Source organism: Polypterus senegalus, chromosome 7, assembly GCF_016835505.1.
Source record: "Polypterus senegalus isolate Bchr_013 chromosome 7, ASM1683550v1, whole genome shotgun sequence".
In the NCBI taxonomy this organism is placed as follows: domain Eukaryota; kingdom Metazoa; phylum Chordata; class Cladistia; order Polypteriformes; family Polypteridae; genus Polypterus; species Polypterus senegalus.
The window spans coordinates 51,948,260-52,009,207 of record NC_053160.1 but is presented as its reverse complement, the minus strand read 5'-3'; the positions used below and the strand labels follow the sequence as shown (position 1 = coordinate 52,009,207).

Genomic DNA, 60,948 nt, shown 5'->3' with positions numbered 1-60,948 from the left:
CAGAATTTGTCCTTGAAAATCATGGAGCAGTGAGTAAAGAAAAGAGTGCAAGATTTCATCAGGATATCAAGACATGGAAAGAAGGTAGCAGGGATGTTGGGATGTCAGTATAATGACGGAGCCAGAAAAATTTTACAAGTGATGAGCCACCAAATTAAGTTTTAGATGAAAATACTAAAACGACAAACACTAAAGAAATTAAATGTAAATCCGTGAACATATATTGTTTTCTTGACATATGCTTTAAAATATTAGACTGACAAAATATTTTCATATTAAATTTATTTGAAACAATATTGTATGCATGAACAAATTCTGTAAATTAATACATTTTAATTTAATTATTTTTCGGTTTTATACTTAAATGTGACGTGATGGAAACATTCTAATTATTTTATTGTAGGCCTACTCATAAACGCAAATAAAAATAACGATTAAATTTTTTTTTTATGCGTTTAATTCTACAGACCTGTGTTGTGTGAATGGAAAACATCATTAATCTTCGTGCTTGCAGCTGAAGTAAATCTGGGCCCGGTACTTGTGGCAAAAAAAGCATTAGGGAAGAACATTGTTGCTGCTTAATTTATTAGAAGAATAACCAGCAACGCTACTCCTTTTGACGCATTGGTTCGCTTCTACCGCCTTTGGAAGTTCACCTTTTGGGTCCCAATTGGAGAGGGGTCTGTGTAGTGTCTGCAGCCAGGTACTCTTGCCCAATTGACTGAACAATCACGATAGCCAGGTGGATTGGTGCGCTTCATGTGACGTCACCGAGGACGAGCCTATGGCCTGCGGCTCACGCGCGGTTAAGGGAGTTTTTTCGTTGTTGTCGAGCAGCAGTTACAGATCGATACTGTTTTAAGAGTGAATCGCATTTATTTTTAAATAAGGCCGAATGAGATATGTGCATTATTCAAACAAGACGGTGGCACGACAGTTAGTTTACTGGAAGAAAACTACAAACACTCCCACAATGCTCCACGCTGCCGTGTTTTGCTGTCAAGGAAGCGGACACGTGGAGCTCGTTGCGCTGCAACAGTTACCTACGTCGATAATATTTTCACTTGCGGAAGTTAAGCCGGTCTTAAGCTACCACTAACTGATACAGATTGCTAGTCATATACGATTCATTCGTGGCAGTAAAGTATACGTGCTTTTGCTCACTTTTCTTGCAATAGTTATTTTTAACGCAAGTTTGCTAAAATATTAAACTTATGGCAGTAAATGAACGGGGTGGATGGGAGTCCGTCGTCATAGAGAGCCTAAGGAGTTTCAGAGACAGATACTTACAAAGTGTTAGAAATGTCAGTCGGAGTGATCATCTGAGGAGAAGGTCCCATGATGAAGCGCCCGCAAATGAAAGGCATTTGGAACGATTACCTGTAAGTACTGTAAGCACCTATTTGAAATTAATATTTTGGTCTGCTCGAGAGTGAGTTGGCCATCACTACAAAATATCAGTCTCATTCTTTGGTAAGATTTACATTTCTTACAAATACGTGATACATGAACTCTCAGTTTTGGCTAACGTAAGTTTGAAATATGTGAAAATAGCCACAGTTTCGGTCAACATTATTTGTCACCCTTTTATGTTTATCATGTTGACTATCTCCTGAAAAAAGCAGGCATTGAAACAGTTTTGGTCAATATACACTCATTTGTTTGATCTAGAACAGTAACATAAAAGAGTATGTATGGAAATAGTACTGTAAAAACTGCCGTGGCACAATTATTGGCAGCGTTTTGAGTGTTTCAGATTTGTCTGGTTAGGAGAACTTTCCTTGCAGTGAACTTGGCCAGATTACTAGTACTTCCCATGTTGTGATTCAACCAGTGAATAACGGCTTTAATGCTTGAAAAAAACTCTTGTATGCCCAATGTCTTGTTGAATATGCTGAAGTTGACAACTGTCTGAGACCAATGATAAAATGCAAAAGGTTACAATGCCAGCATCTTTACAGATATACAGTATGTTATTTTTTTCTTGGGAGAAGAAACATGTAAGTTGAACAAATATCTTTTTTTGTTGTATAACTTTAGATACTCAATTAAAATATTCTGATTATCAAAAGTTTTTTCCACCCACAGCCCAGACATGCAGGTTAGGTGCATTGGCGATCCTAAATTGCCCCTAGTGTGTGCTTGGTGTGTGGGTGTGTGTATCCTGCGGTGGGCTGGCGCCCTGCCTGGGATTTGTTCCTGCCTTGTGCCCTGTGTTGTCCGGGATTGGCTCCAGCAGACCCCTGTGACCCTGTGTTAGGATATAGCGCGTTGGATAATGGATTAATGGATGGTACATTTCCAATTTATCCTGAAGATATTGTACATTATATGCCTAAAGTGCATGGTTCCAAAAAAGCCAACCACAACTTTGCTGAATGTAACTTTACCAAAATAACATTTTGCTATATTGGTATCTTAAAGGTTAAGTACAAACACATCACAAACCTCCTGTTGATAATTTTGTAAAGCAGATTCTTAAAAAATAACAATTGAAACGCTGTAGTTCCCTAGGCCATTACTGCCAACCCTATACAGTTTCATGTAAATATTTGGACACCGTTATCCAAATTGCATATTTTGTTTTAATTCTTCTTGCAAAGGCATACAGACACATTTTTGTTGCACTTTACTTATACTGATTATTTTGACCTGTCATACAAGTTATGGAGTTTATGAGTCATTTCATTTGTCGAGACCTTCCATATTACCTAGCTGCTGCTGGAATATATAGGGGCTTTGAGCTGGTTTTCAATCCCCCTCACAGTGCATACCACAGGTCATGGTCTGGAAAAACAGACACACCTCTGTATACTGTAAATATAGGCTTTGTCAGGGCATATCATATCGTAGAACTTTTCTTCTGGCTTAAGAAGTCTTCAACCGGTATGGTCTTCAGCATGTCCGTTACACTCTTTTGGATGTTTTCTAAAGTCCCGAAATGACGTCCTTGAGGACATTTTTCAGTTTAGGAAAAAGTCACACGGACTGAGGTCAGGTGAATAAAGGGGCTGGGGAACCACAAGAATGCCTTTTGAGGTCAAAAATTCTGTTATGGAGAGGGCAGTTTTTCGGCACCATTTTGGCACAGACCTTTCAAATGTTCAGTCAAAATTGGATGAATGGTAAATCTGTTCAAATTTAATTGTTCACTCAACATTCTTAATGTTGAACGACGGTCTGATCTCACAAGAGTGTTCACACGTTCGATGTTTTCATTGGTTTTCGAAGTTGAAGTCCTCCCTGAACAATGTTCATCTTCAACATGTTTTCTGCCTTCCAAAAATGATTTGTGCCAGCAAAAAACGTGAGCTCGTGATAAAGAATGTTCCCCATAGGCCTGTTTTAACTTTTCAAACGTCACACTTGCCGTTTAATGGCACAACGTTGCTCCAAATTCCGTTGTTCCATTTTGGGTGACGCACAACCAAAAACACAACTTCGCTAATAGCAGTCACAAAAATCACGTAGTTAACGGAAGGAGTTGAAACTCGCACTGAGCTATGGGAGGGTACTGATACACATGCTCTATCAAGGACAACAGCGCAGCGTCAGATCGCTTGCAGTGTTGCCAGTCTCATTACTTTTCTGCCACACCTCGTGTATGTGAATCTCAGACTTCAGGCAGTCCTTACATTCAAGGGATATACAACAAAGTACTAAACATCTTTTTCTTCCTCTTCTTTTTCTTCTTTCGGCTGCTCCCGTTAGGGGTTGCCACAGCGGGTCATCTTTCCATATCTTCCTGTCTTTTACATCTTGCTCTGTCACACCTATCACCTGCATGTCCTCTCTCACCACATCCTTAAACCTCTTAAGCCTTCCTCTTGCCTGTCAGCTGTATCTTTAACATCCTTCTCCCAATATACCCAACATCTCTCCTCTGCACATGTCCAAACCAACACAATCTCACCTCTCTGACTTTGTCTCCCAACCGTCACACCTAAGCCAACCCTCTAATGTCCTCATTTCTAATCCTGTCCATCCTCGTCACATTCAATGCAAATCTTAGTATCTTTAACTCTGCCATGTCCATCTCTGTCTCCCGCTTTCTGGTCAGTGCTACCGTCTCACACCCATATAACAAAGCTGGCTTCACTACAGTCCTGTAGACCTTCCCTTTCACTCTTGCTGATAACTGTCTGTCACAAATTACTCCTGACATTCTTCTCCACTCATTCCACCCGGCCTGCACTCTGTTTTTCTACTCTCTTCCATACAAAGTACTAAACATGACTACTTTAATATATATCCCATTGTTATTTATGTCCTAAACATAATGGTGTTTTGAAATGGGAGAACTATGTGTAAACAGGACTGTCATTTCTAAACGGTGAAACAATCTATCCTTCCATCCAATGTCCAAAAAACCAATATGTACATATAACAGTTACCCTTTAATGAAATCTGAGAATGTACACTTTAATCACATTTCAATTGTTTATATACAGGTTTAAACTATGGACCTTAAGGTCAAGTTAAGGAAAAATGTCTCTGTCCCAAACATGGAGGACACTGTAATGTTGAAAGAAATATTTTCCTTTGAAAAATACCATGCATTCATCAACAGTCACAAGGGAATGGGCTGCAGAACAGGTGCAATTACTGAATCCATCTATCCAAAGTCTCCCTTATGTCTGCCAGCTTGTTACGCTCCCACATACATACTCTTTGGCCTCCAATTTCAAAGTGTATAACACAGGAGAGAATGCAGAATGCCCCAAGAGACATTATGGCAGAGAATATTTTCCTACCAGTGTAGGTACTGCAAAGGCTATTGTGTCTCACCTTTAGAACTTCACATTTCAGTAACAATCAGCGGCAGATTGTATGCTTTTAGGAGGATCATATCTACATCTTTGTACTTAACAGCATACACCCCGCTTTCCTAAGATTGCATCTCAAGAATCATACTTTCTATAGAAGTTGAGCTCATACAGAGCTCAAAGGCTGATTTTATGTCCGTGGCATATATGTTGGAGCTTGAAGCCATTTTGATTGTGTTCATAGTACTAAGTAGGCTCAGTCTTTCAGATGTGGGGCCAAGACCATAGCAGATTTTCATTTTTGAAAGCTATAGTGTCTGCTATAGTTAGATAAATGACAGGTTATCTATAGGACTTGGAAACATCAGAAGGGCCATCCTCAAGGGAATTACTTTCATCAGATTAGGATCCTTCATAGTCAAGGTCCTGTACAATGTCATCAGTCTCGGACACTTCCACTTCAGTTTCAGGTTTGTACATCTTGACACTGCAATTTTTCCACACTGTTCTTTGCAAACTGTTTTAAGCTGTTGTCAGGTTTCATGCGATTTGTGAATGAGTAACCTTTTTTAAGTGCATCTACAAATTTTCTATTGGATTGATATCTGGACTGTGACTCAGCCACTCCAGGATATTAACATTGTTGTTTATAAGCTATCCCTGTGTAACGTGGGCTTTATACATACAGTTGTTGTCTTGATCTGGAAAACAGATCTTCTCAGGTCTATGTTTCATTCAGACAATATCAGGTTTTCTTCCAGGAGCTCTCTGTATTTGGCTGCATTCATTTTAACTTTTGCCCTCCAAAGCATTCCAGTGTGTGCTGTACCATCATGATTTTTGATGGGGGTGGTGCGTTTTGATGATTTTCACAGAGTTGCTTGGAGTATTCTTTTGTTTTCATTCAGGTTTAAGTTAGGCCATGATGCTAACTCCTCACAAGCTGCACTGCCCAGATAAGGTGCATTTAGACTACAGTCATATGAAACCCCTTAATAATATTATGTAATTTCTAAAACCAGTTGGCTGCACCAATTATGATTTACATGAGTCATATTAAAGGTATTGTACTCATCCATCCGTCCATCCATCCATCCTCTTCCGCTTATCCAGGATCGGTTCGCGAGGGCAGCAGCTTAAGCAGAGAGGCCCAGACTTCCCTCTCCCCGGCCAATTCTTCCAGCTGTTCCGGGAGAATCCCAAGGCGTTCCCAGGCCAGATGGGAGACATAGTCCCTCCAGCGTGTCCTGGGTCTTCCCCGGGGCCTCCTCCCGGTTGGATGTTCCCGGAACACCTCACCAGGGAGGCATCCAGGAGGCATCCTGATCAGATGCCCGAGCCACCTCATCTGACTCCTCTCGATGCGGAGGAGCAGCGGCTCTACTCTGAGCCCCTCCCGGATGACTGAGCTTCTCACCCTATCTTTAAGGGAAAGCCCAGACACTCTGCGGAGGAAACTCATTTCAGCCGATTGTATTCGCGATCTCGTTCTTTCGGTCACTACCCATAGCTCATGACCATAGGTGAGGGTAGGAACGTAAATTGACTGGTAAATTGAGAGCTTTGACTTACGGCTCAGCTCTTTTTTTCACCATGACAGACCGATGCAGAGACCGCATCACTGCTGATGCCGCACCGATCCGCCAGTCGATCTCATGGTCCATTCTTCCCTCACTCGTGAACAAGACCCCGAGATACTTGAACTCCTCCACTTGTGGCAGGATCTCTCCCCCAACCCTGAGAGGGCACGCCACCCTTTTCCAGCTGAGGACCATGGTCTCGAATTTGGAGGTGCTGATTCTCATCCCAGCCGCTTTCCACTCAGCTGCGAACCGTTCCAGAGAGAGCTGAAGATCACGGCCTGATGAAGCAAACAGGACAATATCATCTGCAAAAAGCAGTGACCCAATCATGAGTCCACCAAACCTGACCCCTTCAACACCCTGGCTGCGCCTAGAAATTTGTCCATAAAAGTTATGAACAGAATCGGTGATAAAGGGCAGCCCTGGCGGAGTCCAACTCTCACTGGAAATGGGCTCGACTTACTGCCGGCAATGCGGACCAAGCTCTGACACCGGTTGTACAGAGACCGAACAGCTCTTATCAGGGGGTCCGGTACCCCATACTCCCGGAGCACCCCTCACAGGATTCCCCGAGGGACATGGTCGAACGCCTTTTCCAAGTCCACAAAACACATGTAGACTGGTTGGGCAAACTCCCATTCACCCTCCAGGATTCTGCTAAGGGTGAAGAGCTGGTCCACTGTTCCGCGACCAGGACGAAAACCACACTGTTCCTTCAGAATCCAAGGTTCGACTATCCGACGGACCCTCCTCTCCAGAACCCCCGAATAGACTTTTCCAGGGAGGCTGAGGATTGTGATCCCTCTGTAGTTGGAATACACCCTCCGGTCCCCCTTTTTTAAGAGGGGGACCACCACCCCGGTCTGCCAATCCAGAGGTACTGTCCCGATGTCCATGCGATGTTGCAGAGACGTGTCAACCAAGACAGTCCTACAACATCCAGAGCCTTGAGAAACTCCAGGCGTATCTCATCCACCCCCGGGGTCCTGCCACCAAGGAGTTTTTTGACCACCTCGGTGACCTCAGTCCCAGAGATGGGAGAGCCCACCTTAGAGTCCACAGGCTCTGCTTCCTCATTGGAAGGCATTCTAGTGGGATTGAGGAGGTCTTCAAAGTACTCCCCCCACCGACCTACAACCTCCCGAGTCGAAGTCAGCAGCGCCCCATCCCCACCATATACGGTGTTGACACTGCACTGCTTCCCCCTCCTGAGATGCCAGATGGTGGACCAGAATCTCCTCGAAGCCATTCGAAAGTCATTCTCCATGACCTCTCCAAACCACTCCCATGCCCGAGTTTTTGCCTCAGCAACCACCGAAGCTGCATTCCGCTTGGCCTGCCGGTACCTATCAGCTACCTCCAGAGACCCACAGGACAAAAAGGTCCTATAGGACTCCTTCAGCTTGTACTCATATTTATTATATGTATTGTACTCATACAAACAATTATTTTGTGTTATATGTATGTTATTAATGTAGACCACTTTACAGAGATTTGTTTTCACTTTGAGTCTTTTTCTGTTGATCAGCGTCAAAAAAGCCAAACGAAATCAACTGTGATTCAGTGTTATATAATAATAAAATTTGAAATCTTCCAACCAGTGAATACTTTATATAAGCATTGTAATATATGAAGCATTAATGTATGTATCATTTATATACCAAGCAGTTATTAAAAATGCTTGAGGTATCTAGTTCATTGTTTTTATAAGGGAGGTGATGTGTATAGTTATCTTAAAAGAATTTTGCAGTATGCATCAATTTTTAACATGTTTAAAATTGATAACTTGTCCCACACAATTGTGTCTTTATATTTTCTTTTAATCCTGTACATACTACACTTAATCTTATTCCATCTGATCAGAATATTTTACATAATAGATGAGTAGCACTGGGCCACAATTATTTGTTACACCTTCTGTTGTTTTTGTAATATTAAAACTTGTTTTCCAGCAGAATGCTTAAAATACAGATGCCAACGGCATCACGTTGATCGATTTTTTAAATCTTTTACTCTTCTGTTATTTATTATTACTTTTAAATGAACTCATATAAATTATTAAATACCCATAAACAAATTAACTATTTTGTTAATCCTACAGAGCATATGACTAAACTCCAGATTTGTAAAAACATCTAAATTTTACAGTGTTTTAAATTTTCTTATTCACCTTCATAAAAGGATAAGTGTCTGTATGTCTGTCTTTGTGTCCATCTGGTTGTAATGTCTCTCATTAAAAAAGGTTGAGCATCACAAATGTTTGTATTAATTAAATACATTGCATTTGTAATTTAAACAGATGGCATATTACAAACATTAATACTGCTTTTACAAATCCTATACCAAATAGCATATAACAGAATCACTGTTGCACTGCAGATGTTAAAAGTGAGGTCAATATAGATTACTTAGATTTCAATCCGTCTTAGACGGGTAGCACAGCTAGTATATTCTACGATGAATGTGTTTGTCAGGGACATCAAATGAAATACCCAGCTTGATTACAAGCAGCATAATGGATATGAAACATGTATATTCTTTTTAATGGCAGCTGTTGTGACCAATACATCAAGATTTCATTTTTAGGAGAATGTAAAATGTTGCTGTATAAACAAACATTGTCTGAATTTTGTTTCAGATTGACTTGCACCTGTATATAATGTCTTTCCTTTCACCTCAAGATCTTTGTCATCTGAGCTGTACAAGTCATTACTGGAACAGTACTGTTCATGATCCTTTACTGTGGCGATATTTCCTTTTAAGAGACATTCCTTTATGGTCATCTGTTAATCATAATTCACTACCCGACTTGGAAGTATTAACTAAAACTTCATCTGAATTGTTGGAAAATGCAAACCATGACTACATGTCACAGTAAGTACGTGATAGAGAATTTCTTTCTTTTTAAGAGAATATGCTGGTAACAAATGTATACTACATAAACCATATAAACTAAATTATTTTGTAGGCATATACACAGAATTTATTAAATTTCCATTTTCAGATTGGTCAGTGCTTTCTTTACAGATCCAGTGTCTGGGTTTGAATATTGAACTTTCACTGTGTGGAGTTTACATATGCTCTCTGTGTATGTTTAGGGTTTTCTCCTGGTACTTCTGTTTTTGTTCTATAATCCTAAATTTCTGAGTTGACCCACTGTTGGCTGCAGGTCGGTTTGATTAGTTATTGCAATAGACTGGTACCATATCAAGAGCTGATTTCTGCCTTGGGCCCCATGATGCTAGCAAAGGCTCTGGTCCCCCTATGAACACTGAATCATAGGTTTTATATGATTCAATGTTAACCTAAAAAACACAAACTCAAAAAAGTAATTTGCTGAAATGTATATATTAATCAAGGGTGATACTGATTGCGAATTTTACATTAGTACCAACTTATATAAACTGTTTTGATTTAGAAGGTGGTTTTATACCAAGAAATACATTTCTTGAGAATAAAATAATGCCCATAGATGTTCACATATCATATACCATGTTTTCTGAAACAAACATTACTTAAAAATAAACATGTAAATTATAGTTTTTAAAAAATAGGGGGCTCGCCAACTCCCAGGTGGGCGCTATGTGCCAGCCACTTCACGTCTCTGCCACTTGTGTATGCGGATTTCACTTTCACCAAACAACAAATCTTTTCATTCTCGCAGATACGCCTCTTCATTAGGAAGAAACACTACTTTTCCTTGATGGCAACACGAATTAGACGATCTACGAGTCTCTGAACAATATCTGCATACTTCTGTTATATCACCTATGTCCATATATTCAATCTCTTTTCGCTGTTCCGTTATTTCACTGAGTAATAATTTCCGTTTGTTAGCGCTCATGTGATCTTTACTATGAGTTTTTTGAGACTTTCAAATTTCAGTACTTTCATAATCTCTAACCTGCTCTGCATGTGTATCGAGCCAGCGTTTTTGAACCTCTTTATGACGTTGTGGGCGTGATTGTAAATGTTTGAGAGGAGGGTTGGACTTGTCAAAATCTCTTGGCATAAAGTCTCATCTCGCGGGACCTGAAATTATCTTTCGTGGGAGTTGAAATTATCTCCAAGAAAGTCTTGTCTCAGGATTTCCTTTTATAATAGAGAGATATTAACTCCAGTAAAGTAGTGACTGTTTTATTTTCTAACGCACCTTTTCCAGTATAGTAGGGTGCTGAAGCATATCCTAGCAGCATTTGATACTAGGCCAGAACCAACCTCAGAAGGAGTACACTTACATACTCACAACTCACTCAATGTAATTTTCACATCTTGGCATGATGAAACAAACTGGAGTATCTGGGGACCAGTTGTTTGCATTTTACACTCTTGCACACATCCACACTCATTGGTCAAATCAGAATCAACTATCCTAATGCCTAACTCTATAAGAATTTTAGAGAAAAACTCCTGGCATACACAAGCAGATCATAAAAAATTCACACAGGCAGCAAGTGGTCTAAGATTCAAACCATGAACTCTGAAGCTGTGAGGTAGCAGTGCTAAGCACTGTACCACCATCACACCACACTTGAAGGTTTTGTTGTAATTATATGAAAGTATGAACTTATCATCTGACAATTTTGGCAGATACTCATGTGCAATGTTATAATAATAAAGAAGTTTAAGAAAAGCTGGAATTGCACTAATTGGAATAGTTTTAAAATCGCAGCCAGCTCACAGGAAACACAAACTCATCCAGGATATCTTTTTAAAAGGTAGGGAAAGTAAATGTGTGCCAGAGTGAGTTGCCAGAAAATGGTTAAAGAAATAGTAGGGTTGACGATGGTTAATTTATCCAAGAGTACTGCTAAAAAATGCAGACAGATCCTTGTACTGTAGTCATATGATATCTCTTCTCATTGTGCTCTAAATTCTTCCTAAAGCTAATATGTAATTACTTCAGCAAATGTACTTTTTACTTTTGCACTGAGTGTTGCCTCCCTTCCCCAGCCTGTCATCTTTGGAACTGGTTTTGCATCATGAGATGCTGCCTACTAAAACACATGAAAAAAAATCTTAAAACTAAAAGAATAGGCAATGAGATACTTTTATTCTCTATTGTTTCTAAGAAAATTTTTTTTCAACATTTGTTAGTCCTCCCACCATATTGCAAATTAAAAAAAAGTATTTAATATTCTTTGTGTGTTTTTGATTCTGATCCATTGTAGGTCAAACAGGGTGAAGAATAGTCACGATTGTATTAAAGGTTATTTTCAACATAATGTTGAACAGTACCATTCCAATGCTGAGTTACAAAAACTGAAGACACTGAAGTGACCATAAATAGGTCCAAAAAATTTCTGGTTGTGAACAAGTTCCATTTGAAGTGAACAGTAAAGTCAAGTCATCCTGAGCAGAGAAACGTGAAGTGTTAAGCAGTCATAGAGAGCAACATGATCAAAGGTGTCAAAGTATTTGTTGATGTGAAAGCCAAAGGACAGGACAGGACAGAGTGTTGTTTTCTTCTTAGGCAATCTTTGTTTTCATTATACAGTATTTCTGTTTTCACTGTCATTCTGCTGACCAGCAAGTAACGGTTATATATGTAAATAAAGCTGATATTTATTGACAACTGCCTAAAATAATACAGGAAACAAATAATGCTAAAAAATGAGAAAAGATTGTACAAAATCATAAAATTTGTACTTGTTGCTACATGCACTAACCTCTTTGCAGTTAGTTATTTTTAAACTTGCATATAATGCATTCCTTGTATAGTTACTTTACTTTTTTAAGAAAAATAATTAGTATGTTTGTGTGAAATTGGTGCTTCACACGCAAAAAGGCTAAAGGTTGTGCATGTCTTCAAGACTTTGTCAATAGGTCTTTTTGGATTGCACAGTGAAATTAGCAAGGCATACTTTGCTGCATGACAGGTTGTACTGTAGCATAACAATGTTTACCAGTATTGTGATACATTAGTAATTGTGGAGAGCAGTGTTTGCTTTTAAAATCTATTTTAATTATATTTTAATACCTAATTTGTAACATTGTAATGTTTGTGTATTTTTATAGATATTTAAAAAGTTGCCCAGAGTGCAGAAGGTATGGAAAACCTAACAGACCTGTATATGGTGCAGTTACATCTTTCTTTCATTCCCTGGTGGTAAACACAGAGCCCAGGTTTGCTATGTTTGGACCAGGTTTGGAGCAGTTGGATGTTTCTCTGCTGACAAAGATGATGTATTCTCCAGAAGTGCTTCCAGTTGCAGGCCTGCCCCAAAGACAAATAAATGGTAAACAGGACTTTACATATATTTTTGTGACCTAACAAATATGATATACAAATACAAAACAGGTTTTTTGTTTAAACAATTTTTTTTAAGCCGCATTTTAAATTTAGTGATACATACAAATATTAAAAATGCTATCAAAATGAAATGAACTTTCATTTAATAACAACTCGCTGCTCAGTGCTAAGGAACATTTACCTTTTTTAGCTTTTTAACCAGGGCATCAACAAGAGGAACGAACCTTCATTTTAAATCTTTTCCACACCTGTCACTGTATTCAGAGACTAATGACAAATGTAAAAGGAAAAATGATTGTTCAAATGTTGCTAAAAATGTGTACAGTATGTTTAATACCAGTTAGCAGTATTAATGTAAGAATCTGGAAGATAAAAAACAGTTGTTCCCACACAGTTGATGACTCAGCAGGGATCATATTTAGAAAACTAGCACCTGGTAGCATTTTGGAATTGCATCCTAGCATTTATAAAAACACTTGGTTGGTATTATACATCAAGGTGTTTTGGAATGGCTGATAGAATAAAGTCCTTATTGGCAAGAAGAATGAAGTGGTGTTTTCCAGAAACCATTGGAATGCACAGTAGATTGGAACTGGATGTTTTGGTCATATGCAAGCCTTTGAGCACTCACAAAATCCACATTTTTGTCATTAGAAGGCAGTTACATACAAAAATAATCATACCTACTATAGTATATAGAAGTGGATTTTGATCCTGAAACACAGTCTTGCTGACCTTGATGCACTTGTTAAAATTAGAGATATGGTGAAAACTACCAAGTGGAAAGATATTTTGTAACAAAACTTGGCTGCTTCTGTCAAAAAAAACAAAACAAAAACAAAGCTTGTTTGTGGATCAGATCTTCCACGTTATGTAGATAATAAATTCATCTTAAGGTCAACAAAGAAGTGGCTGACTAAAAGAATGTGGTAATCCTAGGCACAATAACAAACCTCTTATAAATTTAAAAGAGTACAGTAATCCCTCCTCGATCGCGGGGGTTGCGTTCCAGACCCCCCCGCGATAGGTGAAAATCCGCGAAGTAGAAACCATATGTTTCTATGGTTATTTTTATATATTTTAAGCCCTTATAAAGTCTCCCACACTGTTTATAAATATTCCCCGCAGAGTTATACAGCATAATCCCTTTGTATTCTCTTAGATATTAGGTAAGATTCATTGAAATTATGTATATAAGTAAAACCTAAATATTATTTTAAAGATATTGAGTGTCTCCGATATCACGTTACAGCCATTACGATAGACATGCCACCAGCAATAAATACGTACAATGCAACAAAAATAGTATACAGTAAATGTGTGTACAGTGACACTAAACGTACGTACATGTACTAAGTACTGTAAGTAGAAAATTAATTATGGTTACTCACCAACAATGACACGATGACTTGTCCGATAACAATGAGTTTTATTTTACTGCACAACAAAAGAGAGCGTTACAGCCCTTAAAGGAGCCACTTCAGGCGATTGTGTAGCACTGCCGTTGTTCTTCTTCCTGCAGTCTTCAATCCAAATCCCTAAAGCAGATTCCATCCAGACTACTGCCTTATTACATCCACTTACAACTTGTTTTGCACCCTGGTTAAAAGGACACTGCGGCCGTAGATCTTATATTCCTTTCCTACTTTTTAAATAAAAAGAATCATAGCCTTCAACAAATCCCAAAACGCTTACCTTTTCGCAATCGTAACATCTTCCGCTTCGCTTGGGCACGGCCCCTGAAGCAGTAGCAGATCGATTTGGAGCCATAATGAAGGGCTTGACTATGCACAAAGATAAACACAAAAGAGCACAACTCTTTACACAGCGAAACACGTTGATGCTGAATGAGCGAGACGAGACTTCCTGGTTAACACTGTATTCAGCAAGCAGGAACTTAACTGCGTGCTCTGATTGGTTAGCTTCTCAGTCAGGATAACTTAACTGCGTGCTCTGATTGGTTAGCTTCTCAGTCATCCGCCAATAGCGTCCCTTGTATGAAATCAACTGGGCAAACCAACTGAGGAAGCATGTACAGGAAGTAAAAAGACACATTGTCCGCAGAACCTGCGAAGCAGCGAAAAATCCGCGTTATATATTTAGTTATGCTTTCATATAAAATCCGCGATAGAGCGAAACCGCAAAAGTCAAAGCGCGATATAGCGAGGGATTACTGTAATCCATGTACTTAGTCTTTGTGGTACTAGGGATTAGGAATAGTCCCAGATCGCTCCTCTTTGTACCAATAATTCTGAAACCAAGTTATTGATACAAAGAAATATTATTCCTTTTAAATCATTCAGTTTTGAAAAAATGACATTCTAATCAGAGATTGTTTTTCTACTCCTGTGATAAATATTATGTTGTTCATTTCATATAGCTTTTATTTTTCGTGTTAAGCAAGGTTACCAATAATTGTTGGGCTCCAAAATTGACAAATACAGTTGTGACCAATTTCTTTAATTGATAATTGAATTTTTCTGTGTAGTACATGAAATTAAATTACACTTAGTAATGTGGAATTTTAGAATGAATGTTTTGAATATATTGTGATTTAGTTATATCTTCATTGTTGTAGGAATTGGTTCAGGAATCAGTTTCATGTTTAAGAACCAGCAAAAGCTTAATATAATCACTCTCTACTCTGCTGTTAGGTGAGTATTCATTAAAAGATTATCTTGATGGAAATATCATAAAATAATGTATTACTTAAAATGTGTTGCTAGCACTTATTTTTATTATTTATATTTAATTATGATAACCAAAGCTTCTGTATGTATTGTATACTTAATTTTAATCAGTCAGACTATATGTATTTTGTCTTTACAGTTTTGAATATTGCAAAACACTTCTTTAAAGAAATGTTTACAACTAAATAAAAGCAAACTGTATATCATTTATTACATTTACATAGCCAGAAATTCATTTAACAAGGCAGTTGTTCAGAAAGCAAGAATAATACAATGAACAGAAAGTGCGACAGTTTAAACAATGTTATATATTAGATTATAGTAGAGTAGAGAAGACTGGATCTTCATCAGAGATAAGAATGTAAAATAGAAAACTTTAGTTGATAGTCATTTTGGGACATTTGCAGGAATTAGCTGTTTGTCAAGAGCAGTGTATTAGGGAAAAAAGTTGGATTCTGAGGATCCAAGTTTTTCCAAAATTCAAGCACCATCCTTAAGAAGGTATTTCTGGTTTTACTGTAAACATGTTTATAAACTTGGTTTACCAAACAATTTCTTTCTGACGTGGGCTTCTCTTACTTCCTGTATTTTACTTTTCCCTTTATTAGGAAAGAAAGGGAGCGTGCTCGAACAGAACAGAGCAATATTCAGAATCCAGCTTTCCTTCAGGGTGATGAAAGAGCCACAGAGAACTGTACAAGGAGGTACACAGTTATCCCTCTTGTGGAAAATGTCTGCAGTGTGGTTGATGGTTTCATTTATGTTGCCAATGCTGAGTCAAACAGAAGTAAGAAACATCTTAAATTCATTTCACAATATTACCTGTGTTAGTGTTGACATGTTAATTCAATGTTCAAATAATGAGTTCATGGTTGTAATGGAAAATTGACTTGAAACAGATGGTCGGTAGCCTTATTCTTGTTCCTGTTGCTAGTGCTTGGGTAAGGTCACGTCATTTAAATACTCTGCTGCTCCCTGGTAGTTAAAATAGTACTAATATATTATATTTTCAAACCTGCTTAATCCAATTCAGAGTTGCAAGAAGCCAAAGTCTATTCTTGTAGTGTATATGTGTGTGTATATAATATATATAAAATATATATATATATATATATATACACGAATATTTAAAACATTGCTGCCTTGCAAATGAATAAATAAAAAATCTTGATAACTAACTTACAGGTCGTACTTCTCTAATTGAGCCAGCATGCATACAAATTATGCCTTTCATAAGCTATCCTGTAATGCATTATATAAACAAAATACAATGATAAATATTATTTTTTGCTTGATTAAGAAATTATATGGAGAACTATGAAAAAACTGACAACTTTTTTTGAGGAGCTTGAGCAGTTTAATTGAGGATAGCTTATGTGAAATAAAGTCTTCCTCTCTGAATTAGTTTTCTACCTTGGTAAAATGAAATGCTAAATAATCAAACACTAGCTAACTGATTTGTTGATATTTTATTTGAAGTAATTCTTTTGTGTGTACAGTCTGTTTATTTTCTATGAGTTTCAAGTGCAAAAAAAATTGTCATATCTCTTAAAAAATGGGATCAAATCCTGGCCCTGTCTCTGTGTTTGTGGAGTTTGCACAATCTCTTTGTGTCGTCGTTATTTATTCATTTATTTTTTGTTTTTCAAGTTCATTTCTAAATTTCATAAATATGCAGGTTATGTTGATCGGTGACTCGAAATTAGCACTATGTAAACAAGCGTTAGTGTGCCCCTGAGTGTGTGTGCATTAAACGGTCTGGCACTCCATCAAAGGGTAGTTCCTACCCTGCACAAGATGTTGCCAGCTCCTCTCACGTCCGAAACTGAAGGATAGAAAGCCTTTTTTGGTGAATGATGTGTAAGGGAAGTTTGAGCTATTTCTTCATTAAGCACTGTTTAATGGTATATGTATTTTTGTTTCACTTTAGTAATGCATACTGTGTTTCTAGTTGGCATTGCAAAACCCCTCTAAATGCTTCTGCATATTAATATTTTATAGTGTTTACACACTAATAGTTTATAACCAAGATTTACTTCTGTGCTTTGGCCTGGTGCATACTGAAAAATACTTATGGTGTTTTTCTGACTGGTTCCTTGTTTCAATGTTTATTTGCCTTATTCCTTATTTATGTTTCACTTCCCAAAACCTTTTATTAAAGTAAAATGTATTTCAGCAATGGGAAAACATAATCTGCAGTACTACAGCATGACATGAATGCAGTTCCACTAGCAGTGATCTCATGCTAAAAACTGTGTGTGTCATTCAGTCTTTTACCACAATGTTTAGAATGTAAGAACAGATAATTTAATGGATACAACTAAATATACGGACAAACCCTGCCTGATGTATTATAACTGTGAAAGTCACTTAACTGCTGCACAACTTGCATGAATGCTAGATTAAAAAAAATGTAATAAAGCAAAGCATTTTGTCACGATCTATAGTATATACATGTAGAGAGAAGACAGAACAGCTTTTGACTACTTCCTGCTGCAGACATATTGGATAACTGAACAGCAAGGAACACCTTCTGCTTTTGTATTTCTCATTTATAAAACGTGTTTGACAAACTTGTTATTCTTGTTGGATTCTAGGTCATGAACGTGAAAATGAATTTGAGCAGATCCAGGCAATGTTATATCAACCTTATGCCACTTCAAACCGGCCTTTACTGGTTCTGTCTTGTATTTCAAGAGCAGGAGTAAATAAAATTCCTAGTATTTACATGGCACATGAATTACATTTAAATAAACTTTCATTTCCTTGGTTGGTAAGTATGCCTTCAAATCTGAGACATAATCCAATTTGATTATTCGTGCAGTCAGGAAAATATAAGTGCTCCTAACATTAAGTTCTGTACAGTATTGTTATTCTGTTATTCACATCATGAATTTAGACTTAAATTATATCAGTTTTCTCACCATGAGCTTCTATTTAAAAAATTGTTTAGAGGTGGAACATGTACTGGGAGTTGTAGATAGAAATCAGCATTCAAATCTACATGGGATGTTGGATGGCTACAGAGCACTTTTACTTATACAGCTGCACTCGGACATTGTAGTTTAGGATGTACAATAAAATGGCCATGTCTTTGGTTTCACTTGGTAGTCATTTTCAATGTGCATATGGGGAGAACATGGGAGGAATAGAATGCATTTCTTTGTGGGTGTGTGGGAGCTCCAGTAAAGCACAAAGTGAACAACATGTACAGGTACTCCTCACTTTACGACCTATTTGCTTAACGACCACTCGCACTTACGACCAACCGAGTTTCGACCTGCAATTTGGGGAATTCCCTTTCTCAGCTTGAGTGTCGGTCAGTGGCAAATGGTGACATGCGCACTGAGCGTACTATAGGCTTGCTATGTGCTTTTTCAGTCAGTTTCATTCCTACAAGCAGTCACTGTGTAACCTTGTTTTTTTTATATATTTGTAACCCCAAAATAGTTCAGATGTTGACGAAAAGAAAAAGTATGGCATCATCTGGAGAAATTGTTAAGAAACGAAGGAAAGCTATCGACCTTGAAATGAAAATAAAAATCATACAAGACTACGGAGCTGGTAAAACGGTTAAAGAAATAGCATGTGACTTGAAATTGGCACATTCGACAATTTTGAACGATTTTAAAGGATAAAGTTAGAGTGAAAGAGGCGGTGAAATCATCGACAGGATTTAAAGCCATAATAACTAGTCAGCGAAAAGGTCTTATTAAAGAGATGGAGAAATTATTGGCGATCTGGTTTGACCACCAGATGCAAAATAATATGCCGATAAGCCTTTTAATAATTCAAGGTAAGGCACGCAGTATCTTTGAGACTTTGAAGGCACATGAAGGCAAAAAATCGACAGAATCATTTACAGCAAGCCATTGGTGGCTTCAACGGTTTAGGCGGAGATTCAACCTGCATAATTGGAGAATCAGCGGTGAGGCGGCAAGCGCAGATGTAGAAACAGCAGAAAAATTTGTTGATGAATTGGATGGAATAATTAAAAAAGGCAGCTACTGCCCGAAACAGATATTCATTGTGGATGAAACTGGGCTTTGGTGGAAAACAATGCCTGAAAAGTCCTATATGCACAAAGAAGCTAAGGCAATGCCTGGTTTCAAGGCTTTTAAAGACAGGATCACATTGTTGTTGCGAGGGAATGCCGCTGGGTTCAAGTTAAAGCCTTTCCTGGTCTATCGCTCTGAAAACCCACGTGCATTAAAGAACGTTAGTAAAAACAGTCTGCCCGTTTACTATCGTGCAAATAAAAAGGCATGGATGATACAACCTTTATTTTAAGATTGGTTGTTGAACTGCTTCATACCCTCAGTCCAGGATTATTGTTTGGAAATGGGAGTTCCTTTTAAAATTATTCTCGTGCGTGATAATGCTCCAGGCCACCCCCAGCATCTTGATGATCTACACCCAGACGTACAGGTAGTGTATCTTCCTAGAAACACAACTGCTGTCCTACAGCCAATGGATCAGGGCGGTATAGCTAGTATAGCTACGTTCAAAGCGTTATCTTTGCGCACGACTTTTTCCCAAGCTGTAGCAGCAACAGAAAATGATGTAGTAACCCTTCGTGATTTTTGGAAAACGTACAGTATTTTAGATTGCATTAAAACATTAAATCAGCTTGGGACGAAGTGACAGATAAGTGTATGCAAGGCATATGGAAAAAATGCATAAAAAGTTTCGATCCTATATTCTCGGTGCAAGCTCCTTGCTTATCGACCAATTCGCTTAACGACGTAGTCATAGGAACGGAACTTGGTCGTAAAGTGAGGAGTACCTGTACTGTATTAAATTAATAAGATTTTTTTTTTCTGCTGCATTTTAAATTATAATAATGATACTTTGAAGTTATTCTATACAATAAATAGATAACTAACCTTTAGATATTTTTTCAGGTTCAAGATACTGAAGCTGAAACACTAATTGGACTTCTTGATGGGATTGAATGGTTATTACGAGAATCAGGAATTAATGTCTAGAAGTAAAGGAGCATACAAACTGAATTGTACAGCCTAGAAAACCTTTGAACATGTGTACACTGTTATATTTTATAAACTGTAAATTATGTAATAATATTATGTGTAAATAATTCACTAGCCTAAAGTTTTGTAACAAATGTGATATATTGTTGATAGTAGGAAAAAAAACTCTCCTCCTGTTATTTTAATTGACTCATGTTTTAAAATTAAAAACTTCTCATTGTTTCCTTTTTCTTCAACTAGCAGCCAAACAATAATGAGATGAAAAGAAAACCAAAAGATGAGCAGCTAACTTACGGTCTCAAATGTTTTTGGAGGGTCACCATTTTCACACTAACTAACCCCTTAAAATAAAAGAAATTTTTGCAGTTAATGAAACAGGTTATTTCAGCCTGTGACTTGATAGTGCTCTTAATAACCCACACTAGGCATATTCAAAACAGTGGATCTTCAAGGAACACCAAAGCGTTTTGTGGTCAGGAACAGATCAATATACTCAAACTTTCACTTTTTTATTCAAATATTTCATTATATTGTATGATAGACATTTAGGTGTGAACAGGATCAAGTTATTTGGTCATTTGATGGCTAACTTATATCTTATTGTTATATGGGTGTTGGTTAAAGAAAAAGTAAAGCATCTTTAAAAAAAGTAAGACAATAGAGATTTTACTAACAGTAATTGGTTATTGATAAAAAAAATGGCTAAAACGGAAACATGCAACCACATCAGTCCTCCAGCATCAGAGTCTGACACCCTGCTGTAAATGAACAAAACCAATTGTTTTTTTAAAAAAAATGTAGTGGTAGTCTTTTAAAGCTCACGAAGTCATGGAGGATGGGAATGTTTATATTTCAGTTTGATTCCGAAAACTTTTCTCATGGTTTGGTGTGCAGAAAAACTAGAATTAAACGTGTTGGTTACACAGTCACTTAATCACCTAACTAAAACTTCACAGGGAACACTGAAGTCTAAACAGACATCTTTATGAAAAATCTGCATGTGTGCTAAAAGGTTGTTAATGGTGTTACTGTATTTCACTCTTTCACACTTTCATACTTGGCTTTTTTGTTTCAATATTTTATTGACCTGAAAGGTCTTTACTGCAATAAGCCATTTTAAAATAAATGAATGGATTATTTATATTCTTCATTTTTTAAATTGGAACAGGTGGTTTTAGATAGTTATTAGTATATTTTACAAGTTCATATGCTCACCTAAAAATAAGTTCCTTTATTATGTGGTTTATTGTTAGCCAACACACACAAACACTATAGTAGGTGTTAAAGAATGAAATAAAATGAAAATTACAATGTTTAAGAAAAGTAGCGATTATTTTGTCTTAATGTCAGTTTAATTTCGTGAAGTATCTGTTGTGTAACAAGAAAGTGGTCAGGTTTCTTGATGGTGGCTGAGGTCTTGACTGTCTAGGTGGATATGGAAGGCCTGGTTTAGAGAAAAAACTACAAATTCTTAATGGCTTAATACATTTCAACATGACAGCACTCAGATTTTAGAACATCATACCATTCAGACGTAAAGCAAACAGCAGGCTTCTCTCTTTATCATCCTCTTCAAATATTACAGTACCTGCAAGAATGAGTCCAATAGAGGTTCTAGTTCTTCCAGATGCTACTTCTTTCTTCCTTCCTCTCTGTAAATAGTATACTCTGGTAGGGTTTTGATTACACACTTGGCCATCAGTTGTCTTGTTTTTAACTTGTCTCTTGAACGTTTGCATTTGAAAGGGGCCTTGTCTAACAACTCAGTTTCTATTATTTCAAGGACAGGTTACAATCCTTATATGTAAACACTAGCTAATGTTTTTTGTAAATACAAGAAAAGTTTGAAATTAAAACCACATGTATACACCACCAATTAAAGCACACAATAACATACAGTGATCTATTGAGTATATTTTCTGCACATTGCAGGTGAATGGATTCTGAATAAAAATCAGTTTGTGATAAACTTAATAGCAGTTGTTAACAAGAGGTTAATTAAATACATTAGCACACTTCATAATGTTTCCATCCATTATCCAACCTGCTATATCCTAACTACAGGGTCACGGGGGTCTGCTGGAGCCAATCCCAGTCAACACAGGGCGCAAGGCAGGAAACAAACCCTGGGCAGGGCGCCAGCCCACCGCAGATGTTTCCTGGATAAGTAATTTTATAAAAGTTGTTTCTTAAAAGTGTAACCTCCCAGAGATAATAAATAATCACTTTTCAAAATCTGAGAAAATTCACTGTAGTTAAAAGAAAAAGATACACAGGGCAAAATTTGGGGGTTCCAAAGTAATACATTGTCTCTTTTCTGACCAAGTGTGATATGTGTACAAATTTTGTTGAGATTGGACCATTTCTGTGTATAAAGAACAAACACACCATTGAGCTTTATATATTAGATGTACAGTATCTTGCGAAAGTTTTCATCTCCTCAGTGTTTATTCTGTTTTGTCACATTATGACCTGGAATTAAAATGGAATTTTGGAGGGTTAGAACTATTTGATTTACACAACTGCCTACCACTTTGAAGGTGCAAAATTTAATATATGATAAGACAAAAAACAGAAATCATGAGTATACATAGGTATTTACCCAAGAGTCAATACTTTGTAGAGCTTACTTTAACTGTAATTCCAGCTCTAAGTCTCTTGAGGAAAGTTTGTGTCTATTAGCTTCACACACGTAGCCACTGGGATTTTCTCCCTTTCCTCAAGACAAAATGGCTCCAGCTCCTCCAAGTTAGATGGTCTGCATTAGTGTACAGCAGTCTTCAAGTCATACCACAGAATTTCAGTTGGATTGACATCTGGGTTTTGTCTACACCATTCCAAAAATGTAAATGTTTCCCTTTAAATCACTCCAGTGTAACTTTAGAAGTATGTTTAGGGTCATTTACCTGCTGGAAAGTAAATCTTCGCCCCAGACTCAAATCCCTGGCAGACTGAAACACGTTTTTTTCTATTTAGTGCCATCCATCTTCCTTCACTCTTGACCAGTTTTCTTGTCCCTGCTGATGAAAAACATCCAATGCTTCACTGTGGGAATGGTGTTCTTGGAGTGATGGGAAGTGTTGTGTCTGTGCCACACGTGGTGTTTCCCATGATGACCAAAACGTTCAATTTTAGTTTCATCTGACCAGAGCCTCCTTCATTTTTTTTCTTTTTGTGGAGTCCACCACATGCTGTTGGACAAACTCCAAACTTGTTTTCTTACTTTTTCTGGCCACTCTTCCATAAAGCTCCACTCTGTGTAGTGTACAGCTTAAAGTACTGTATGCCTGTGGACAGATACTGTCATCTCCGCTGTGGATCTCTGCAGCTTTGTCAGTGTTATCCCTGAAGTCTTCGCTGAATCTCTGATTAATGCCCTCTTTGCCTGGTCTGCAAGTGTTGGTGGGTGGCCTTCTCTTGTCAGGTTTGTAGCAATGTCATATTCTTTCCATTTTGTTGTAATGGTGCTCCTTGGGAAATTCAAAGTTTGGGATATTTTTTATAACCCAACTCTGATCTGTCCTTCTCCACAACTTTGTCTGTAACCTGTTTGGAGTGCTCCTTGGCCTTCATGTTGCTTGCTAAGTGGTGGTGCAGAGTCAGGAGCCTTTCAGACACCATGTGACACTTTGATTGCATTCAAGTGGACCCTAATCAACTAACTATTGGCGCTTTTCCACTGCATAGTACGGCACGACACGGTTCAGTTCAGCTCACTTTTGGGGGGTTTTCCACTGGGAACAGTACCTGGTACCTGGTCCTTTTTTTAGTACCACCTCAGCCGAGGTTCCAAGCGCGCCGAACCGTTACTAAAACGTGACGTGTAAACTGCTGGTCACTGATTGGCCGGAGAAAATCGTCATTACTGCGTCACTGGCTATTCTTTTCTTTATACACGCGGAAGTTTGTGTCCCGTCTCTCCATCGCTGGACGCAGTTTGTTGCATAAGTGGATGAATGTTTCTTCAGACATTCGAAAGTTCTCCAGCCACTGAGTGTTTGTAAAACCGGGAACAATCACATCCCACCACTCTGAAGCACGGTTAAATATCCAAACAGATGGTCTGTTGCGGCGACTTTTTTGCAAAATGTGGAAGATCTGTAATATACAGAATCAGTATTTTAATGTTACACTGGCAGTTAAGTTCATTTTATGCTTTGCAACAGTGATAAAAGCTAGCTAGTGATGTGCTTTTTTTAGATGCTTACCCTTGCGCGTCGTCGAGCTAAAGTGTTGTCGTCTGCGTGTTGTTGTAAAAGTCCCACGGTGTCACGGCAGTAGAGGCGGCGCAACTATAACGACACGTGAATAATCCCGCCCACTCTAAAGCGGTACTAAACTGCAGTCGAAACGCAAACCGAGCCGAACTGAGCCGAACCAAGGTGAGCTGTACTGAACCGTACTGTGCCGTACTATGCAGTGGAAAAGCGCCTTTTGTGATTTTTTAAGTTAATTGGTTGGACAAGATATTAGGGCTTTCATAGCAAAGGGGATAAATAACATATGCACTCACAACTTTTCCATTTTTAGTTACTTTATATATACAAGGAATTTTATTTTCATTCTACTTAAATAATTTTAACTGCATTGTTAAGTCCATTACATAAAATCCAAATAAGATTCAATTTTAATTCAAGATTGTAATGTGACAAAACAGAGCAAACACCGTGGGGATGAGTGCTTTTGCAAAGCACTGTGTGTGCTACAAAGTCTGACAATCCAATTTGTAAACCCACTTCTTCAGATACAGGACTATGGTGGGTAGGAGGTGCGTATCCTATCTTGTCAACACTGAGCAAAAAAGAGAGGACTATAGTATACTACAGTCTTTTGGGATTTTTATATTTTAGATCTTATGACTGGAGGTGAAACTATATTATTTTAATCCTTGTCCTTAAGCAAGGCTGAAACATCTTACATTTCCCAACATGTATATTATGACACATAGGTGTCAAAGAGATATAAATTCAGTTTAGATTTTAGGATTAATAGAGACTGCTAATATCTTACAAATACATTAGATTTTTGTAAAAGGTAAAGCCCTCCATAGTTACAGCAATGCTTATTAGTAACACTAAATTCATTCAGTAGTCGTGAAGCTGTATCGGTTGTATGCTGGTATTAAGCTGAAGAAGAACAAGGATATTTTTGAATAAAGAAGCGACAGAAATTCTGCAGACCTAGGGTTTAAAACATGAGAAACCTGCTGGCACACAGCCGAGCATGTTAAGCAATAGGTAAGAGCTTTTCCTTCATTCTTTGACCATACTTGGTAAGCTGGTAAGGGCCAAATATTTTCTCTCACCTAAATTCCTCAAGTTAATATTTTCTTTTATGCTGTTAACTTAATTTGTCAGAGACTTGGAAGTCTGCAGTCTCATACTTTGTGAATTTGACTTAAAAAAATCAAAGAATTGGACACTGATGTTTTTCGCCCATGAAGAAATTATTGAGAGCATTGTGTGAGTTTTGTTTCTTGTTCATTAAAAACAAATTCTTGAAATTCCTCAAGTAAATGCATTGCTAGTGTCACAGACCTCCCAACATTCAAATATTTGTATAACAATGTGTTTTGTCATCTGTACATTGTCTGGCAATTTAGTTTCAATTTGTTGCACTTGCAGTTGGCAACCCCCATAATAATTTTGGAATTGGTAATGTTGGGGTATCTGATGTATTGACATTGAACAATTTATTGAATTAATAAGATCATTTGGGACTTGGGAGCACAGAATATTGTAAGACGGCTGGCAGCTCAGCCCGGCTGGGATGCCCCTGAGTTGGAAGGATGGGGGAAGGCAGCTTTTAGAGGACACTGCATCCCCCAAGACACTAGATGGCAACTCCCCTGGACTGCAGCAGTGCCATGGATTTCTGCAGGGTATTATGGGACATGGAGTTCGGCAACACAGCCCTGTGTGCCGCCAGGGGACACTGTGGGAAGATGGCGGGAGAATAAATTCTCACCTAGCCTAGAAGTACTAATGGATCACGAGGAGGGAAATACTTCCTGGCTGATTGAAGAACTTAAGTCACGTGAGAGGAAGAGCAGAAGCACTTTAAGGTCAAGGACTATTTAAAGGACTGCTGAAGAACCAGCAAGAGAGCCAGAGTTGGGAGGAGGTGAACAACGCTTGCTGGGAGGTGTGGAGGAAGAGAAAAAGAGAAGAATTGCTTATTATTGTGCTTTGTGATTTACTTGCCTGAGTTATTGTGGCTGTGGTGCTTGGGGAGCACTGTTTAAAGAAGAAAATAAAGAGATCTTCTTAGTGCTTTTACCTGGTGTCCTAAGTCTCTGTCTGTTGGGTTTAAAGGGCAACAGTACCACCTAGCATTCACAATATGTAGTACAGGAAATCATTTAACTACTCTATGAATGATCGTAAATACCAAGTGAAGCTGTATAGATGCATGTGTAGCTGTATACCAACATGATCTTCTAATGGACATAGTAGACATGGTGTTTGGAAAATATAGGAGCCATCTCATTGTAAGAGATTAAGACATTTGATGTATTAGCTGTGGCTGATTCAACACTAGGATACAAAGCTTCAATTAATAAAACGCCAGATTTACACCAGGATTGCTAAGCAGACTTTAGGAATATGCAGTGCCAGTTTTACATTTTACCCCAAATGACCAATTTAAATTCTAGAGAGTAGCTCAAATAAATATAACTTCCTCTATTTACCTTGGATCTTTGGTATTCTAATTGCCTTTTTTTACGTAGATCTACAGTACAGCAAAAGTTATGTATAGGGTATGAATATTCCCCTTCAGACACACCATTTTTGTAATTCTTAGTGCACAGAGGCATATTTATCATGTTTATTTTCTTCTTTGCATCCTTCTCTTATAAGGTGCCACACTGGGCTGAGATGTTCATCTACTGTTAACATAATTCATTTCTGAAAGGTTTGTTTTTTTTTAACCTTAAACATTCCTAAATATAGTCCTTTAAAAAACAATTAAGAAAGAGCATACACCTGGTATTGTAAATGAGTGCAGCTATTGTGATTGCTTTGAGCTCCAAAATGAATGTTTACAACAGGGGTCTCAAACTCCAGTCCTGGAGGGCCCCAGTGGCTGCAGGTTTTCATTCCAACCCTTTTCTTAATTAGTGACCTGTCTTTGCTGCTAATTAACTTATTTTGAATTCCTTTTAATTGACTTGTTCTTGAAGACTCGGACCCCTTAATTGTTTCTTTTTCCTTAATTAGCAGCCAAACAATAGTGAGATACAAAATGAACCAAAACAGGACCAGCAAACTGTGACCATCATACAACATCTGAAAATAAAGAAGGGTGAATGTCTCTGGAATGCTGATTCGCTCAGGTCTCCAAGACATTTTAACGGTGTTCTTAGAAAAAGAGAAAATCAACAACTTTGGAAATGTATGCTATTACACAATGATAGCAGCAACACACCATGGAATTAAAGAATGGGTTTAATTAACAACAAGAACCAGAGCCTGTTAAGCAGCTGGTTGGAGCTGAAGGCTTTGACTTAGTTGGTCTTCTGTTGGCTCACTCACTTCACATTTCATTTCTGTTTGGGTGCCGTTTAAGGAAAGAAATGAAGCAATTCAGAGGAACGATTAGAGGAGCAAATTTTTTAAAACTAGTTAATTAAAATAAAAGGAAAAGGCGTTACCGGTAATTAGCATCAAAAACTGGTCACCAATTAAGAATAGGGTTAGAATGAAAGCCTGTAGCCACACCAGACCTGGAGTTTGAGACCACTGGTGCACAATATGGAAATTGTGGCAAAATGATTATAGGCAGTGTGCCATTGTTTATGCCATACCCAAATATGTGACATCATCTATTGTATACCTAAAAAAAAACTAACAGCCTTTTTTCTTTGTCACAATAAGGTAAAAAGAAGGTTCTGTGCAGTTCAGTTAAATGCAAAACAGATTTACAGCTGGGAGTCCTCTGCCATAAATTATTGGAGAGAAAATGACTTTTTTAAGCAGCAGAGGGCGCTGTTGTTCTAGTATTTAATGCGAGTATTGTGAATCTGTTTTTCATAACATTAGTTCTTTTCATGGTACCTGCACCTGTATTATTTTTATGGTTATTTTTAGTGTATATGACATTTTGATAATGTATTAAACCCAACCTAGGCTAGGGGCTTGTAAATATCCATACACTTGCATCTCCCATGAGTGATGGGAGCACTGCAAACTGCAAAGTGAACGTCAGATCACCTTTGATTGGGAGTTTTGGTTCCAGAGCCAATGCTGTGTGTAGAGGTTTGTCTAACCATGTCAAGTCTGTATTTTACAATGTTCTGAGCAAGTTCCAGGTCCTTCCATGCCAGAGAAGTTATGTTCCACCTCCCACCTAGTTTTCTTCAGTCCATCCCACTCTTGACAGTCATTTACTCAACAAGCACTGCACTGAACTCTCATCCTCTGCCTTGTGGGTCATAAGTAAACATGGTGGCACCATGCAATGTTTTTAGAGCTCCCCTTGACTAGATTATAAGGGTCACTTCACCACTAGGCATTTACCAGTGAACACCACTCTTAGGCCAGTCTCTGGGAATGGTTCACAGCTCCTGTGTAGTCCTACTGGAAACCTTCAGCTTTAAAGTGGGGAATGACTGAGATACCTTGAGGAGAGTGATTGGGAGGAATGGCCTGCCTGATATACAAAGTCTGAGCTGTAAATTATCACTGGATTTCAATGCAAGTCAGACTGTCTATAACAAACAGCATTTTGAACACATCATTGCCAACTAGTGTCCTTGTTACCAGAGCATTTTGGGTCAAAGGCTAATCGTCTTATCTGTTTTTCAGCCATATGTTCTGGACACTTGGGTAAAGAGGTACCAAGCTGTGAAGATCACCGATTAATGGTGTGCTAGCTCAGACTGATGGAATGAATGCCACCTATAACCTGTAAGGGCCTGTTAATACATGGTTGCGTCTACATCACCACGAGGGTCTGCCGCAGTGTGTGTGTGATGTAAATTTTGTCAGCAGTAATGGTGCGCAGACACTTGCGTTAGCGACTGCCTTCCTCCAGAATTTTGTGACCGTGCCGTCTTGTGCAGTCTGTGTGTGTTGACTGTGGATAGGCTCATTCAAGAAGAGGCAGTGTTGAAACATTCATTGCTACCCACACCTATACAATTCTACATTAAAAGCACACAGAGATAGCCAAACTTGCACTAATTCATGGCGAGAAACCACCCAGACCCTGTGCAAAGATGAAAGTTCATTGCTGGCAGAAATGGAAGTATCTGTGAGACCGATATGTAAAGGCAAAGATACAAACTTCAGGGGGCTTCCTGCAATGGTGCAGTGTTGTTCACTGAACAGCTGAACTATAAACAGACCAGGGGGTGCAACCACTGGACGTGTCTGCAGCTGTTTACTAACAGGTATAAACTGGCCCAAAGGAGGGTTCATTAGGTACAACTACCAGATGGCTCTGTTCAGGAGGAGTTCAAATGAAACACCTGGACAGTGCCTTGGAACTGGCAGGCTGAGATAATGGTCCTTGTTTTTAATTTGATGGTGTGATCCAATCACCAAGAACCACCTTTGGCCTACTTGCAAAAGCTTTTTCAATGGTAGCGTAACAGGGACCTAAATCAGAATCTTCTAATCAGAAGGAACAATGTGTTTCCAATCCTGGCCATGAAACAATTGACCAATACTTTGTTCTTGCTTTGATACTTGAGGAATCGTGGGAATTTGCCCATTCTGTCTATATGTGATTTAAAGGCTTAGGAAAAGGTCATGCCTGTGTACCCAGTTGTATCTTCTGTGGAAGTACTTCAAGAGTTTTGGGTTCTAAAGCCAGTGATGAGTTCCAGTTTGTGGAATGAGAACTGTACTCACATACCTGGTGTTGAGGGAAGACCATTGGACACTTTGAAACATGTGTCCTGTCTTGTTTCTTTTTAAGATGTTCATAGATATCAATATGCAGGTAAGATTTAGAAGTTATTCAACTTGGCAAACTAAAAGTTACATATCTTTCTCTGCTCTTGGCAGATGATGTCCTCATGGCCTGATGAGACTTTGATCTCCAGTGTCTGCTGGAATTGTTCAGAGCGGTGTGCACTTTGTATGTGGTTAGAGTACCTCTAAATCTACTGGAAGTTCATGGCCATCTCCTGAAGATGAGTGTTTTTTCCATGTAGGGAATGCATAAGTAGTTGCTCTCAATGGAGGAGTTCAAGCACATTGGAGTCTTGTTCATATGTAAGGGTGATTATAAACTTCATTAACCAACTGGTGCAGCAGCTTCAGTTTAATGAATGCTGCCGTGGACTGTGGTTGGAGCCAATCCTCTTTGATAAAACCCCTGTGTGCGTCCAGGTGTCCGTGTGTGTGTCTTCTGGTGAAGTGCGCATGCGTGGGGCCACACGGCACATGTTCAGTCTCTTCCTGTGCATTCCCTGTGCAGAGAGAGAGAGACACACACACACAGGCGCGTGAGAGACATACACACACACACACACACACACACACACACACACACACAAGCTCGTGAGAGAGAGAGAGACACACACAGGTGCGGGCGTGCATTGTTGCAATGTTACTTTTCTTGGTTGTTTATTAAATTACGGATTTTTCAAATGTTCATTTTTTTCCATGTGCTTAAAGCTCATTAAAAAAAAGTGTTTTTAGCGAGCGGGTCATAAGGCTATAGTGCAAACTCTTGCAGTGTTAGTTTCTCTGTTCAAGGTTTTCTTAGTGTTATTCAATGTTTTTACATTTAGTTTACTATTACGCTGTGCATTCTATACTATAATTAACTATATTTGTACTTAAAAAATTTAAAAATATATATTTACATACAGTTTGTACGGTCTGGAACGGATTAATTGTATTTACATACAATCCTATGGGGGAAATTACTTTGGTTCACGACCAAATCGGGTTACAACCAGAGTTTTGAAACGAATTATGGTCGTGAGCCGAGGTTCCACTGTATTACTGTCAGACAAAATTACAGGCATTTTACGGAAATACAAACCAGTATTACTGAGAGAGAAAATTAAAGGCACACAATACAGTGACGCATATTACAGCCACATACAAGGTCCCTTGCCATTTAATATAGACTGTTCCTACTAATGTTTATGCACTGTTCTAGCGCCCGTAATTGTAACAGGCTTAATGTCTAGTCTGTTCATAAAGACATTAATTTACTTCTCAGTCTACATCCCCTTCTTCACCTATGGTCACAAACTCTAGTAAATACTGAAAGAATGAGACCATTAGGAGATGCTGTAAAGACATTGCTGTGTAGAACTGCCTGGCTAACTCTCTATGGCAGGGTGAAGAGCTCAACAACATGGGAGGACATTGGAGGAGGACAACTACTGCTTCTCTGAATAGACAGATGCCAACTGAGGTGGTTTGGGCATGTAGTTAGTATGCCCCGCATGGATGCCTGCCAGGTACAGCCTCCTGGGAGAAGACCGATGAGCACCCCCAGGATATATATATATATATAGAATGACTGCCAAAGGTTTGTCATGATGGCCTGGAGGAAGTTACTGGTTCTGTGGAGGCCTGGTCAGCATGGAAAAACAGAATTAAAATAACTGTGATATTATGATATGATTTGTTCCAAAAGGTGTCTTTTAATGCTGCATACCGATAAAAAATAAAAACAAATGTTGCTACTTTTTATTCATATTATAATTTAAATGTATTTAAATATTGTGCTGAACAAATAATTTAAGCAGATGATGAAGTAATTGGGGAACAAAATGTCATTTTTTTGTGTATATAGCAATATAGTCTAAAGCCCTATTTGGATGGGGTTAGTTTTACACCAGAATAACGTAATTATTAGAGAACCTCCTTAATTTAGTTCCATCCAAATCTCTCATGTCAGTAACATTTTACGGTCTGCGAATTCACGCCTCAGCAAAGATTACAGGGCCTGTTACCCTCTATAAAAAGTCCATTAAAAACAATCCCAGGTTCAACTAGTCCCATGTGAATCAACACATCTGTAAAATTCCATGATTTGAGTGACTACAGAGCTCTTCGAGTAACAACTACTTTATCACACCTCCTAGTGTTAAACTAATCCTGTCTGAATTGGGCTAAAACTCACACTCCTCAGCAATCATAAATCTTAGTTTAAGGACACTTCCAGAAGGGAGAGAACAATAGCATGTAAGATTTAGGTTTATAATACTTTGGTTTGTAATAACCAATTTGAGAACTTTCTCTGTGGGTTTGCATGTTCTCTGCATGTTTATTTATTTATTTAATTTAATTGATTGTAAGGCTTAGACTGTCAAATGTTGAGTGTGGAATTACACCACACAAAGAGGTGCTATTTGACAGCATCAGCCATGTGGGTTTAGTGTACCTCTTTTGGATAAAGGATTCGTATGTGACACAGCCACTTCTCTTCTTATTTACCTGCCTGTCACTACCTGATTTGTGCCATCATACGCGCACGCACTGAACATTCACACATGCATACGCCCGTCACGACCCTCCCTCATTTTACGACGAGTCACCCTCCGATTTGCATTGCACATGCACCCCCTGCCCAATTTGCATCCCAATCTTCACACATGCATACAGATGCAAAACAGATCATGGTAAACTGTGAGATGGATTATGCTTACAATATGCATGACTGAAAGTTCTGTGCATGTTCAACACAAATTGGGCAGAAAGCACAGATCTTCAGCCAAGAAGGCACCAATCAGAAAGAATAGTGACTCCTGCTTTGGTCCCTCCTCAGTGCTTTAAATATGACCTGCTAACAGTTGCTGTCATGGAAGTGATCTTCATCTTTAGCCTATAAAGACTATTAAATCAGGGTGGCATTTGGCACCCCAACTCTTTTTAACTTCTTCACAACAGACTGGCATCTCATCTATTTGCATTTGATAAAAGTTAACAATGTCAGCTATAATGGCCAACAGCAGTCTGATGTAGAAAAATAAAGTAAGCATGGATTATTTCATTACATGCAGTTTTGTAAGCTGCATTTAAAAGAGCACAGAGTTAGGCAATGATGATATTGCAGAGCAAAACTGAATTATAAAACAGGGCAGAATGACAAGCCATTTAAAAATCATGCAGTGTTATATATTTTATATGATATTAAGGGAACATGGTATGAAAGTTGTCATTATAATATACTGTATATCTCTAAGTTATGGTACATTTGCTTAAAGGTATTTTTAACAGAGCACCGGTAAGCGACTTGCTCAGGATCACACGGTGGGGTGGGATACACAGTGCTCAACATATAAATGGAGTCTGCACATTCTTCTTAAGTTCTTCAGTGTTCACCCCTCATCCCAACTTTATGGCTAAAGGGTTAGGGAGAAGCTTTGACTGCTTTTTTTGAATTAAAAGTGTCATGGTCCACTTATCTTGCAGGGACTCAAATATTTCACCCATCTTTACTGAGTTATGTTATCATTGAGAGCAATAAGGAACTAAAAAGTAATCAAAATAAAAAAATCAGCAAAAGTGGGCCACATATATAACTGTGCCATTCCTCCTGGTGGTCTTCAGTCTGTGTCACACATACATCAGCAGTTACCAGGTAGTACATACAGGAACACATGTCTGGGGGAGAATATTTTTTGTACAATGAGTGGTTTTCCTTTTCTCTTAGTCCAAAAAAACCAAACAGGTAAATAATGAATTAAAAAAAAGCCAATAGATTAAGGCGCTATAGGCACCATTTGTCTGCCTGATTACAATACAATACAATAAAATTAATTTTTGTATAGCCCAAAATCACACAAGAAGTGCCGCAATGGGCTTTAACAGGCCCTGCCTCTTGATAGACCCCCAGCCTTGACTCTCTAAGAAGACAAAGAAAAACTCCCAAAAAAACCTTGTAGGGAAAAAATGGAAGAAACCTCAGGAAAGGCAGTTCAAAGAGAGACCCCTTTCCAGGTAGGTTGGGTGTGCAGTGGGTGTCAAAAAGAAGGGGGTCAATACAATACAATACAATACACATATCAGAACAAATCCTCAATACAGTATAAAAATAAAAATTTTACAAGTACAGACCAGAATTTAACAGTAGATGATATCACATAATATGATTTGGATTTGTTTAGAGTCCTGGAGACCTCAGCCATCAAGCTGCCTCCCCCATCTGGCCATTCCACAGCTGAAACATGCGCTTGGCCAGCCAATCCAATGAAGGCACCCCTCTACCCCACGATTCCTATGATCCTCCATCAGGGATGACTTTATCTTAGGCAGGCAAAGCAACTTGGCAGGTGGGCCGTGGCACCAAGTGCCACATTTGAGTACCAAGAAGAGAAACAGAATAGGTGAGGGTTAGTAACAAATTATAATGATCATGTTACTTATGTTTTAGTGCTAATGACTAACAACAGAGATGCAGTCTGTACAGTTAATCAGCAGATCTAGTCAGGATATACTAAACTGAAGTAGTGAGTCTTCAGCCGGGATTTAAAAGCTGAGACTGAAGGAGCATCTCTTATATGGCAGACCATTCCACAGTTTAGGGGCCCTGTAACTAAAAGCTCAACCTCCCACTGTTATTTTATTAATCGTTGGAATCATAAGCAGACTGGCATCTTGAGATCTCATATGTACTCTGGTTTGTAAGTCATGTTAAGTTCAGACAAGTAAGCTGGACCTTGGCCATTTAATGCTTTATATGTTAAAAGGAGGATTTTGAAATCTGCCCTAAACTTAACTGGGAGCCATTGTAAGGATTTAACTGGAATTATATGTTCATACTTTCTTGTTTTTGTAATAATTCTTGCAGCAGCATTTTGGATTAACTGGAGGCTGTATAAAGAACAGTTTGAACAGCCAGTGAACACCGCATTGCAGTAGTCAATCCTACTAGAAATAAATGCATGAATTAATTTCTTAGAATCCTGTTTATTTATCCATCCCGCTATATCCTAACTACAGGGTCACGGGGGTCTGCTGGAGCCAGTCCCAGCCAACACAGGGCGCAAGGCAGGAAACAAACCCCGGGCGGGGCACCAGCCCACCGCAGGGTGTGCACACCCACACACCAAGCACACAATAGGGACAATTTAAAATCACCAATGCACTTAACCTGCATGTCTTTGGACTGTGTGAGGAAACCCACACAGACACGGGGAGAACGTGCAAACTCCACGCAGGGAGGACCCGGGAAGCGAACCCAGGTCTCCTTACTGCGAGGCAGCAGCGATACCCACTGCGCCACCCCTCTGTTTATTTATAAAGCGCCTTAATTTCCCAACATTTCTAAAATGGAAGAAACATGATTTGGTCAGCTTTGTAATATGCGCTTTAAATGACATGCTAGAGTCAAAGATAACTCCTAGATTGCGGGCTGATTCACTAAAATTGATGATGATTCCAACTGAGTTAAATGATGACAAAATATTGTTGTAATCAGCGTCATTCTCTTCAATAATTACCATCTCTGTTTTATTAATTCTGTTACAGGTTACAGGACATAAATATGTACCCGTCTGCAAAAGTTCTGGTTGGTATCTCATCCACATACAATACTGTGACACAGCACTGCCTGCTTCCTTTGAAAATGAATGTGTTCTGGAGGCATTGGTTTCTAATCAGCATACAGTGGTACTTCTTGATAGCTGACAACAATGTCCTTTATTTAAACAATGTAAATGTGTTTACACTAGTGATAATATAATAAAAATTGGTATGCACCATTGTTTAATCAATCGCAATGCTGATCTAAGCAGAGACTGAAACAGGTATATAATTCTGGGCAGTGGGTGGTGCGAAGAGAGAGAACACGAGCAGAAGGGACGGAGCAAGTCCAGAGGATTGTGTGAGAGGGCCAACAGTGCAGAAGGAAAGACGGTCCACCAAGGACGGTGTTCAGATCACTCGCAGACAGACAAACCACAATATTATTCTTACACTAGCTGTCCTTCACGGCTCCACCCACATAGTAGTGAAACAGGAGAAAGTTTAAAAATCAATAAACAAACAGGTATCGCTAGCTAAGCAGAGGCAAGGTCCGCTCCAACACGTGGCGAGAGGTACACAGACTCGAACAGAGACTGGTGCGTGAGTGAGAAGGCCCTGCCCGGCTCCCCACTCTTGATGTCATGCTTCCCCCTCCCCTTGGCCTGCAGCCTCTGTTTCAGGTTTGCACAAATACATCGGCACCGTAAGCGAGCCATGATACTTTGCATGATGAAAGAAGTAGCAAAATCAACCAGAATGTTCAAGCAAATTATAGAAAAGAACAAGATCTAAATCCATTAAGTACTTCTCTCACGAAAAGCGGACAGGCATATAGACAGACGAATGTTGGATTTTATCTACTCTATATATATATATTGTCATAAATATGAGACAGAGTTATATAAAGGTTTGGGGCAGCCACCCGTATAATCTGGTATCCTGGCTGCAAAAGTAATGATTAGCAAAATACAGCACTGATGTGCACAAAACCGAGTCCAAAACAGAACTGCCAGAATAGGGAGAAGGTGCAGGTTTTTAAAAGGGAAGACAGGAAGTGAGATCATATGGATCGGGCTCATGGTCTTCAGCCATTGGTTCAAGTCCAAGTGTGACATCACAGGGGCCGGGGCCGGCAAGGTCTTCTTCCATAGGCTTGGTCCCGGAAGTGACGTCAAAAGAGCCAGGTGGGATCTCCCGTAGAGGGTCTACAGGAAAGGGAGAAAAAGAGTCAGTGCACTCTGCCACATCCCGGCATGCTTCGGAACTGCCCTTACTCAAGCCCTTTAGCTGCCTCTCATGCGCACGTGTGTGACAATATATATAAAATCCTAAGCCTAAAAGTGCAACGATTTTATGTCACGCTTTACATCGGGCTTATTTGAAAACCTACATATATATGTTTGGTATCATTCTTTTCAAAATTTATTGAACGTTAATGTGATGTTGTTAGATTTTCAGATTCTTATTCCTTTTTCGAATTATAAACTGAAAAATATCAAGAACTCACGTCCCGCAAGATGAGAATTTGTGCCAAGAGATTTAACCACACCCAGAGCCGGAAATAAAAGACAAAGAGTTGATGACAAAGACAGCTGCTGTACAGGCTTTTAAATGTTCAAAGCGCTGCATAAGATGGAGATCGAGCTGATCGAGCAAAGAGGAGGTAAAAAAAAAGAACTGTATTTGTTTATCATTGTATCACTGTTTAAGAGGGGGTTTCGGAGGAGCGACCGCGCCTCCTTGGGGTGCATTCAGCCCCCCTCTTCACAACACAAGCATCAGAGACGTGAAGTGGCTTGTGCGTAGCGCACAGGCTGGGGGGTTGGCGAGTGAAGCGAGCAGGGGGTAAGCCCCCTAGTATATATATAGAGATTAAAAAAATATACACTAGTGTTCAAAGGTTTAATTGAAGAGTACAGCCAAGACCTTAGTAGTGTTGTCAATGGCTGTTACTGCTTGAAATGTTTGATTTTTAATTAATTTCACATAAAACCACAAAGCCCCATTTTGACCAGCCAAAAAGTAAAAGACAAAACAATCTGCAATATGTTGCCTCATAAGAATTTAGAACTTAACAATTTAAGACCAAAAAATGGTGGTACTTTAAAGCATTTCAATTCCCATCAGGGGTGGGCCAAAGAAAAAAAAATTTGAGAACACCTGCCTTAGGGCATAGGTGTTAGAATATCCAAGTAGATGATCAATATGCTCAGTCTTTACTTGTAATTTTCATGTGGAAAATCTATTTGCAACATATTCTTTCCAGTAACGAGTACTAGAAAGAATGTAAATCCCACTGATAATAAGATAATATGCCAGCGAAGAGCAGCAGACCCTGCGGCTGTGCAACTCTAATATTCTCTCTGTGGTACTCATGTAAATGAGAGCCTTCCTGACTTCACAGACAGCAAAACCATAAAGCTGGTAATGTTAAAATTAAAACATGGAATGAAGTAACATGGCCTGGCCTCATCAGGATTTGTATTAAGTTTTGTTTTTGATGATGCATACTAGTATGACCATTAATCTTTATCTCTTCTGAGCTCAATAATCACAAGAATATAAAACTATTATTGTAATGCTAATATTTTTTCTTAAACAATAAGTTTTCAACCAATGCTCCTGTGTCAGTGTGGAAAGCTCTGCATAACATAAGCAACTACAGGAAATCATTCTCCATCATTGCTAAAAACAATCAACTGGTTGGCGACCTGAATGGCTTTTACTGCAGGTTTGATAAGCTCAAGGTCACATCCCACACACCTCCAGCTCTCCCAGTATACAAACAATCGTGACCTTCTTTCACACACTTTCTACCATTCAACTTGCACTAAATATCTTCGAAGAGGATGTGTGTTGGCTCTTCAAGAGGCAAAACACCAAGAAAGTCCAGACAGTGTCTCACCCTACTGCTTGAAAATCTGTGTTGTTCTCTACACTGATTTTCAACAAGCTATTAGTGATGTGCAAAGTTCTCTTATGCTTCAAACAACCCTAAATCATCTCAATCCCAAAATACTTCCACATAACCCGACTGAATGTGATTATGTGAATTTCCCCTTGGGATTAATAAAGTATCTATCTATCTATCTATCTATCTATCTATCTATCTATCTATCTATCTATCTATCTATCTATCTATCTATCTATCTATCTATCTATCTATCTATCTATCTATCTATCTATCTATCTATCTATCTATCTAAATGACTATTGGCCTGTTGCTTTGACATCTGTCATCATGAAAACCTTTGAGAGACTGGTGTTAGGTCGCCTGAAGGACATCACAGTTACCCTGTTGGACCCCTTTTGGTTTTTCCAGCAAGCAAACACTTCAGTGGATGATGCAGTCAATATGGGTCAATAACATCTTGAAAAGCCAGGGACCTATGCAAGAATTCTGTTTGTGGACTTCATCTCACCATTTAACACAATCATCTTGGGATTTCTCCACTCTAAACTCGCCCAGCTTTCTATCCCTGCTCCTATCAGTCAGTGGATTACCAATTTCCTGATAAATTGGACACAGAAGGGTAAAATTGGGGAAACTCACCTTTAACTCCCACACAATCAGTATTGGTGCCCCTCATGCATGTGTACTCTCCCCACTGCTCTTCTCCCTCTATACTAACAACTGCAACTCTAAGGACCCCTCCGTCAAGCTCCTCAAATATGCGAACGACACAACCATTATTGGACTCATCAAGAATGGTGATCTGCAAACAGAAAGATGGTTGAGCAGTTGGCCCTTTGGCGTGCTGAGAACAATCTGGAACTGAGCATGCTCAGAACTGTGGAGAAGGCAGTGTACTTCAGGAGTGGACCCCCACTATTTCCTCCCCTTTCCATACTTAACAATAAGATGTCAGTTGCGGACCCTTTCATATTTCTGGGCTCTATAATCACCTGGGGCTTGACATGGACGACCAACATTGATTCCATCATAAAAAGGCACAGCAGAGGTTCTTCCTGTGAGAGTTGAGGGAGTTCAAATCTACAACAGGAGGTACTGATTCAGTTCTACACAGCAATTGTTGAGTCTGTTCTCAGCTCATCCATTACAGTATGATTTGGATCGGCAAGAAAACAAGACAAGAACAACCAATTGTCAGGTCTACTGTAAAGATCATTGGCACCAATCTTCCCACCTTACAGGACCCTGTAGTGTACCAGAGTCATGAAGTGGGTTGGGGAAATCATCACCGAGCCCTCTCATCCAGGCCACAACCTTTTTAAACTTCTCCCATTTGGACTAAATTATGCCAAGACAAGAAGATAGATGAACAGCTTCTTTCCACAGGCCATGAAGCTTACCAATGGTTAATTCAGCTGTCTTTGCTCAATATGAACACCATCAATATTTTTCAATGTCAATATATATATTTAATGTGTATACTGCATATTTCAGTATTTTCTGCAATACCTTGCACTTTGTATGCATATGTTAACATTGCAGGCATGTACTTATGGATTGAGGGTATGTCCGTCATATAGCTATAATGGAAGAATCACCAAAAATCCAAAGTCAAATTCCTCATACTTGTGCATACTTGGCCAATAAATGTAATTCACATTCTGATTTTTCACTTTGACATTTATCAGTCAACTTCAAGCATACTGAGTTTATGAAAATTTGCACATTCTCATTCAAATCACATTTTTTTAAAAATTCACAGTTGAGGTTTACTCAAGTTTGAAATTTTCCTTCATTGCACTTCACTGTTAGCTTGTCAGCATATTACATGTTATGTTAGTTTATAATTATTTGTCCTCCCCAGAACATTAATGGACCTTTGTAAGGAACTGGAATGATTATAACAAATTCTTACGATTTTGATGGCAGCATCTTTAAAGCAATGGTAGTGCAACCATAATAAGAAACAACAACCTGGCTATAAGAAATGGATGAATGAAAAAAATCAATGTCTTACCTCAATTGGTGCTATTTGTGAAGATGGGTGCCACTTCTCACTTTATACAGGGTCACATATTGGTGATGCAAAAATGAAGATAGATATGACAAACTTATAAATGCTGCAGCATGCAGATATTAGTGTTTTAAATTTCAATTCAAAGTAGAATGTTGTGACGGACGGCCGGAACACTTGCCCGGCCCGGGACACCCCTGTATCGGAAGGACCGGAGGAGATACTGTGTTCTGGGCGTTATCTTCCCCAGGACAATAGAGGGCAGCTGCTCTGGTTTGCTGTACAGTCATGAGTTTAGAGTTTGGAAGCTACACTCTGCTGGGGCATATGACCACGACCAGAAGGCACTTGGACTTTGTTGGAGCCCTGTGTTGCAGCACTTCCCAGAAGTGTATCGTGGAAGCCGGTGAACGAGCACCTGGAGCACTTCCGGGTGCCTTATGAAAGGAGACAGCAGCCACTAATCCTGAGGCCAGAATTGGATAGAAGAGGACGAAAAACTGCTGGAGGAGGAGTGGTGGTGTGTAAAGGTGAAAGGAAGAAAAGAACCTGGGGTTCTTTACTGAACATCTGTGCTGTAAGGCCAGGTTTATACTTCACGCCATGTGACGCATGCTCCAGCTGACACTACTGCTACGCAAGCACTGTACTGTTTATACTTGCATGCGTACTTTACGTAAATCTGAAAGATTCCACCAGTTGGCAGTGTGAGATATCATCACCGTGAGAAAACGTTTGGCTTCGCTGTGTTGTGAATTGCCTAAGACATCCATTAAATTCCAAGGACATTTTGCCAGAATATCTCTGCAAAGGATGTTTAATGATTACAGCTATCAATCCAGGGATGTGCTCATTCCAGCAAGAATTGGGAGCGAGAAAGAAACAAAATCCCTGGACATGGCATTAGTTCATCGCAGGGTGAACACAAGCACACACATACACTAGCGTCATTTTAGCATCACCAAATCCCCAAAACTTCATGTCTTTGGAAGGAAACCGGGAGTACACTGTGGAAGCCCACCAGGAAAACATGCAAACTACAAAATGCTACCACTCTGCCACCGTGCCGCCACAACATGTGTAATTATTATCAGTATTCATTATTTAAATGAAGTTAACGACTTATCTGTAAAATGTAACAAACTAGGCGGGCTCTGCCCCCTGCTTGCTTCACTCGCCAAACACCATGTGGGCCTTATGTTCTAGTCAATTCCCGGATCTGCCGCTTGCAACGGATTGTGCCGTGCTTTTGGATAAATACAAATATCAACTCTGTCTTTGATATCTCTGTCTTTCTAAACTATTATCACTGACAATTTTGTCACATGTTGGTTTATTATATATGCGAGCGTGATCTTTCGGATTCATATAGAAATCCAAGAAAACTTCTTTGTCCATGCTTTTCAGATACATTTTGTGTAAAGTGCGATACTTTTGGATGTATGGATTTGTATCCATTATTGGCTGTAGAATTTCTAATACGTTCGATCGTTTAACTCTTTCGATTCTATGTTGCATCGCTTCTCCGTGATCATAAATATAAACCTGGCCGAATTGTGGTTTCTTTGAAATTAAACTTGTAATAGCTTTAATTGTTGTGGGACCACAGACTCTCATAGCGTATGGTCCTGAATCTGTAAATCTACGTTTTGAGCATTGGATGATGCGAACATGAACAGATTATTGTAGATTCAGATACAGATACTATAGCATATATTGCCTGTAGTGCTTGTGGATTTCACTTTCACCAAATAACAAATCTTTTATTTCTCACGGATACGCCTCTTCATTGGGAAGAAACACTACTTTTCCCTTATGGCAACACGAATTAGACGATCTACAAGTCTCCGACTTAAACTTCAAAGCCGAACAATATCTATATACTTCTGTCATATCACCTATGTCCATATATTCAATCTCTTTTCACTGTTCCATTATTTACTATATAATTTCCATTTGTTAGCGCTCATGCAATCTTTACTATCGGTTTTTTGAGACTTTTGAATTTTAGTACTTTCATAATCTCTAACCTGCTCTGCATGTGTAACGCGCCGTTTTTGAACCTCTTTACGATGTTCTACTTTGTTTTCTACTCTTTGTCTTTTATTTCGGCCCCCGCTCTGACCTTGGTCTGGGCTGATTATTAATGTGGTTAAATCTCTTGGCACAAAGTCTCATTTCACGGGACTTGAAATTATCTCTCTGAAAAGGTTTTGTCTCATCCCAGGATTTTTTATATAATAGAGAGGCATATTTTAATGCATTCCACTGTAGAAGTGACATCAAGTATAAATCCAAATCTGCAGAGAGCTGGAATATCATAAATGTAATGTGTTCTGTGTGGCGATTGCTGCTGTCAGTTCAGCAGGAAGCCCCAGAAGCACGTAACTATTAACAACTGGCTCGGTTTTAAGATGACATTTACGATGGTCTACTTTAACGATTAAGTAAAGTATGAGGTTAAAGTAAACATTTCGAGATTAAAGCTGAAATTTCCACTTTAATCGCAAAATACACCTTTTTACCATTCCCTTAATTCTTTTCTCTGTGACTCAAATATGCTGCTGTACATTCTGATGTTGTTGTGAAGGTGCAAATGTATCGAGTCATTGCTTTGGAGAATATGCGACGCTTGAATATAAAAGCACCACGAATGCATTTGTTTTTTTTGTTTTTTTACATTTTATTGAATTTATTGTAATCATTCCATACAAATAGATACATTTTTACAAAAAAAAAATAGGATTGAAAACAAATCAACCCCCACTCCTGAGAAAGAAAGCATGGCCAACGGAATAAAACTTAAAAATAGTACAAATGAATAAATTGATGAGTTTAATAGACAAATGGAGAAGAAAAAGAAATGGGGAGAGAGTTTACTTCCTCAGTGCTTTAAGAGCTTATTCTAAAATATTATTGATTAGATGCTGCCAGGTTTTGAAAAGGTTCTGAACAGATCCTCTAAGTGAGAATTAGATTTTTTTCCAATTTCAAATAATATAAAACATCAGTAACCACTGACTTAGAAGAGGAGAGTTAGGATTCTTCCAGTTTAGCAAGATAAGTCTGCGTGCCAAAAGTGTAGTGAAGGCAATCACAGTTTGTTTGTCCTTTGAGCCCATCTGGAAGAACACCAAACACAGCTGTTAATGGTTAGAAGGGATTGTGACACCAAGGCTGTCTGAAAGGCACTTAAAATTATTGTCCAGAATGATGTTAATTAGGTGCAGGCCCAGAACATGTGACCCAGTGAGGCGGGAACTTGATTGCAGCGTTCACAGGTTGGATCTTGCCCTGGAAACATTTTGTGACAATTTTAAGTGAGACAGATGTGCTCGATATATAATTTTGGGTTGAATAATTGTATGCTTTGTACATATGGAGCTCGAGTGAATTTTCTGCATTGCTACCTTCCACTCCTTTTCTTATATGTTCAGGGTGAGATCTTTTTCCCATTGTCCTCTTGGATCTTTGAAAGGGAGGGACTGTAAAATATTTTTATATATTGCAAAAATGCTGTCTGAGTCTTCGAGACTGAGCAATATTTTTTTCTAGCATAGAAGAAGGTGGGAGATGAGGAAAATCGGGCAGGTTCTGTTTGACAAAGTTTCTGATTTGAAGTTAGTGAAAGAAATGTGTTGCTGGAAAGTTAAATTTGTAATGTAATTGTTCATAGGATGCAAAGATGTTGTCTATATAAAGATCTCTAAGCAATTTAATCCCAAATGTTTTCCAGATATTAAAAAAATGTATTTGTATGTCAGCATTTTACTTCACCACATCAAACTATCCATCCACCATTGAAGCACACACATCGATCCTGGAGGATCCACATAGCGGCTTTCTGTCACATGTAGATAGTAAGCAGAGACTTTGACGTCACATTCTGCCTTTTATCACACTGTGACCCCTGACTTTTTGCTGGGACTGCAACTTGTGCTTGTGTCACGTTAATTTTTGAGGATGTGTTCAGAGGACATGTCAAATGAATGCTGGGAATGCGTGGCAGCCATGATGCATGCGCGTACGCGTTCTGAGCATAAAGTATATATGAGCCCTAACGGTGGGATTAGGGGGAAGCTGTTCCCACACCAAAAAATAAAGGTGTGTTGCACCTGCACTTGTGCCTGTGCCTGTCTGTGTCAGGTAGGGTGGCTGGTACACCCCCTGGTGGTCCACAATATGTAATCCAGAATAAAATTGAAAGGCAGGGTATGGCAAAGCCCAGGTCCAAAAAATGATGAAAAACACCACAAAAATTCAAACAAACCAAACGACGAGAACTAGAGGCACAAAACAAAACTCTGAATGAAAAAATAAAGCATTAAAAAAATCAAGTACAAAGATCTTCTTGGAAGTACCTTTTAACTTCTACTAACACAAAGACCACAAGAGACTTAACACACAGAGGTGCGCTGTCAGCTTTTGGAGGAGGAACACAATAACGCAATACATCACATGACCTCTGGCATAGAAACAACATGGCTGCAGCCATCCAACACCTGGTGTCAACTGTGGCTGGCAGGCAGTAAAATATTAGAAAGTGAGGACAGGAGAAAGAAAGCAGTTGAAAAATAAAGTGAAAGTCAAACCCAGAAGATCATCAAGACTTGAAGAGCAGGATTGCAAATTGTAGTCAAGAAAACACATGGGCTTCAGAATCCAAAATAACCAAAGAAAGAGTCACAAATTGTAAAACCCTTCCCAAATTACGGATAGATTAGAACAGGCTTATTTAAACTTGAATTAGCCTTTCGAATGCATCCTGGAATACAATGTCATGGAAACGGCCAATGCAAAGCACACAATATGCCGAAAGCATAACCAAAGAGCATAGAAAAAAATGTGAAATAAAAGTAAACTTTCAAACAGAGGCTCAATAAAAACACAATAATTGGATGCTGTGGGTATTAAAACCAATGAAATTATACCAAGAATATATTTTTGCCTTGGGAAAAATTAATAAAACTCTCCAGTCATAAAAATAATGATATACTAATTAAAAATATACAAATAATATGAGCTAAAATGCAAAGACATGGAGTCCAAAGAGTATAAACCCCAGATTATTACAACCAAGATGTAAACAGAAAAGCAGATAACATGACTAATGGATGACACTCCCTCACCTGAGCACTGCCTTTGTAAAGATTATCATGGAGGAGAACTCTTTTGAGAACACCTCAGTGAGTGAGAGGAAAGCTCCTGGCTGCATAGAAGGGAGCCTGCAGTATTCTTTCTGGACATTAGTATTGTGAAGTAAACAGAATCACAGTCCCTAAAGACAAAGGAAAAATCATAAGAGGTCCCAGAAAATGAAGCTACCGAAGGGCAACACAAAACGGGCCAGGCTCAATCCAGGAAGTCAAAAATCCCTGTTGTTAAATTACAATACTAGAGGCTGAATTGATGGTAAAAGAAAATAAGCAAAAAGTACTGACTAACTTAAATCTCCTTGACATCCCACTGGTAACATGCTCATTTGTTTCTGTTTTTTCCATAAACTCGGACAAAGAACTATTCCTGCTATCACTCCTCAATAGCTGCTGGTGAATTATGTCATGCACTGTCACAAGCAGCTAACGCATGACAGAAGAGACCCATCATTACCACAACAAAAACAGCTGTGGCCACTCAGAAACAATACAAAATACTGGTGACCACAACACAAACCAAAACCCAAAATGAAAACACAAACATGTCACAAATGAAATGAAAATTAATTAGAAATAGTCTGAAACAAATAGTGCGATGGACTGGTGCCCTGTCCAGGGTTTCCTCCTGCTTTGTGACCTACGCTAACTGAGAGAGCCTACAGCACACCCTGTGATCCTGGCCTGGCTTAAAAAGGGTAGTAAATGACTTGACGTGACATGTAACAACATAACTTAATTGTTTCAAACATGGAAATCATGACAGCTGGCTGGCATCAGGCAAGCCGGTTAAGAGACAGTTAGAGTTCTCTTAGGTGCAGATAAGAAAAGGGTTAGGGTTAGGAAGGAAATCAACGAAGGATCCTTAGCTCATTGGTTTAACTCTTTTTGGAAGATGGCGATAAAAACTGCTATCGGGGGTAGAAAGGAGAAACAGCTTTTAAATGGTGATTAAAGTGGCCTACATTGGTTCATTTGGTTTTGGCTAATAGAGAGTAGCAAGGAATTTGAAATAAGTAGAGGCTTGCGCACTTCAGGTGTCTACTCTCCTTACAGCATGGCATCAGATATTAGGTGAATTTGTAGCAGTGAGCATTAAGAACAATGTCATCAGGACAATGCGGATTGCAAACAGGGCGACTTACAACACATGGAATGGATTACTTTGAACAGTATTATTTTTTTAGGATCATCTCATGATAGAGTGTATAAAGTGTTCATTTTCAGACACCTCTTTGTTGTATGTTTTGCACCCTAATTTGAATATAATAAAAAAAATTATGACGTCTTTCTCAAAAAGTGATATTTACTCAATAATTAAAAGAATAAAAGAAAATAGACTATAGGTCGCCCCTATTAGTTATTAAACTGAGCCAGGATGTCAGCTGAGGCAAAAGCATTCTGGCAAGATGGTAGACTTGCCAAAGATTCTGAGAGAGACATTGATTTAGCGTTTTGAAGCCAAAAATATCAAGAAGTGATGCCATAGAGGAAAGAACTAAATGAGGCAGTATGTGTTTTTGTGGGAAATGTCTGTGGTTGAGTTCTTCTTTTGTTCACACCTCTATTGTCTTGTTCATAATAGGATCATCCCATTTTCAATAATCTGGAGACCCTTTGTAGGGTCTTTATACAGGCTAGAACAAGCCCTAGGAGTTACTCCTTTATTTATAGAAAAATTGTATTGATTTTCTATTAAGAATAAGATAAACATTCTCACTATTAATTTATATATTTTTTTATTTTTTAACATGTTGCTACTCAAAAAACAAATCTGAAATATTCATTGACTAATACTACTCCAGTGTGCCTATAGTGATTTCTTCTACCTTGGATGACTATGCCATTTTGGGCAAACATTTTGTACAATGCATGCACTTCGTGTTTTTTTTTTTTTCCATTTGTATGGATTTGTTTTTATACTAACCAAATGTTGCCTTCTGAAACAGTATGCCTAGGCATGGAGCTAGGAGCCTGGACTAGGAACTGTCCTAAGTTCTGAAACGAGTCTGTGTCCTGCTGTCCTGAACTGGCAACCTTGATGTGGAGATGCCAGCCCTCTCTTGGCCTTCTGTAAAGTCATTCTCATTAATCTGGGATAGTTTTCTGCCTGACAGAGTCTTTTGTTCCCGTCTCTTTTTTTATTTTTATTTTCGCCGCACCACTGGGCTCTTGTTTTATAACCGTCATTGTAAAACATCACGTGTACGACCCCATAATACTGAAGTATGAGGCACCAGCTCTGATGAAGCCCCACTCGTTTTCTTCTTTTAAATGCTCTCTCTCTCTTTTAACTCATGTATGATCAGATTGGTTTATAACCGCGGAGAAGTGGATTGCTGAATGCTCTTGTAGTGGTGAAAAGATATACTCTTCATCTTCGGGCATTTTTCTCTCGCATATGCCAAGGCTTCTCTGCAAGTAGGGCATGAGGGAAGAGAGGCGGAAAACCTCCTTAGCACGAGCCACACTGGGCCTACATTTAACCAGTCAGTATGTAAAAGTACTCTCGGCTTGAAAATGTATATATATAAGACGTCACAGTTACATACCTAAAAATACTCTCCTGTTCTGTGATTAGTTCCGTGACGCGTTGCCAGAATTTCACACATCCATCCATCTATCGATTTGTCCCAGCCCGCTTATCCAAAGCAGGGTCGCTGTGAAGCTGCTGCCTCACTTCCATCGTGTGATCGCACACACCTTCACACCGCGGGCAAATTAGCATGGCCAGTCCATCTAAGCTGTTTGTCTTTGAAGTGTGGAAGGAAATCGGGGCACCCGGTGTGAACCCCACCCAACCACACGGGGGAAATCATACACACTCCGCACAAGCACTTGAACTCCGGTCCGCTTGTTATGAGGCACTGCGCCACCATACTTCCCCGGTTTCACACATATGCTCTAATATTTCCATCAGGCGATGTTATATTTTGAAATAGTTTGGCAACTTAAGGTTGCGATATACGAAAGGCCGGCAAACTCTGCAACGAAATATATTCGTTAAAAAAATCCATGCGTTATACAAAAGATTACACAAAGAAACCAAATTAAAAAAACAAAACAAATGGCATTTAATGTCAACGTCACTTCCATTAATAACCGAAGGCGAAGCTTTTAAACCTACGTCACTGTCACCTTTAGCCACTGAATGAGCCGCGGGGGTCCTGACGCTGAAGGTCTGCAGCCAGACTCTTTTGATTGGGTGCGAACTCAAGTCACAGTGATGGTCACACATATTAGAGTCCCCTCTATTCGTCCTCCAGATCTTAGACTTCACTAACTGAAATGCCTATTGTAAAAAAATGGCTTTTAAAATCAAGAAATTAGATGCCATTTGAGGTTATTTTCTAATATTGCAGTTTAATATCAACCAAATATACTGTTTACCGCTCTTTCTTATGAATTCTGCTGGTCTCAGTGAACATTCCTTAATTTTTGTGGTTGCCTCCTCTCTTTCTCCATGGCATCTCTTCCAGTGTAGTTCCCTAGCTGTGTTCATTGTTGCACTGTGTATTGTGTCTTTTTAAAGGATATTAATAATTATATTATCATACCAGAGTTGTGTGCTAGACTGAAGTGTTTTAAGCAAAATGGAGACAGTGCTGCTGCTCGACAGTCTTGCTAATTGCAATGCATTTTGTAAAATTCGCAGCAAAAGCAAAGAGAGAAACAAATGACATGTGCCTCATTACGGCTTTGTGACTCTGCAATTAGATGCTTCTCGATATGTGATGAGGTCACTGTGGTGGGCTCGATGCTCAAAAAAGAAGAGTTTAGGGGCCCAAAATTTTACCACCACAGACAAGCACCCTACCCACACTGAGCTCCAAGTCACTTGCCTGCTAGTGAGAGCTCTTCAGAATGGCCTTTCCTCTAATCTTAGCATTTTTAAATTTGCTTATATTAACAATACCCGCAATTACAGTTTGAGCCGGCGGCTTTAATAGTTACAATCAGAAGCGAAGGAGGTCAGAACATTCAGATTAAAATTCAAAAAACACAGCACCGTGGGAGAAAGCAGACCACGAATAGGTGTAGCGAGCAGGTCAGTGACACTCCATCAGTAAATAGCTATTGGCACCTTCTCAGCGGCAGCAGGAGATTCATTCAGTCAGCCAAGTAGCGGAGGTGAGCCTTTAAGTATTTTCCAGGTTCATTATAAATAACAATTTGAAACATTTAATGTGTTTATTTCTTATAAAACTGTTTTCTCATTAGTAAACCATAACTCATATTTTTAGTGCTTTAATTTAGACAGTGAAGGTCAACAGATATAAACCATGAAAAACAGTGAAAAACACATAGAAAGAATTTTAAAAAATCAACTTTATGTTCCATTAATATATATTTTCCAGGTTTGTTCACCAGCATTGTGGTCTGGAAAGGAAAGTTAAAATGAACAGTGAAATCTACGTAGTAGCCCCCCTGTCTCTACCCTCTTCTCTTTACTTATAAACCCTTGATTTCCATTGATTTCTCACCTTTCGCCTCTCCCGTCACCTCTTTCATGGGACGCCATAAGGTTTTGTTCTAGAAACCCAAACTACCAGCACACTCAGTTCAAAATTCTACCCAGATTCTATCCTATGGCCCACAAGCAGTTTCTGATGGGCCTTATGGATGATCTTCTCTGCCGGTTATGTTCCTTTGGTTCACCTACCGCTATTCTCCACACATTCTGGCACTGTTGTCCCGTCTTTTCCTTTTGGGCACACGTATGCCACCTACTGTCTTCCATTCTTTCCTGCAGTATTACTTTGTTACCTCAAATCTTTCTTCTTTTAGACCTTTCTAGGCTTCAACTCAAATTCTCTGAACAGAAGTTATTCTGTCTGGGTACCCTGGCAGCCAAACTAATCATTGCCACCCGCTGGAAGACACCTGAATGTGTCACAACTGGCAGTCCTCTTTCTACAATTTAATAACCGGTGCTTCTAGTTAATCTTGGTCATCTGTGGCTCAGTTGTGTAAATCTCGGCCTGTAACTCATTGATTTTTGATTGATTGGATGAGAGAGGGTGGGAGTGGGTGGGTCAGGTTACGGCGATGCTATATCCATTTATTTATTGATATATCATATCAATTTGTCTTTACTTAATAAAAAGTTGATCACAAAACAAGCACCCAATCTTATCAGTTAATAAAGTGCACATATTTAATTCAGGCAATATGTGATTTCAACAGATCATCAGACACGACAGGTTAACATCAGGGAAAAGTCAGCTTTAAATTGAATCGTTCGTGTTAAAGAGTGTTCAGCGAAAAAGTAAAAACGACAGCCAATTCTTTCTCAGCTTTAAACAAGAGAATTGGTTTAAGTCCTGAGAAAGAAATGACAGGTCAGAAGTGGCTCATTGTGATGAGATCCAGCTACACCAGAGAGTCCTAAGATAAATCCAGAAATGGAAAGACAGACACTTAACGTAAATGCAGCTTAAAAGGAACAGCGGAAGAGTCTGGCTGCTTCATTTGTGTAAGTGTCCATGTGTTTATGGTATGTCATATTACTAATTCATAGGAGACCTAAGGTAAGCAAAATTTTAAACCTTATCCATCTATCCATCCATCCATTGTCCAAATCCGCTATATCCTCACCACAGGGTCATGGGGGTCTGCTGGAGCCAGAGCATTCAGATTTTTTTGGTAAGCAATCTGTCTGGCAAAAATGTGGAGTCCCATTAGAAGCTGCTTGTTTTGCAACACAAAAAGCCATTACAGTGTTGTTTTGTCTTTTTTCTAGTGTTTCATAACTTTATCGTAATACAATTGTCATTTTGGTATTTATTTTACTGTGATTGTCACCATTTTGCTGATGTTCTTGCATGGCAGCCATGTTGTTCACTGTAACCATGTGATGTAGAGGTCATGTGACAGTCTGGATCGTCATATCAAAGACAGCAGTGCTCACAAGTCTCCGAGTTTCGTCCTCTTAGTGCTGGTGGTCAGCTCAGAAAAACAAAATGGGGATAACTCTAAAGACTGTTACGGTTTCTGACTTTTTACCCCTTTTGACTTTAACTAGTCCTCTTTAGGGTTTGTTTTTTTTTTCTTGTGTTTTCACCAAGTACTTGTTTTACCTCTTTGGCATCTTCTGGCCATTATTTAAAAAATCTCTAAAAAATTTTAAACAAATAACAAGAAAAGAAAAAGCAGATATTCATAACAATTAGTTCTTTATCACCCTTAGCTAATACAGATTCTTCTGCTGCACAGTATTTTGAATAGTTTGCTAAATAAGAGGTAAAGATGTTCTCTACCTGATTCATGTTTAGTCCAAATGGTTGATCAGGGATCAATCCAAATGGAGTAGGCAAAGACCTATTGATTGATGGATAGTAGGATAGTCAGCCATTAAGCTATTGGTCATAGATGCCATTTGCCAGAACTTCCACCAGCAAATTTCCATTTTAGTGAAGTTTATACTTACCTACTGTATATAAACATCCTGGTCCTCAAATAGCATTCTCCTTACTGAAAACGTTTGTCAAATACAAGAACACAGGGCATCAAATTATTGTAGAACATTAGAAAAATTGTGACGAGAACAGGCCATTTTGCCCAACAAGCTTCTCCATCCAACTCAGCCCGGTTCTCCAAAATGACATCAAGTCGGGAAATGGAAGTCCCCAAGTCCAACTGTCTGACACACTACTTGGTAATTTATTCCACGTGTCTATGGTTCTTTGCATGAAGAATAACTAGCAATATTTGTGCAAAATCTGCCTTTAGCAAGTCTCCAACCATGTCCCCTAACAATTTGTGACAGCTTTGTGCTGGAATGCTGAAGAGCACAGGTGCTGGAAACAGCTCCGCCACTCCCTTGACCAGATGATTTTGACAAATTGCTACTATGTAAGGGAATATTTGAGTTATTCTAGCCTTTTCCTTTTTTTGTGATTCTGTGTTTTGATAATCCCATGTTCTTTCTTCTGTGATATTTTTGCGTCTTTCTGTTAATCAGTGAAATGTGGATGAAACTGTTGGAATTCACAAAGTTTTCCTTTGACTTATGTTTCCACTTCTGATGTTCATTCTGATGTTGGAGGCGATTGCCTGGACTCTGCTTCCTTGCTTGCATAAACTGAAATGCTGAACTGACATAGTACAGTATGGAGTGTGCAGCGCATGCATTTCTTTCATCCAGCATGATGGCTAGTTACACTGGCTGTGGCCTACTCTTCCCTTTTTCACCATTTATGTAGATGGTGAACCGTTCAAAGGCTCTAGCAGGATGCAAGTAAATACATTTGGTACCATCTGATGTGCTTGGCTTCAGTGGAAGTTGCGGGCAGGACTGAGTAAATGTTGGGAATGAAGTCTATTCAAGGTTAGAAGATGTGATGGTCTGCTTGTCTGGAAGGAAGATCATTTGTGTAAAAAGGATTAGAGGTGGGACACATTGTTTGACAGATGTTGGAAGCAATAAATAATCTAAATTTGGAAGTAATAATTGCAAAAGGCAAACTCTGAAAATGCATAAAAATCATTTGTTGTGGATTTCATTACTTTGTTTCCTTTTCAGGAGGTTCATACTTTTTTCTGAGCATTTTGTATTTTTCCTTTAGTAACTTGTTACACACGTGCAAATGGGGGACAGCTAAAAAGACCAAAAGAAGATCATTCCAGGCCAAGCCAGGTGGTGGCGGGGTTCAGTAAACCTCTTTGTTTAATTCCTACAGACCGAACACGGGAAATTCTGCCTGAACCCAATGACGTTGTTTCGTGTTCCGGCCCCAATGACATCACTTCTGCTAACCTGCCTTAAATACCAGTCAGCTTCCACTTGTGAACTCAGTTCTGTTTTGGACTAAACTGTACTCCCAATTTTCAATTCTTTGCAGCCTTATTTAAGTATACGGGTGGCTGCCCCAAACCATTTCCTGTGTCAAGACATTTATTTCACAAACTCAGATTAATCTGTATTTGGTTTCAATTGTGCTCTTATTTAGTTTCAAGACAAATAAAAGCTGTATATATTTTGTATTGTTATGTTTTGGTTATTTCATGCCACCATCTTGGTTTTCAATCGATTCCACTGCAGCCTCCAGTATTGCATTTTCTGCTGCTTGGTACTGGGATCTTGGGACTTTTTGTACGTTTGACAGATTTTTTCATGTCAATATCTAGTTTTTTACACCAATGAATCTAAAGAAATCATTTGTGTTTCGATTCACCGCTTTATCTAAAGTTCATTTTCAATTTGGGCCATTTTCCACTGCCATTTTATTTTTTTATTACAGCTGCACTAAATTGTCAGTTTTTGCCCAGTCAGGGGCGTGGCCTCAGGGGTCACATGCCTGTTGCTTCTTACTCAACAGGATAAAAAGGTCATTCCAGGGTCACGTCCCTTCCCAATTACTCAGATTAATTTTGTTAATTTGTGGTCGATTCTTCACTGATTTTGAACTCTGCAGTCCTTTTCGATCTTGTTCTTGTCTCGTGGTTTTTGGCTTTGGTAATTGGTGGGTTTTGGTTCTCCTGGTTCAGATCCTTGCTTTGTTTATGTTTTTTTCTTTACATCTATTCTTCCAATCGTTCTCATTGAGAATCATTCTCAATACTAGGTTTGCACTACCCGGTATCACTAGCGCAATGCTATTTAAGCTGTCAGCATGCTGATGGCTTCATCCAAGATTGCGAATACAGGGGGTCCTTCAGGTTACAACGTCTTGACATATGACGTTTCGAGTTTACAATGCTCACTTCCAAAATAACTTAAAAAAATTGAGACATGAGTGTTTCAGCTTACGCCATTAGCGTCATACTTACAGACTAGGTGGGCAAACTAGTTTGGTTGCCCACAGTGGAAGTATACGCAGTAATGCAGCTTATGAGTCAGGGAGTTGGCAAACTAATTTGGTTTGCGCGTGGAGGAAGTGTTCCGTTTGTGTTGCTTTGTTTGCCAAATTTTTGGCCCTTATCATGGCTCCTAAATGAAATTCAGAGTCTTCAGATGGCAGTGAAGAAATGGAAATCCATCATGATGGAAGTGAAATTAGACATTGTAAAGAGATCAGACGAAATAAAGGTAAGGAATTTTTTTACACTTATTTTTTCTGTTACTACAGTACAGTGTACAGTACAGTATATTTATGTCCTTTTCCTTTTTCTGTGACTTAGTTGTGTATTTATGTTCTAGATTATGATTTTGCAAATGTGTTAGGATAGGTAAGTGACTTAGGCTAGGGTGTGTTTCGACTTACACCAAAATTCGGGTTACATCACTGTTGTAGGAGCGGAACTGTGTTGTAACCTGAGGACCCCCTGTACTTCAAAAACATCTGTAAGTGATTCTGTATTGCACTTTACTCTACTACAACATCTAGCTAGGTGTTTTGACTTTGATTTTTTCTACATGTTTGGTTTAGTCCAACAATTTTCTGTTCTTCCAATTTTGACACTGTTGGTTTCCTGGTTAATGCTGTCCTGGTCCCTTTTCCTTTGCATTTGTGGCCTGCTAATATCATCATATTTGGTTAGAACAACACTGCGACTTGATGTTTATTATAGCAGTATAGTGTGTTACACATGCAATATGCCACTGTCTGAGAGAAGAACACATTTGGAAGCCAATTTCAATAAATGAAATAAGTGCTCTTACTTCATCACACGTGAAGCATCATTTCTATAACTTGCTTGATATGGGTTTAATATGATTAAGTTAATGGAAGCAACAGTGGTAAAATGGGATGGTAATCAGTGATAATTGTGTGCACCTCTCAGGTGTTTCTATGGCAACTGACTTCACTTATTTTTAGCCTAAGGGTGTCTGATTCATGTGGGTGAAGTTAAAAAAGCATAGTTCAGCTCTGAAACCAAGGAATCCAGGACAATGCAGATGAAAGAAGTCATCGGCCACTGGCACAGTCTCAGTTCAGGGAGGACAAACTTATTTGTGTGTCAATAACTCTGATGAGATAGTGAGCTGATTTAGTTGTTCTTTTAAACTTTAGTCTGAATCCTCTCGTCCTCATTACAAACCTTCTCCTTTTCAGTTTGAAACTGGTCATTTTATGGATTATGTTTTTAATCTTGGGTGGAAATTGCTCATTTTTCTGCAACAGAAGTTTCACACATTCAAAGTCAAAATTATGTTGTCACACACAATAAGTGTGTGTGGATTAGCAACCACAAAGGTTAGTAAGATCAGTTCTACTGCCAGATGCATGATATGATAAATAGCAAGTAGAAAATTTATGAAAATGGAAGCCTGTTTCTGCCAAGCTATGAAAATAAATCAAAATCCATTCAATAAGTATGACTTGGTATGTCATTATTATGACATTCTGTCACCACCAAGCTTAAGTTCCTTCTCTGTCCCCAGTAGGCCCACCGTTAATCCTGCCTTTATTTAGTTGCTGATTTAGGATCAGAAGATCGGGAAAGTACAATGTTGGTCAGTTTGAAGCATTCAAAATGATGAATGATTTGGTATAGGTCAGGTGTTACAGGACAGGGCTCTTGCGCCAGGACTCCAAACTATAACAAATCCAAACAGGTCAAATATTTACAATAGGTAGCACATTTTTTAAATCAAATAACCACAAGGAATTAAAGAATTAATGAAAGCAGAATATACCAAATCAAACCAAATTTGAAAACATAACTCTGCCTTGTCTCTAGGCCTATCACATTGCGTCTTGGCTTATCCTCTGTGCCCAGCCTTAAAGTACACCCAGTTTCTCTCTTTCATCTCCCATCAAACACTCCATTTTTGCTTTTTCTTTGTTCCTGGGTTGTTCCAAACTCTCCACCTGCTTACATGTTTAGTGCAACCCTGCTTTAGACTAAGTCCTAGTGCCATTTATGGGTTATCCTACTTCTGCTAGTGGGGAACAAAGCTTAGACTCTCTCTAGTTGATCCTGCACCCCAAACCTTCTGTTGACATACTAGTGTTGGATGTCCAAGGCAGTCTTTCAGTTCATAATCCCCCATGTGGAAAATAAATCCCCACTTGACAGAATATGATCTCTTGCAGATAGATGGGAGGGTACTGTCCACTTGCTAGTCCTGCTGGCCTGTACTCCTGAATGGTCAGACTGGTCTAAATTACCCCAGCTAGTGACCACGTGCTACCTCGGTCAAAGGAGGAAAATTTTAGATGGAAAGAACCAGAAGATGAAACACAGACAGAGTAATGAGTTAACAATGAAAAGTCAGCCCTATCCAGCTCTATCTTTTAACAAAGCCCTAACACTAACCAGAATCGTAGTCAAGAAATTGTACCAAAGAAGTTATTTAACAATAAGACAAAAATGAGAAGCAAAGCACAAAATAACAAAAAGTTTTACTTATATTCACTAAACTCAGTTTATGCCATTACGTAACTGATGTTATGTGTTGTCAACTCCTGGCTATCCTTGCAGAGCAACACAACCAAAACAACTTTTATTTCTACAGCACAGTTTCATACACGAGATGTAGCTCAAAGTGGTTTACAAAATGTCAAAGAAATAGTTACAAAAAAATAAAATTAAAATTAGATAAGATTGGTTCAAGCAGACCGCCGTGACCCTGTAGTTAGAATATAGCGGGTTGGATAATGGATGGATGGATAGTAATGAAAAAATAACATATAAAAAATAAATCAATACACACTTACATAAAATTGACATAGAATTAGTAGAAAAGTAGAGTCCTTATATATAGTATCTTTTTTTTTAAGTCCCTAAAGCTGACAAGGTCAGATGGCTGCGGAGGACAGGAAAAATTATAATTGGATGTCAGTGTCAATAGTCTTTGTTCCCTAGGAACCAAGTTACCCAAACTATTGTATAGCATTTCATTGGTGGTAATTATTTACCGCTCTGATGCTGATCAAAAAATAGGTCATTATAATAGCAATTAAGGGGAAGAATTCACAGTTAATTGCAGAATTACAGTATTTGAGGGTTACTTTTGAGTGCCTCTATCTCATGCATAATTTGGCTCAAAAACTAATCTTTATTTCATTAACAGGTTATGTTTCAAGTTTGGTATTTTTCCGCCTAGCCGTTTTAGCTCTAGACGGTCCTCAAGAAACTGACACACACACAGACAGACACATACCTATCATCAAGCTGTTTTCGGTATCAGGGGACCCTAAATCATCAAGATCCATCGAAAACCAGTGATCAAAATTTGTGACATATCTAAAGCTTTTGCATAGACAATAAGTTATGGTAGGGGAGGACGCAAAGCAAAAAAACAAAACAAAAAAAAAACTCCAGAGCTGAGAAGCTGGAGAAAGACAACAAAATCTGCATGGGTCCTAAGGCCAAATTCTACCTAATATAAATGTTCTTAAGGAGTCCCTTATTGTTTTTTGGGCTTCAACGTACAAGATTTGATGCAGTGGGTCTCGTGGGAAGTTTGGTACAGTATATCTGCTTTAATATGAGCATCAGAAGCGGCTGCACAGTGTTTTGGTAATGGCAAAACTAGAACAGAAGGCAGTGAAAAGTATAGATTAATTATGACTACAAATTCACTGAAGAATATGGTAATTCTATGCATGTGCCGGCCATAAAGACCAGAACTAAAATATAGCTATGAAAAATAAAAACACTTAAAAAAGTGGCTTATTAGGAGTTTTTTTAAAGTGATCCATGGTGTTAGTTTGGCATATCACTATTGCTAATGTATTACAGGCAAAAGCCTGCCTTACCACATCTTTTATTCTTAATTCTTAGGAAGACCATAATTAGAAGATCTAAGGTTATGAATGGAAGTGGATGGGGACATGCACTACAAAATATCGAAAGGAACAAGATTATTGAGAGCTTTATATACCACTAGTATTATTTTTTAATTATTTCTAAAGGACACTGGCAACCAATGCAATGATGCTAAGACTGATGTGATGTGCTCAGATTTTCTTTTTCTAGTTAAGATTCTTGCTGCTGCATTCTGAACTAACAACCACTGACTGATGTCTTTCTTAGGTAGTCCAGTTAGGAGTGCATTGCAGTAATCTAAAAGCAGAACTGTCAATTAATTTCTCAGTGTTGTTCAATGTTATAAGAGGTCTTAGTTTTGCAATGTTCCTTAAATGAAAAAATACAATCCTTTCGATATGGTTAATGTGTGATTTAAAGTTTAGCTCAGAGTCCATGAATTTACCTAAATTCTTTACATCCGTCTTGACTTTCAATGCAATGGGATCAAGTTTATTCCTAAGTCCTTCACATTTTCCATTTTTGTAAACAACTAAGATTTCTTTTTTTTCTTTATTAAGCTCGAGTAATTTATTACTGTTCCATTCAGAAATATAAGTGTGACATTGGATCTTACAGCCCAGAATGTCAGTGTCATCAGTTGGTAGAGATAAGTAAGCACTTAACAAAATGAAACTAAAGGATTTGCCAAATAGGTACGTGAATAGTGTTGCAGATGACTGGGGAACTTGCTCCACCAGGACACCCCTGTGATGGAAGGACCAGGAGAAACAATATATTATGGATAATACTTCCCCTGGAACACAAGGGGGCAACCCCCCCCATGGGAGTACATCAGGAAGCTCAGCCCTGTTGGCGCCCGTGGTCACCACCAGTGGGTGCCTGAATACTTGTGGAGTCCAGGACAACAGCACTTCTGCCACACTCGGAAGTGCTGACAGAAGAAGGTCCATAGATGCCTGGAGTACTTTTGGGTGTCCATGCAGCACTTCCGCCACAATCAGGAGTGCTGCCGGAAAGTATTAGGAGAGCACCTGGAATACCTCCAGATGCGATATAAAAGAGACCACCTCATTCCATTCTGAGAGCCAGAGTCTGGAAGGAAGGAAGATGAAGCATGCTGGCAGAGGAGTGGAGGCGGCTAAGAAACAGAGAAGGAAAAAAGAGAAAGAATGAACTGAGCATAGTGAGCTGCTACTTTATGTTGTGGATTGTAAATTAATGGTGAGTTGTGTGGCAAACTCGTGTCTGCCTGCTTCTGTGTCAGGTTAGGGCAGCTATACACACCCTGGTGGTCCACAATAGATAAACAGTAATGGCTGTATAATAAAATATTAATGATTGTTTACTTCAATCAAAATTTTCAAACAAATGCTAGGTTCATATTTTTTAATGCACAAAAAGAGACAAAATAACAGTAAAATATCACAGGAAATGTCTCAGACAACTCAAAAATTAAACCAATTCATGGCAGCTGCCTGCCAGCTAAAGTGTCCTGCCTACTCTTACTGTCCCTTAAAGTAGTTAACATCGATCTCCTATGAGTGTCAGGTATCTCAGCCACATGGTGGAGTGGCTGTTTTCTTATGGCTAAGAAGTGACAAGACGGATTTGTTCAGAATTAATAAAGTGGAGCCCAGCTGTTGTTTTTAAATAAATTCTTCTGCAAGGTACACAGATGGAAGTTTGTTAAATTCAAAAGTTACAAGGTTTTTCTCCAAAAAAAGAAATGTAGATGCATGGAAGAAATGACCAGGTAGCATGGGAGGCATTGGACTTTTTTGACCTTTGAAAGATAACTCCATGTGATATTAGAGAAATAATGTGAATAGGATCGATGAGCTTTGCTAGGTTGAATGGCCTGTTGTAGTCAAATATTTTCTAATGCTCTAATGTTATTTTAGGGAAATTAGATGAATAGGATTAACTTGCTTTGTTGGATTGAATGGCCTGATCTCTTATTATAATAAGCTTTTATCTTGCCAGAACTTGGTACAATTCTGCCCAGGATGGTCTCTCTCCAATACCTGTGTTGGCACCAATAACAATTGCCTTTCCAACATTGCCTCCTGATAGGTCCTACACTGCAATGCTAACATGTGCACAACATCTCTGGGGGTCTTGTGCAGGATGTATGACTATCCTGTGCCAACTTGGTGCCGACCTTATGCTTAATGGCATCTTGCCAGCCTGGCTGACATCTTTAAGGGCACGATGAGAGAGGAATAGTTGGGTATAATGGGGCTCACAAACATTTTAGATAAAATCCTTGTTTATTTAATAAATACTTACAGGAGCTGGATAAAAAAAATACCCCAAAAAAAGAAAAAGAAAAAAACAAACTTGCTACCGGCAGTAAATTGATTGGTGAAATTTGCTGAACCAATTTGAAGAGGAACAGTCTCCAAGGTGATAAGATCATGGCAACTGCAGATCCTTGGTAAACAGATGATCGGTAAGTAAAGCGAGGGACATAATCAG

General features: G+C 38.8%; 1 protein-coding gene across 2 annotated transcripts; it reads left to right on the top strand.

Annotated features, from left to right (window-relative positions):
- The first annotated feature begins 787 nt into the window (after nucleotides 1–787).
- fbxo4 (F-box protein 4) lies at nucleotides 788–21,587 on the top strand. 2 transcript variants are annotated; one of them, XM_039758618.1, is made up of 7 exons: nucleotides 788–1,382; nucleotides 8,988–9,223; nucleotides 12,368–12,588; nucleotides 15,181–15,256; nucleotides 15,901–16,079; nucleotides 17,890–18,065; nucleotides 20,197–21,587. In XM_039758618.1, the coding sequence occupies exons 1-7, from the start codon at nucleotides 1,215–1,217 to the stop codon at nucleotides 20,278–20,280; spliced, it is 1,140 nt and encodes a 379-aa protein (XP_039614552.1). In that variant the 5' UTR covers nucleotides 788–1,214; the 3' UTR covers nucleotides 20,281–21,587. The 2 variants fall into 2 exon arrangements, with proteins under 2 accessions (XP_039614552.1, XP_039614553.1); XM_039758619.1 differs by lacking the exon at nucleotides 788–1,382 and adding an exon at nucleotides 5,185–5,236 and having other exon boundaries at nucleotides 9,031–9,223.
- The last annotated feature ends 39,361 nt before the right edge of the window (nucleotides 21,588–60,948 follow it).

What these genes read in the sequence shown, in the direction of transcription:
- fbxo4 (XM_039758618.1), top strand. Translation starts at nt 1,215, where the DNA reads ATGGCAGTAAATGAACGGGGTGGATGGGAGTCCGTCGTCATAGAGAGC. An exon ending in GGCATTTGGAACGATTACCT is followed by an intron (nt 1,383 to 8,987) that starts GTAAGTACTGTA and finishes ATTTTGTTTCAG; the next exon opens with ATTGACTTGCACCTGTATAT. An exon ending in CAATGCTGAGTCAAACAGAA is followed by an intron (nt 16,080 to 17,889) that starts GTAAGAAACATC and finishes GTTGGATTCTAG; the next exon opens with GTCATGAACGTGAAAATGAA.